The following is a 72,089-nucleotide window of genomic DNA, read 5'->3' as shown; positions in this document are numbered from 1 at the left end:
AGTGGTTATGTACATATCTGAAAGAAAAGTGTTCCACGAAGAAGAAATAACATATACGAAGTCTGAAGTCAGGAGCCTGCTTGTCATACCTGAGGAATAATAATAAAGGGCCCAATTGGCTGAGACAGATGGGGTAAGGGAGAAAGAAAGAGCAAGGAGTAAGGAGATAAAAGAGATGTATTGGGGCAGCTTATGTAGGTTCTTACACACCATGAAAAATTCTTTTGATTTTAGTCTAAGTGAGATGGGAAAACCTTGAAGAGTTTTGAGTGATGTGATCTGACTCAGGATTTTAAATGCCTATTCCCACTGCTCTGTGTAGTCTAGGTGGCAGGAGGACAAGGATGTAATAGGTAAATTGGTTAGGTAGATCCCGATAGTCAAAGTTTTATCTGACAGCAGTAATGGTAAAGATTCCGGATACGTTTTGAAATTAGAGCTATCAGCATTTATTGATGGATTGAATGTGGAATAAGAGCAAGAGAGAGAGAGACAAGGATGATTCCAAGGATTTTAAAGGTAACTTCTAGAGGAATGGATAAGGGATTCCGGGGGGAGCTAATTTTTGAACAAGAAATCAAAGTTTGATTTTTTTGGCATATCAAGTTTGAGCTTTTTTTGTTATCCAAGAAGAGATTTTGCTAAGGAGTTAATGAACAACAAAAACTCCTACCCCTTCCAACAAGGGTAGGTGAGAATGATTATAAATTATAGTTTGCAAGGCAACAATATAGGTTGTCTTAAAAACAGAAATTAGAATGGATTTAAAGAGTAATGCTAATTTGCAATTTATATTCCCAAAAAATATATGAAATAGACCTTTGAAATAAGTACATCTTGAGGACATATTAATTTCAAGTGTTTGTTCTGAAAGTTGGGAAATCCACAAATTAATTGCAAATGTTTACTATGAGTTGTAGGGAGCCCCAGGCCATTGAAGGATGAGTAAGGAAGACATTAAGAGGTTAGATTCTTTTCCAAAAGACATGATTCAGCAAAGACTAATGGAAAGACATCTTAGTAGGCTATGAATAAGGCAAATCAGTAAAACAAAAGTTATGCACACATATTCACGTACATTTTTAGACATATATGCTTGTGAAAAGCTACATGCATCCATCACCCATGTAACATTGCTTTAAAAGATATACTTTGGCGATTTTTTTCTGCAAAACAAAAGATGCTCTGAGCAAATGATGGTGATGTAATTAATATACAATAAGGTTATACTTTAAAACAAAAGTGCAGGGATGAATTCTATTCTATACTAAATTTTATATTGCAAGGAAGAAGTGTGACGATTTCTAATATTACTCTGATGTTTTAAATAAGTATATGTGTGAGGAAACTGAGTGCAGAGAGCTATTTTAAGGATTTGAGCCACTTTTCTGGCTTTGAAGCATTGTTTTTTCTCTAAATCTTTGGAGACGACCTGGAAACTCATCATTCTTGGCTGCTAAAGGTAATTGCAACTTTTTTTTATTAAATCCTTCTGTCTCTAAAACATTAGCATCATATTAGAACGTCTTTATTGATAATTTATGAGAAAGGAGAAATTAAGCTTATATGAAAAAAAAGGGTCATATTCAAGAATTTGCCACAAAATTTGGGCTAGATATTAAGCCTAGTGTCTCAAGAGATCAGACATTAATTGTCTCAAGAGAAGAGTCAAGATGCAATCTTTATAGACTGCCAGTCATTTATCATTTTTATATTTGTCATTGATTCATCAATTTCTTTACTAGGTGTAGGGGATACAGCTGTGATCAAGACAGGGTCCACACCTACCTTCAGTATATCCAGTGGGGTGATAGACAAGGAAATGGGAAATTGCAATTCACTGGGATTAAGTGCTAATTTCGGGCAAACAGAGATTAGGCACTTAATCCACTCTAACTCATCAGGAAAATGTTCCCAGAGGAATGACACCTGAACTGAGCCTTGAATGGTACAGCAGTCAGCCTGGTGAAGAGAAGTGAGGTAGATCAGGCAGGTGTGTGGTCAGGACTAGAAGCTCCCGTCCTCCACTATTATTACAACTTCCTCCTCCTCGTAATTTGTCAGCCTTCATGGAGGGTTTTCCTCACAACTGTATCACATTTGCCCCCACTTAATTCCACTCTAGTTTTTTCTCCATTACGTTACCCTCTTTTATTTATTTCAGAGCACTCATCTGAAACTAACTTCTTTATTTTTAATTTATCTGCATTTTCCCCCAACTAGAATATAAGCTAGTACCTGTCTTTTTATCATCATTGTATGTCTATTGCGTAAAACAAGTCTGACATGTAGCTGGTACTCGTCGAATATTTATCAAGTGAATAAACAAATCAAAGGTGAAAACTTGTTTAGCTCTCTTGGACTAATGCAAACAGTTGCATGAGAATGTGACAGAAGGCAGATGGACCAAGTTAAGTCCTTTAAGTGCATTAATTTTGATACAAATAATTCTTCAATCATTGAACACACATCCCTTTTTCTCTTTTGAAAGGCAGATTGTTGGTTACAATGGGGCCTAAGAAAAATGTGGCTGGATCAGTGACCACCAATCATAAGGGAAAACAGGAGAACGGTACATTCCATTGAAAGTGAGACTCTTAGATTAGGAAAACTAGCAAGCTGGTTTATAATGTACCAGTATGATTTACAACTCACCATAATCCGAACTCCATCTGCAATTTTATAACTGCTCACCTGTAAGAATGTTGCTTCCTCTATTCCAATCCTATTTACGTCTCTCGAAAATCTTTCATTTCGAAATTCAAATAATCTAAGGCCCACCATAGAGCCATGTCCTCCACAACATCTTCCCTTAACTCCCCTGAGACAAAAGAGTGTCTCTTTTCATCTATTTTATAGCCAGTATGACGCGCAGCAGCTTGGATGGCGCTCGATCCATGTAATACTTTATTTCCCAACATTGGCCTGAAATTTTATGTTTTCATATATATACCATTGCAATCCTTTTCAGCGTATAAATATTTGATACACATTTATCAAATTGGATTAGAGGATAACTCTTGTGTAATGTCGATATTCTCCAGAGATTCTCTAGTAAAAAGTAAGCCAAAGTAAATGTCATGGTTCCAACAACATGAATATCCAAGAGCTATGTAATTTCTATGCTGTAAGGAAATGAAATTCTGTAGAAGGGTTGTATATTTTGTTTGTAATAATGAGCCATAAAATCTGTGGATTAAGGCTCATTGAAGACTCTTTGTCCAATACTCCTTTTTATGGATATGGGTGAGGTCGTAAAAGCAGTGAATAGACCAAGACTCCGGAGATCCTGACATCTATTTCAGTGGTCTTCCCATCCTACTTGGTCAAATTATGTGTATAAATTACCTTCAAAGCCAAAAATTTTGTTAGCTATTTAATAGTTTGATCCAGTTGGAGTCGTTTTTTTCAGGTTCTGATTACACTCTTTGATTTAAAGTTATTAAAGTCATTGTCTTTGGATGCCTTAGTTAAGTTTTGCAAGCACAGAACTTTCTTTGTCATTTGTGTATGATCATGACTGGGAGAGTTACAGCATTGGACAACAGGATAGCTCAAAAATCCATCAAATTTAATGATTTTAATTTTTATTCATATTTTTAAGCTATTCTATTATGTCTATTTATAAGGAGATTAAAAAACAAAAGGCACATTGCAAAATAGCTTGAAAGAGCCAAAATAACCTCCTGTTAATTATGTTAAAAATATCAAGCATTTGTCAGCATCTCATTAACATCTTATGGAAGGGAGAACAAGTTCTATTTGCTTTAAAATAAAAGACTTTTAAAAATCAGATATATATACTTTTGGCATCTTTAAAATAACAAACATTAGTCCTAATTAGAATCTTGCCGTATGATCTTTAAATATTGGTAGGTCTTAAGTAAAGTAATGCCCTCGGGCCTATAAACTCTTCTGCTATGTCTGATTTCACAGTAAGGCTTTAAATTAAGGCAACTAAGAATCCCAGATCTGTTGGAAAATGATGATATATAGTCAATTTATTTAATGTCACATATAAATTTCTCTTTGTACTCATTCATTTTTTAAACTTGCTTCAGTCTTTATTCAAAAATAGAATCTGTGGAGCTGGAGCTAATGTATAGGAAAAAATAAACATGCTAAAAACAATTTCTCTATGGAAACATTCAGTAAGTAGTGGTATTTAAAGCAATGAAACAAGAAGAAAACCAACTCTTTTTGTCTGAGGATAACAATGGCCCAGCATAGTTGATACTAGAAAGAGGGCATGACCACTAAGAATGTTTGCTTCTCTAACAAAAAGATCACAATTTACTATTCTGTTCAAATATATAGAACTTGCATGACTTTTTTTCTCTTTTGAAAGAGTGACTTATGAATACCTCCTCACTTTTCAGTGATATGTAAATTCTGAATTTATTTATATCATAAGCTATACTTGACAAAGTAGGATAGAAATTTCACAAAAGAAAAATGTTACATATTTCAAATTTATTATTTTTCTTTAATTCATTTATCCATTCATTTATTTATTCTCCATAGAGTTCTGTAAAAGATTTAAGACTGCCGATTTTTGTAAATTGTTTCATTATGCTTACTCGTATTCCGATTCCTGTGATAGCTTTTCTTCAAACTCAAGAAAGATTTCAAGGTAAAAACTATTTTAGTACTTAATTGCGTGACCATTTGGTCAGTTCATATTCTGCTAACATATTTAGGTGAATATATAGAAAATAAAAACCAGAATTTAATTAATATCTTTTGTTTATTGGTTTACTCAACATTGATGTTAAACATTTGTTATCCCTTTTATATAATCTGTTTTCTCTTTTAGAAGCCCATTAGTTAAACATGTACTGTGTTCTAGGGAAGGTTTATCAATCAAGCAGTATTACAAAATTTAAATACTATAAATAAGTTTGAACTTTCACCCAAGTTTAATGGTCATCCACGCATAGTTATTGTATCTTCAATGTTGCTTCAAAAATGCCACCATTCTAGAGTGACCCATCGTTTTACTGTCCAGGTAAAATAACTTGTGAAGTCTCCCACTTAAAATTATGGGAAGTCCAATATCCTTCCCGATATTTCCATGGATTTTAGGGAGATATTTGCTCTTGTAGGTTACCTATTACACATTGCTCCTCAGTCCTTAGTTATTTCAGACTGGGTTATAATTGGATCTGTGTGTTGCTCCAGCTATCTTAGTTCTCTCTCATCTTTTTAAAAAAATAATTTTATTGTAATGTAATTCACATACCACACAATTCTCCCATTTCTTGGTTCTCTTTTGATAAAAACATGAGAACAAGCTCCTTCTCTTTCCCTCAGGTGACAATTTCTTGGGGTATAATAGACAGTTACAAAAAGTACTGAATAATTTAAAGTCAAATATCAGATGCCAATTTTCTTAAAGATCTGTGGGCATTCCTACTACAGAAGAATACAGTATCGGCCTCCTCTTTTCTGAAGTTCCAGCTTGGCACCCCATTGATGCATGCGCCTTCAGAGAATCTTAGTTCAAAGGATGGCAGAAATATTGGCATTAGCGTTTTTGCTTAACGACTTCGCGTCTGTGAATTAAATTCCAAGGCAGAGCTCGAGCTCAAACAATGTATAGGGAGGAGAGTAAAAGATATATTCTCCCTCTTCTCCAAGTTTTTTGTTTCACCTTCTAGTAATACAAGTAAGGTTTAATTGTGCTGTGTTGCATGTTTGTACGAATTTCTTGTTTAGAAAGCTTTGCCTAAAGCTGAATTTTCCCCTTTCCCTTTGGTAAACAGAATTCTGAGTTGAATGTTTAGTTACTGCTTCTCAAAGAGTGGTCCAAAGAACAATTCTATTGCAAATCAGGACTTCTGTGGATTTTGCACTTTATTTAATTAAGTTCCACAGATAGTTCTCATATACCACAAATTTGGCTTAGTTCATTTATTCTTACTCTTGCTAAAAAATTACAAATTTTCAACTTATGACCTTAACTTCAAATATATGGCTTTATTCACATTCCTTTAATGCCTATAGGTACTCTCTCACTGCCAATATTTTCTGTACGTTCCGTGTTTCTGACTTCTGTCATAAATCAAGTTATCTTTAATTTAAAAGAAAATGCAGTTAAAATAATTTTCCCATTACTTTTGAGATTTAAAGTGAACTCATCTCTGGGATTTAACTTGATGACTATTGAGTTATTTTCTGTATTCTTTTGTCTTTAATTTCATTTTAATATTCTTGAAACGGTTTTTTTAATCTGTAAAAAAATTAATGAATATTCCTACTATTATTTATGTTTTCCTATTCTAATGCAATAAAGTATTTTACATGCCATTATTCTTTAAATCATCGTTTTAATGAAACTTTTACTTATTCATTTTATTGTTGAGGAGTATTTGGGTATTCTCAGTACCTGATCTTCATAGATAGTGTTGTTGTTAACATACTAGTATATGTTAACTTGTAAACGTATGTATGCCTTTCTTATGCATATATTCCTGAGTGAAATTTCAAGGCCATAGGATATGCATATTGCCAGGTGTGGTCAATATTGCCAATTTTCCAAAGTGGCAGTCATAAGAATTTTAGTCCCTCCACTTTCTCACCAACACTTTCATTTTAGCGGGTGTGAAGTAGAATTTATTGTTATTTTAGTTTTCTTTTCCCTGAAGACAGAGAAATTGTGTACATTTTTATTTATCTACTATCCATTTGAATATCTTCTTTTGAGAAATGTCTTTTCAATTTTTCCTCATTTTTCTGTTGATTGCTAGTATTTTTCTTATTTTTTAAACATATGATGCAACAATTAATTCTCATTGCTACATAATATTTCATTGCATAATTATTACTCTTGGTGTTTTGTGCTGCATTTATTCACTCACTTATCTTAATGTTTGAAAAGATATATAGAGATAGATAGATATTAGATATAGGTATCTCCAAAGAGAATGAAAAAATTATGAAAAGTAAATCTTCTTACCATTCGCAATACTAGGGTGACATATATTTTATTATTTTAGCTCTCCAAATCTAATTTTTCTGAGTTGTTTCCCCATATATGTCAGTGTGGACTAATTTATGAAAATGACAGGACTTAGCAATATTTTTATATGACCTATTAACCCATAACTCCTGCATCTGTAACAATTGGTATTTATGGTCATTGCTGTGTATGTTTAACTCATTCCGCTTTTACCCACTATGCTAACACATTTCAATTAACCATGATACATTTTAAGGATTCCATTTTAATTAATCTGTAGACTTTTCATGTGTATCTCTTTGCATTGTTATTGTAGTGCTTGCTCTAGAGATTACTATATGCATCTTGAATTTTTCACAGTCTGCTTAGAGTAATTTTGGACCACTTCATGAAGAATGTGAGCATTTTGTAACTATATAGGCCTATTTACTTTTTCCTGTCCTTTATTATAAATATTTTCTCTTTAAATTTTAATTTCATCAGTTAGCCTATAAAACACAATTTGCTTGAGTTCCTTTGTATTTATCTTGCTTGAAATTTGGTGTTTTATCTGAATACAAATTTACTTCTTTCACCAAACTTGGGAAATTTTTGAACAATAATTTTTGTAGTATTTGTTCTATTTTATTTTTTGTCTACTCCACCTTTGACTCCAATTACACATGTATTAGGTCTTGTGAGGTAGTCTTTCAAGTTTCTGAGACACTGTTTATGTTTTAATTTTTTCAGTGTTATTCAAATTAGATAGTCTCTATTGATATCTCTTTAATTTCACTGACTCTTCTGTCATCTCCATTCAGCTTTTAAGTCCATCTGATGAATCTTTTATTTTTATGCTCAAATTTACTACATTTGCATTCATTGCAGGCTTATTTTTCTTTCCTCAGTTATAAGAACCTTTGAAAGTCCTTGTCCAATAATTCCAACATCTGAGTCACCCCATTGTCTCATTCTGTTGATTATATTTCACATTTAGAATGGGTCATATTTTCCTTCAAATGAGAAGAAATTTTGGATTCTGAACATTACATTGTGAAACTTTGTATTCTACTATATTTTTCCGAAGTTTGCTTATATTTCTGTTTTAGTAGACAATAAACTTGGAGAGACAAAAATTGCAAAACTGGTCTTTAGAACAGCAGCTTAAACCTCGGTTTAGTTCTTCTATCTTTAGTTGACTCCCTTTGATCACGCTCTAGGTATGTCTAGTTCAGGATTCAGCCAGATACTTGACAGTTCATACAGTGATGCTCCCCTGGCTGTTTTATACCTAGGACTGACCCCTCACTTTCCAGTGGCTATGGCCACCCTGTTCTTTGTCCTCAGGTTTCTCAGGTCAAAAAGCTGGCAGAATTTCATTGGAGCTTGCACCTTGCACCACATGGCAACCATAACTGGTTCTCAGGCTAAATCTTACAAAACATGGTAGTTACCAGATGTCAATTCCTTCCTCCAAGTATCAAGTTCCCTTCAGGATATTCTTTCACTCATTTTCAGTGAAATTGTACATTTTTAAAGGCTATTATTAGGAGATAATTTGGTAATACAAAACAAAAGGTATGTTATACAGATTATAGCATTCCAACTTCTAATTAAACTTGAGTTAATATTTGGAAAGATAAAGAATATGCCGTGATTTCATCATTAAAGTATTTTCAATATTGATAAATTAGAAAGAAATCAAATTCAGTAAAGGATTGGTAAAATATTATCATCCACACTTACAATTGTAAACTATGCAGTCATTAAAGTTTTGATAATAGATCTATATTTATTGACATCATAAAAATCCATGATACATTGCTGAGCAAACAAAAAAGATTAATAAATACAGGTGTCATGAAATTCTAATTGTTTAAAACCACATGTATTTGTTAAACATATATTGATGCTCTGAGAAATGTGTAGAAGAATTTTAAATGTTAACAGTGGATATATTTCGTTGGTGGACATCAGGTGTTACTGTTTTTCATTTTCTTTTATCTTTTCTAAACTTTATTTATTACATTACTTTACAAACACAGTATAATTTATGAAAAATAAGTCTTTCTCTTCTTATTCCACCTTTTAAGTAGAATTCCCAATTCTGAGAATACCCTGTTTCTGTATCTCCATCTATTTAAATCTCACCCTTTAAGGCTCAGCTCAAATAACATTTCCTCTAGGATGTCTGCCTTATTTGGACCACTAGAAAAACATGTGTTCATGGCTGGCCCCGTGGCCGAGTGGTTAAGTTCGCGCGCTCCGCTGCAGGCGGCCCAGTGTTTCGTCGGTTCAAATCCTGGGCGCGGACATGGCACTGCTCGTCAGACCACGCTGAGGCAGCGTCCCACATGCCACAACTAGAGGAACCCACAACGAAGAATACACAACTATGTACCGGGGGGCTTTGGGGAGAAAAAGGAAAAAATAAAATCTTTAAAAAAAAAAAAAAAAAAAAACATGTGTTCCTATGCCTTGCAATTTAGTTTTGACCATCTCTTCCTTTAAGCCCTCTGAGAACCTAGACTAAGTGTTACTTATCTTTCCTTTCCCCATAGATTTAAGTATCATTTATACTGTAAACAAATTCCTAATGTTTTAGATTAAAAGTATCGTCATGATTTTACCTTGATAAAATAAGCACAGAGAAATTAAATACTTTTTTCTCAATGTCAAAAATCGAATCGACAGACTCCTCACAATAGTCTTAGATCATGAGAGGCCACAAATAAAGAACAATAAAAATAATCTTCACAAGATTCAAAGCACATGGGCTCTTAATTTATAAGTACATGTTTAAATAAAGGTTGTATAAAAGTCTATGGTTGGGGCTGGCCCCGTGGCCGAGTGGTTAAGTTCGCGCGCTCTGCTGCAGGCGGCCCAGTGTTTCGTTGGTTCGAATCCTGGGCGCGGACATGGCACTGCTCATCAGACCACGCTGAGGCAGCGTCCCACATGCCACAAGTAGAAGGACCCACAACGAAGAATATACAACTATGTACCGGGGGGCTTTGGGGAGAAAAAGGAAAAAATAAAATCTTTACAAAAAAAAGAAAGTCTATGGTTAATTTAATAAAGGCACTGGTGAAATAAATTAAGAGATACACAATTTGATCATTAATACAGTTAAAATGGTTGTTTGGGAAAACCCAAACATAATAGTAGCTCTTAGTAACGTAGGAGACATGGGAGGAATAACGCTTATATTTATTATTATATCAAATATAATAATTTCCCTACCCCTATTATGTCACTTAAACGTTTTAAAACACAGATTGAAGCCATTCTAGAGATGATCTTCTCATTTTTAAAAGAAAATAAGACGTTTAGTTCCTGAGAATAACTCTTTCAAATTAAAGAGGGTTAATTTCTTCCGTCAGTTTGAGGTTACTCTTGGCAGTGATACGGTCTGACTTTAGTGCACTGTAATTCTTTACTAGTCAGAGTTCCTGGTTGCAAAGACAGAAATGAAAGCCGATTCACTGCAGCATAAAATGTATTTATAATTGGGCGGCTCACAGATTTAACGCAAATGGCTGCATGACAGAGCTCAGAAAATGGCCTTGAAGAAAAATGAGCCCAGATAGCCAAGAACACAGACCTGTCACCCCAGAAGGATGTCAGTGCTAGTAAGAATGTGATGCTGGTTTCACTCCCATTGGACACTTTTATCTTTGTGTCTAGACTCCCAGTTCCACTACCACCATCACTACTTGACCGAAGATACTAGATTTCTCCACTGGAATAAACTTTAAACTTTCCTTGCTTTTATGATATCTGCCTTAGAACTGAAATTTTGGGTGGAGCATCCAACTGGCAAAACCTGTGTAATATGTTTATATTCTGCATGCCAGGGGTTGTGGACAACAAGCATCATTTTCTAATTAAGACTCAAAATAATACTACAGAAGAATTTCTCAACAAGAAGACTTCAACATTTGATAGAAAAAATGTGACAGTAATTTCTCATTTTCAAGATGACATTCTGCTTAAATAATTCAAATCACATGTATCTTGATTTTCAGTACACATACTTATTTTCAGGCCCCCTTAAATTTACTTTGGAAAAGTTAAAGGTAAGCTATTTTTTCTTTTAGATTCATATGTAAAACACTTATGAGAAAATGTTACATGAAAGGTGAAGGTTGAAACATTTTACAACAAATGTAAAAATAATGCTTATTAAAAATATTACATACAGCAAGATATTAAGTAACTGTCTTTGAGCCATAGATCTAGGCATTATATCTATCTTCTGCCCATTTAAATTTTCCAGATTCTATACATATGTCATATATCCACATTATTTTAATAAAATATAAAATAAATTTTATTTCGTTAAAAAATATTGAGAGAAAAGAATGAGAAAAAAATCTGGTAAAAAAATACTTTCTCAACTTTTCTAAGAAAAATAGCTGCTTTAGGTATTAGGGAAAAAAGCTTATTTTAAAAAATCAGTTCTTAATTAACAAAACATGAGATAAAATATAAGGAGGCAGGAGGGTTGCATTTTAAAGGAAGCATGAAACTATCCTATTTTATGGAAAATCAAATGGTCTTGTGGTAGCAATTCTTGTTAACTGACAGCTTTAAGCCTGTGTACTTGAGTTCTTGGTTATGAAAAAAATGCTATTTCATCTTATTGAAAATTAAATCACATCTTACCCATATCTTATTGAAAACTAATACTCTAAGGAAATATTTCTCTCCACATCAGTTTCCTGTACCAGAAGAAATTCTATCAGATATACTTAATTTGCAGTCCAAGACAAACTACAAAATTCTAGATGTCACCAAAAAAATCCACTAAATTTGGTCTTTACTTGTATGCTCCACTTTATTATAAGCATTAAAATACATGATAAGAATCACAGTAGACAATTTTGATGTCATGTGTTCAGTCCTCATAGTTAATAAAAAAATAATAATAATAAATAAAAGCAGAAAAAATAAAACAATGATAAGGTAAACAGTCTACTGTAATCACATATTTATTCACCAAAATTTTGACTTACTGCCAGATCTGATTTGAGTATATATGGATCTTCTGGCATAAGCTCCACTTCAGATTGTTTTTTGAATTATAAGCTCAACCATAATGCATTGTGTATAATTTCTAGTTTGGATTTTCCTAAAGAGAAGCAGGAATGCAGAGACTTAAGACAGAGTCTGAGCAAAGAATGCTTTCAGATTTTAACCATTTTTCCATGTCTTTGTATGTACCTCACCCACATGTAATTCAATAACAATATCTTTTTAGAAATATAGCTTCATTGGATCTTTCTAAAGTATTCAGCTTATTCCATATAGAAAAAACAACTTTAGTTGCATGCATGGGTCTTTCAGGGCTCTTTATTCATTATTATTGGTCTACGTATCCATCCTTTGCCTAATTATGTGCTGTCTTAATTTAGTTATTATAGTTTTATAATATTTGGGAGCCCTGATATCAGGGAGAACAAATTCTTCTACTTGGTTCATCTTCTTTGCTGTTTGCATTCCTATATAAATTTTAGAATTCAATTATCATTTTTGTTCCAAACTGCTGGAATATTGATTGGGATTGCCTTGCATCTATTTGAGGAGAATTTGCATATTTAAAATACTAAGTTTTCCAAACATAAATATGGCATATCCCTGCATTTTTTAAGGTCTTTGACTTTTCTTAATAACACTTTCAAGGTTTTGTAGTGAAGTCTTGCTCATACAGGTCTCTTTCTAGGAATTTCATTTTCTGATGCTGGTATATATAGAAATGCAACATTTTATTGTTTGTTTTTTGTTTTCTTATTGACCATTAACAGTACTAAATTACTATATATCTCTATAAATTTATTAAGTACACAGTCATGGTAACTTCAGATTACAAATAACAGTTTTTTCTTCCTTTTCAATCTTGTTTGCATTTTATTTCTTTTCCTTGAGTTGTTTCCCCAAAGCTGATAGTATAAAGTTGAATACAAGTAGCGACATCACACAACTTTGTCTTTTCATCTCAGAAGGAAAACCTTCAACATTTACCATGAGGATGATATTTGATATCGAATTTTTGTTATTATTTATCTAATTAAGTTCCTTTCTTTTTCTATTTGCTGATATTTTTTATCATGAATGAATGTTGAATCAGATGTTTTTTTCTGTAACTCTTTAAATAGTTGGATGATTTTATCTACTTTATTCTCTTTCCACAGTTAACTATATTGATTGACGTTTGAATATTATGCTTATCTTGAATTCTCTTTTCTTTTTCTTTTGGTGAGGAAAATTGGCCCTGAGCTAACATCTGTTGCCAATCTTCTTCTTTTATTCTCCTTTTTCTCCCAAACCCCAGTAGGTAGTTGTATATCCTGGTTGTAAATCATTCTGGTTCTTGTATGTGGGATGCTGCCACAACGTGGTTTGATGAGCAGTGTGTAGGTCTAGGCCCAGGATCTGAACTGGTGAACCCTGGGCCACTGAAGTGGAGTACGCAAACTTAATCACTTGATCATCAGGCTGGCCCCTTATCTTGAATTCTTGAGATAAATCTAATGTGGTGGAGACATCTTTTTTTATGGATTTAAGTTGCTAATGTTTTGTATCCATGTTTATTGCTCAAGCCATGGTGAATAGAAAGATTATTTTACTGGAACTCACAGAAAGAGGATCAGAAGAAGTTGTATAATCCCCTAGTCTATCACATTCTGTGGCAATTTACAACCAACAAACGGAGCTGGAAAACAGGTTCTTCTCAAGTGAACATGTCCTCTTGATTCTAATGGTTTTAAGCTGCGTGATCATGGCTGATAGCCAAGTATTTTGTTCACAGAAGTATCTCATGGAGAACCTTGGCCTCTATCATAGGAGGCCCCTCAATGTTGGGAAAATTGAAAAGCACCAGCCCTTACCCAGGGGTAATATTACATCTGGATCCAAATCTATATGTTATGGCAGAACCTTGGCCTATAGTCCAGTTCTGCCATCTCACCTATCATGCCTGGACGAGGGCCAACTCATCTTATGGACATGCAGTGATTTGTTCTTTGGAAGGGAATCCGAGGGAAGAATCAATAAAAAGACCATTGTCTATCAGATTGCACTTTCCATCCATATTCCATCATTTTTAGAACTGGACGTTCATAAATTTTAGATTAATTGCAATTGTTCTACAGGAAAATCTAACTGAAATTTGTATCATTAAAGTTTTTGTAACCATATCAAGCTTGTGCTCTACTTGAATGACTTTTTCTACATAAAAATAAATATTATGATAAGAAGGAATATCTTCACTCCACTCACTGAAACTTGTAATATTATAGTATATAGACAAACTATTAGCAAATGAATAGAAAATATCCACTAACTCTCATATGAACAAATTACTGATAACTAATATATTATGTGAAAAATGTAGTTTGTTTTATTGTACAAAGAGAATGATAGTGTAATTTGTATAAAAGAGAAAAATAGTGAAAATAGATCCTCAGATTTCACTATTCACTTTGAAATAATGGACAGATGAATTTTAGCATAAGAAATGTATTTTAAAATTAATTTAGGTCCTTTAAAATCTAGTTACATGATCTTTTATGTGTTGGCAGAATTATTAAATTACGATTAGTGTTTTTGTAAAGATAATTTTGGATGTTACTATTGGTCCAACAAGATGTCGTGGGGAAAAAATTTCACAGTGCTCAATATACCCATTATGTGTGTGGAATTCCAAAATGATTTTCTGGAATAGATTATTCTTTTGCATATCATTGCTCACATTCACAAAAGTTTTATCTTATCTGGAGAAAATGATTCCATGGTGTCACCACATATTTATTACCTTTTATACTTCTTTTAATCTCCACCAAAAAGCATTTATTGATTGCCTTGAATAAATTGTTGGATTAGATGACCTCTAACATCCTTCCCGATGCTGATGGCAGGTGATTTGACATTCTTCACTGTGGGTAGCTTCCCAGAGGACACTATATATACTTTTTTGACAGCAATTATCATTAGCTTATTACATGTCTTTCTTCCTGAAGTAACTTATATTACAATTCATTAGACATGCCCTCTCTGAGCCCCCCCACCCTGCCAAGAAGGATATAATGATACATCCCAGCCTTGTAGAACTAAGAAGTACAAACGTAACTTGCTTTTGCCGAAATATGTGGGAGGGAGTGCTGTGTGTGATTTTGGGGAGAAGTTTTAGAGCTAGCACATTGTTTGTTCTTTCCTCTACCTCTACCATAACAATCAGATCGTCTTATTTTGTCAGCCTTCGTCCTGGAGTTCAGATTGTGAAGCAGAGTGCAATGGACGTGTATTGTGAGAGACGCACAAACTATTTTATTTTGTAAGAGACTAGGATTTGATAGTCATTTGTTGTGGCAGCAAAATCTAGTATATTCTGACTGATACACTCCCTCCAACAAATGATGAGATGCTGGAGAAAAGCACTGTGTATTTGTTCAATGATGCCTTATTTTCCCCCTTAACCTAAGCATCTAAAAATAGGCATATGGTAGGGGCTGACCCGGTGGTGCAGAGGTTAAGCACACACGTTCCGCTTCTCGGAGGCCCGGGGTTCACTGGTTCGGATCCCAGGTGCGGACATGGCACCACTTGGCACGCCATGCTGTGGTAGGCATCCCACATATAAAGTAGAGGAAGATGGGCATGGATGTTAGCTCAGGGCCAGTCTTCCTCAACGAAAAGTGGAGGATTGGCAACAGTTAGCTCAGGGCTAATCTTCCTCAATAAAATAAAATAAATAAAAATAGGTATACGGTAAATATTAAGTGAATCATAGCTGATTAAAGTGAATCAATGAATTTTACCTCAGTCAATATATATACAAAGAAAGAGATCTAATCTTTCCTAATCCTGAAGGGCTTACAATTTAGTTGAGGAGATACAACATACAGAAACTGCATTTTCTAAGTCATAAATTGGTGTTACTTTTTAAATTCACACAAAAGAGTGGTCAGTCTGCATAGGGATAGTCAAAGAAAATTTCTTCTGAATGGCATTAACTGAGTCTGAAACTGGAAACAACAGGAACGAACATCATCTGTGAGGAAAGGGGACAACATTTATGTACAAAAAGGATCAAGAGAAAGGGTGCAAAAGACAAACATTAGATAAAGAAGAGAAGAGTATGAATCTTTTCTATAATAAAATAAAAGCAAGAAAAAATACACCAGAGGTAAAGAAAAATTAAAATAAAAAAATTAATTCCATGTCTCTGGTTAGTCATTATTTTGCAGATTTGTATGAGCTACCCACTGATGACATGAATTCTCTGCCAAGTCCTACTTTTCTGTGATTATTCAGCAATTATACAGTCATGAGTTCTATTCTGTCAATTTGAGCATCCGATATATTTTGCAGTATAGACTATCAGGGATAAATATTTGAGATAAATCAATAATGAGGAATGAATTCCAATTTTTCAACAATTTAGTTAATTATCTGTTATTTCATTACATATTGCAATTAACCCACCTATGTATCACCTAAAGAGAACACTTCACAAGAACGATCCCTGTTCACGTTAGCCCTGTTTATACTTACCCTTCTGAGTCTCTTCAACTTGTTCTCACCTTGCATCTTACACATACCTATGTTCTTCTAGCTCTTGGCTTCTGTCTTGAATCCTCTTTTTTTTTTTTTCTTTTTTCAGCTGAGGAAGATTCATCCTGAGCTAACACCTGCTGCTAGTCTTCCTCTTTTTTGCATGTGAACTACTGCCACAGCACGGCTGCTGACAGACGAGTGGTATAGGTCCATACCTGGGAGCCAAACTCAGGCCACCAAAGCAGAGCACACTGAACTTAACCACTAGGTCAACAGGGCTGGCCCTTGAATCCTCTTTTTTTTTTTTCTTAGCTGAGGAAGATTCATCCTGAGCTAGCATCTGTTGCCAATCTTCTTCTCCCCAACCCCCCCGCCCCAGTATATAGTTGTATATTCTAGTTGTAGGTCCTTCTGGTTGTGCTGTGTGGGATGCCACCTTGGCATGGCTTGATGAATGGTGCCATGTCAGTACCCAGGATGCAAACTGGCAAAACCTCAGACCGCTAAAGCAGAGTGCACGAACTTAACCACTCAGCCATGGGGCCAGCTCTAGAATGTTCATTTTTAACCTCTCATATTTTGTGTGTTACAAATAACCTGTCACTAATCCTTAATTTTCTTCTAACATGATTTTTTACTCTTATTCTCATGTCATTTTCTTGATATACATCACTCTGATCCAGTCCTATAATCTGGGCCACTACCTTTGTATGGCTTATACAGAAGGAAGATCAGAAAACTACAAACTTCACACTATGCTTCCCTGCCAATGTAGTTCTTAAATTCTATGTCCAGTAGTACAGAGAAGTGGCCTTGGGCTTGAATTCTGGAGTCTTCCTGCATAAGTTTGATAATAACTTTGCTACTTACGAACTGTACATCCTTGGACAAGCTACTTAACTTCTCTGTCTCTCTTTCCTCTTCACTAAAATGGGTTAAATAATATTAAAAATCTCCTAGGGTTGTTGTAGGATTAATTGAAAAATTCAAATAAAGTGCTTATTAGAGGAGCTTGACACTTTCATATATTCACCATTCAGTAGCATCAAGATTACCAGTCTTAACAAATTCTTACAAAGCAAAGACAAGTCCTCTGTAGTCTTGAAAGAATTCATCACAGAAAAAAAATTGTATGGAATCCACTCAGAGCAACTTATCTATGTCTTTGGTCTATGCTAATATTTTCAAATATCAGCACATTAGATCTTGATAGAAGGTTTCTATGACTTGGCAATTGGAACTTTCTATCCAAAAGATTTTTCCAAAAGCTTGCTCTTTTTAAGGGATCTTGCACTGGAAAATTTCAAAATTCCTCACAGAAGAAGGTCTGAGAAAAAACAGTTCTATAAAGTCTAAAATTTTTGTAATTTTCCTCTGACATGCATCCCCACACACTCATTCCGAAGTTGTGCGTCAGTGATCTCTTAGAAGGTACTAAACCTCTAAATTACTAGAATAATAGCCGGCATTATCACAATTACATCTGTTCACAGTGCTTCACATGATTACAATAATCATTTTATCATGCTTCTAAAATATTAATAATCCAATGAGTATAACCATCATTAATTACTATTAACTTCATAATCTACCACATACCACATACATAATCCTAGATACTGCAACACAGAAGATGACAAAGAGAAGACTGCTCTGGATTTCTTCTTTCTCCAGAAGGTTATTTAGTGATTTAGAAGGAAAACACATGCATTCAAACTGCACTGAAGCTAACTGTTCAAGTTCTCCTAGGGAGGTAATTTTTTTATGCAGCAATATGTCTATTATTAGTTCTTATACATTAGCCCTTAGTAAATAGTATTTATTCTGTCTACATAGCTTGACAATGACTTCTCCCCACATTTTCAGCCACCCACTGAGACAATCATTGCCACCATTCAGACACACAACAAACTAAGATTTTATTACTTTAATTTTCCAAACAAATTACACCATGCTGAATTACAACACATGGAAATAATTTTTAAAAGACAAAGAGAACAGCAGATTTTGCATTTTTATTAAGTGAGCTATCTGTAATTTCAAATAATGGCTTATATTAAGTATTGTCCAAATGTGCACCCGTGTGTGTGTGCTGAGTGTTTTAGCAAGCATCAAAGTTTCCTGAACGCTGTTGAAATTAAATAGAAGATTTAAATTATTTGTATTCTGCTATTTTGTAGCTCAATAAATGTGGACTTAAGTATTAGCTGGTAATTTCAAGATGTGTACACTCTCCAATAGTGTATTCATGTTTGCAATCTAGACTTGTGTATATACATACATATATATATGCACACGCATATGTATGTAACTTCAGACTGTAGGATGTACCTTTTATGTTTACTTCTAGAGCTACAAATAGTCTCACGAAGACTAAACAGAATCAGTCCTAAAGAATGATTTGTTATTTGAATTGCTACAGAACAGTGTTATATCAAGAGTTCAGATGTACTCTGGAGGTTAACTATGGAGATCACACTAATATCAAAGAACTCAAAAGAGGAAATGTCCTTTAGCAAAGTTTCTGCATTTCTTCAAGATTTTCAGAACAGCCACAATGGAGGGGAAGATGAGAAAGTATACTGTACACTTTTAGTTTGGAGAAAATAGGAAAATTTTGTTTAACCATTATCATTACCAGTCACGCTAATTTTCACAGTGTTTTAAGAAAGAGACTCAGCTTTGGAGACAAAACAGTGGTAGTTTTTTAGGATACCAATTCAAATGCCACCCAGCTGAGTAATGATCTGGTTGTCATTACAAAACTTATTATTTCATGGTTGCTCAGTGAATAATGTCACTTGAAATTACTATATCCTTCTGCTCATTCCCATATGGACAAATACCACCATTCAAACATCATCATCATGTTACCAGTTTGTCCTGAGCAGCTAATGAATACTTCAATGCTCTCTTCACATCTAATGAAAGATTGAAAGAAAGAGGGAATGGTCTGGTGGTGGTGTTTATCCCATATGAGAGCAATTGCTTACCGTTAATTTTCTTGCCCCCATAGTGTCCATTCAGTGATTGATTTCAGGAAAACTTGGAGCATCTGGTCCCAATTCTGGCTGTATACAGAACCATGTAGGGAGCTTTTAAAAGTATATATTACTGGGCTTTAACCCAAAGCTACTGAATAAGAATCTCCAGGGGTTCTTCCCATCAAGTTATATTTAAACATGCTCTCTAAATAATTTTTTTGCAGCTGTCCATGGACTGGCCTTTGAGATCCATTGATTAAATTTTTAAATTTTTACACTGGCTTCAAATTCAAAAAGTTACACAGTCCTGATCTAGTCCAAATAACCTTGAACTTCTACATTTATAAAACGTAGAGGTAGAACCTACAGTAGGTTGTGGAAGAGACTATTATGTGTTCACCAAAAATCCATTTCCTCTTATTTCTGGGCACACAGCTAGACTGCATTTCTCAGCACACTTTGTGGTTAGTTGTACTCATGTGACTAAGGCTGAGTGAATGGAATGCAGCAGAAGGAATGTGAATTACTTCCAGGTTTGGACCACAAAGACCTCCAAACTGAACCTATATGGTCGTTTCCCTTTCTGGCAGGGTAAATGAGATGACCTACAGAGTGACCTTGGGGTCCATATGTTGAACATGAAAATTCCACAAGATGCAACAAGCCAGGATCCCTGAATGATCACATGGAAGGCAACCCACCAATAAATTTCATTTGTGGTAAGCATCTATAAATTGAAGTTTACCTATTACAGCAGTTAGTACCCTACATCCGTTCTTCAATTATTTTAATTTTCTTTTAAAACAGCAGTAACATTTGAAAGCTTTGTTTTTTGTCTTCACTTACCCATCTAGTGTGGTATGCCCTGTTTTATCAATTGTGGAAACTGCCAGGAATTATAATGCTTATTGCAGATGCATGCAGCAACAATAAGAACCTTCTGTGTCAGGGCATTGTCCAGTCCTTTAGAGAAGATCACTTGCCACCAGGCACCATCCTTCATGATCTAGTACATCTCTCCTCTAACTTTTAGGAAGAGCAAGACAGATACACATAGTGGACTATATTTAGAAAATTTATTGGAATTAGTAAAGGATACTGTATTTTTTGGGCTCCAAAGCACTACAGGCACTCATCATCACCTATGTGTCATTTATGTATGAAAAACTATTCATGAGAAGTTGTTGCTAAGACCATGCGACTGCATTTCTCTCTTCACTATTGTTGTTTGGGATTTTCTTTCCCTTCTCCTCTACCTACTGCTTCTATACTTAGAAGTATACTTAGAAGTATACTTAGTATACTTCTATACTTACCTCTGCCTTCATACCAGCTCTAATATTCTAATATTACAAAGGGCTGGTCCAGAAGGCTCTTACTTTGGGAAGAACATGAGTAAAAATAAACAAAAAAAAATCTGCTCAAGTTGTCTCTTCTGCACCTCTAAGGTCTCAGGGTAGCATCTTCAATGCCCTCTGCAATTTTTCTGAATTCACTAATATTGCCCCAACATCATTCTACACCCTATTTCCCTTTATATGCAGCTCTTTTGATGCCTTAGAGAAGGAGTCTTTTTTTCCCCCTCTTCTCAGAGGTAATTAAATCCTCAGTCCTTTGTATACTTAAAGACTAATTTTAGCAAATTTCTATGATTTGACTTTTCCTATGGGATCTAAGTTGGAGGTCAGAAATATAGTTCACCTCACTGGCTAAGTGATAAATCTTTAGTGACTCCTTGGAATGCTATGTTTAAAAAGGTTGGAGGCCAATATGTAGTCTCAGCAAGAAAGAGAATCTTCATCAATTAAGGATGTCTTTCTCAGTTGCAAGAAGAGAAGCAATGGCAATCTTGCCAGGAGTTTTTCTCCAGAAGTATGCCCTTTCAAAAAAATGAAATAAAATAAGAGGATGTTGAGAATTATTATTACGAAAAGAAAGTACAAATGACCAATTCTTTTTGTCTTTAGGAGTGATGGCGTATGGGCATGAATTCTCAGAGTTAAGAAAGGATTCATCTTCAGGCATACTTTTGAGATCCAAGTATATGAAAAATTAAGGGAGTAAGGGAGTACAAGATAATATTGTAAATATGGGGATATATTTGAAAAGCTTAAATTTAACAATTAAGATTCTATGAATGTCATCTTTCAATCCTTTTGATATACCTCTATACCTGTATGCATAAACTTACTTGGTGATAAAAGAAGTCAAAATTTGAGATCTTTCATTCATAGAGGCTTGGCCAAATGGCCCCTTGAATTCAACCTTGAAAATGGGCCATGTAATCAGACTGATTTCTTTCCTCCAATGGAAGAGAGAATGGGAAACACTTGCCAAAAGAAAGAGTGAAAGAAGGAAATGCCAGAAGGAAGCGCGAAAGAAGGAAATAAGGAACATCAGGACAGTGCCTGAATCAAGGGAAATAAGAAAAAGGAGGTGACTGGCAAACTATTTCAAGATGGAGGCACAGGGTTTCACAGATCTCTGAGACTCAATTCCTTAGGCCTTTTCTCCTGGAGATTCCTTCTCTGATGTTTTCCTCAAGTCCTCTTTCATCAAAGATTTGTCAACCCCAGCTGCCAATTCTTGGGTTACCTGCAGGATCCTTGACCCTAAATGCCATCAATCAGTACAGCATTAGGTGTCTGGAGATATCTTACTCCTGGAGCTTAGTAGAGACAGAGGATATGCACAGAAGTTCCTGATCCATTGCTGCAGGGCTGTAAATGTGCCCAGAAACTCAAACTGAATATCACATGGCATTTCCTCATGTAAGCATTGATTTTCTGGTAGCATTTTTATATTTTAACAGAATTCTAAACCTTGGACTCATGATATGAATTTAATAGACTTTCCTGTGCTGAATAGATGATAACCATTGGGTAGAGCATTGTGTCTATGGGAAAATATCTGTCAAATTCCCAATAATTGACTTCCAAAGAATATTTGCATTGTGCCAATTTGTAATTGGTAAGTTCCTTTCTCTGCTTTCTTTTTTCAGTTATATAATGAAATTGAATGAAGCAGGTGTCAGATCCTACATCTCCCCATACACTCATTTTACCAGTTCAGAGAATAAAGAAATGAATTTAATGATGTCAAGTTGCTGACTTGGTTACTTGTATTCTGTGAGATCCTAATAATTTCTCACACTACTGCATTCCTCTCTCCCCTTCATGTTGCTTCGGTGGAGACAGCTCCAAGGAGTGAATAATTGCTTCCTGGATCATGAAAGCCACAGGTTTGGCTACAGGTAAGTACCACAAATGGTGGATGTTTGTATTAATCTTTGTTTCATGTTCTCAAATATCTTTTTGATGAAAAGGTGGCAGAAAAGGGAGCTAGTTTTGAGATATACTCTATGAATACAGCTAGCTAATAATGTCATCTTACTTTATTGTGATTTTACTTATGATTTTGGGGAATTGAGAAAATGAAGTGCTATGCATGATATAAAATCACTCGTTACATTTAAAGCATAAAAAACAACACTATTGTCAATGGTATAGACATATGTGGTAAGAATATTAAAATGTGCACAGAAAGTGTCCATGCTGATATCAGGCTGTGGTTACATCCAGGGAGAAAAAAGAATGAGATGATGATGAGACTTTTGCTGTTAGCAGTGCTTAGTTTTTAAAGATGAGATGCAAGCATGAAAATCTATTAACATATGTAAATCTATTATATATGTTATTTTTGCATATTAAAATATTTTAATTAATATTTTCAAAACATATTTAAAAGAAAATGAACTACAGGATTGCAAAGTAAGAAAAAGTTCTATTAACTTTTTCCAAACTTTTAGGCAGTAACTATTATATGTGAACTGAATCACTCAGCTATTTAATTTAGACTGAAAAAAATCCTACTCACTTTTTGGAGCTAATTGTCAGTTGAGTAATCTAACTTTGACACTGTCTTACTATTTTGACTCCATTTCATCTCCCTTAATAGGGTTACATTTGTTACCTAATATAAATTCATACATTTTAAACTTTAATAATAATTCTCTTAGTGTTTTTAAATTTAGAAATACATTTCACTGTGAATTATACATATTAGGGCTTTTCTTCATGTTACATTATATCCAATAAGATAGCATTGAAGGTGATGAAAGCGGCCTGTCACAATTATACCACTGCATCATTGTAGAATGGCTCTTATTTTAATTAGATTACATAAAGGAATGATGGTTATTTGGAAAGAAAACTGGGGAATGCCTGGAATGGATAGAGGGAAACTTTTCACGTTCTTTCCTTGAGATTAAACTTTATGTAGTTCAGAAAAGTCCTTTAAACTAAAACACAAAAAAACAGATTAAAAGTTGGTACCTGAGCTTATGAGGAAAAGAATTCAAATAGAAAATAAAATTAATACAAACATTAGCTTTTTTCATTCATATAAATGATGATCTTTAATAGAGGGCCTCCAAACTCTCAATTAGCCAAAAACACTCTAGGATTAAAAAAAAAAAAATCTTTCAGGATTAAAATGAGTCACACTCTATATTAAGATCTAATAAAATGATGTTTTCTTTCTTTTTTTTTCATTTAGTCTAGGTGTAACAAAGAATGTTCAGATGTGGATTTGGAACTTACTAATGTTCATATAACTTAAATGAAAGTCATTATCAGAATTCCACTGATTCACCATATTACTGTAAGCAACTGATCAACAACACTGATTTAATAAGAACTTTAACTGCATATGAGGCTGTATAAGAAAAAACAGAAAGAAAACCAATTAGGGAAATTATCATCGTCTTCATCATCATGATCATCTTTATCATAACGATGACTAACATTTCTTTAACTCTTCACAGACTGCAAAGTGCTTTCATCACTAGTTCTCCAGGACCTGTCACATTTCACAATCACCTTAAGAGCTGGTACAATAGGTATTATTGATTCCCCCTAGAGTTGGAAACTCTGAAAGATACAGAAAAATAAAATCAAATACCACAAATAAGACATTTATGTTGTTTCTGTGTTGGGTGGCATTTTTAAGGAACGAATGCAGAAGAAGGACCCATTATGGGGAAAGGAAATTAGGAAGATGTGATGGGAGCTGAGCAATGGGACTATGCCTATTTTAAGACAATTCCCCACAGATCTCTATTTAGTTAGAAATAGCCCAGATAACATTAAAATACACGGAGAAATACAATTTCAACTCATTATTATGAAAATATTTGAAGTATTATAAAGAAGAGATAATGTTATAATAAATTCACATGTATCAATCACCAATCTTGTTTCCTTTATATCCCCTCTCTCCACATAACCCATACTAGATTATTTTAAAGTAAATCTAAGATATCATATCATTTCATTCAGGAAAATGCAAATATACTTATAAAAGAAAACTATTTATTTAGATTGAATTGTTTAAATTATTAATTATTTGAATTATTTAAAATATTTAAATTAAGTTATTCAAATTGAATCTGGATTTAAATAAAAGAAATTATCCTTTGATTAAATTACTTAAAATTAGTGTTTTTCTCTGGAGTTTTCAAACTCCTGGATGAATGTGGCCTTCTGTTTGAATGCCACATTCTACCTGAAATGTCATAATCTTGCAAATTTTCCCTGAGGCTAACCACAAATCTTGTACATTTTTATTTATCTGACATGGAGGAGTAAAGAGGAGCTCAGAATAATTTCCATTGGATGACTGATTGCATGGATAAATTGCAAATACATGGCTGATTTTTGGTAGATGATGACAGTAAACATGTGGTCACCCTAAAGTTTTAATGGAAAGGACTTCTGTTGACCAAGACGCCCAGCTTTTAACACTGCCCGCCACAACTAGCTTTGTGATTTTGAGCAAGTTGGGTAACTTTTATGGATATTTTGTTCTTAACAATAAAAACGAAGGGATTATAGTCTAGTTTAACTCTAAAGTGGACAGCTATCACAGTATTCAATGCTTAGTTGTGTTACTCTTTCTCTAAAGTACTTCATTTCTTGCTTCCATTATACATATTCATTATTTTGAGGCCAGGAGTCCTTGTTCTAGAGTCACTCTTACCTCATTTAAACAAGCTCTATTCCCTATGCAAAGTCGATCTACCAAATTGAGAAAAGGAGCAATGGTGAACAGAAAGTTGGCAGTATTATAGCGGTGAATCACTCTTCAAGGACAGAGCTTGAACACTGAGAGCAAAATCATTATATCTGTTAGGTCTGTGGAATTACATAACTGGAGCTTTCTTGAAATGTTGGGTACAAATTGAGCCTTATTAATTTCTTTGGTAATAATTCGTTGTAAACATCTATGGTGTTTTACTCACGTTAAACTATAAATTTTTGAATTTGATAAGTGGGCTTTTTTTCTGTTTTTTAGTAGACATTTCCCAAGTATCCTCACTGCTGAAATCCAATGTGAAATATAAATGTTAAATATATAGAGAGATTGGGGCTGGCCCGGTGGCATAGTGGTGAAGTTTGTGCACTCTGCTTTGGCGGTCCAGGGTTCACTGGTTCAGATCCCAGGTATGGACCTACACCACTCGTCAGCCATGCTGTGGCAGTGACCCACATACAAAATAGAGGAAGATTGGCTGAGATGTTAGCTCAGCAACAATCTTCCTCAAGCAAAAAGAGGAAGATTGGCAACAGATGTTCGCTCAGGGCCAATCTTCCTCACCAAAAAAAAAAAAAAAAAAGTATGGCAGGATTGTTTTTTAGAGTATATTGTTTTTTAAGAATTTATTCAGTAGTATAGCACAGGGAAGAAGAAGCAAGCTATTGCCTGAAAGTCAATTTTAAGGAAGAGGCTCACCCAAACTGAGTTACATTGTTGTGTTTGATAATGAAAGTGATAATGCTTCCTGAAGAACTTTGAGCATCCCTTTATTAATTGTTTATTCAGCACATATTAAAACGTGAAAAGAAATCTGAGAATACTTTCAATGCCGTAAAAAACATTAGCTTTCATTCACATTAGTTTTGCCTGACGTAGTAATCAGTTACTGCCAAAAATCATTATGCTTTCCGTATTTTCCTGTATGGCTAAGAGCACTACCCCAAAAATTCATTTCCCACAAGTCGAGGATAGAGGATTTAAAGATTAGTGAAGCCCAAATTCCTGAAACTATTTTACGAACCTACAACCAAAAATCCCAGAGAGGACATGTTTCCCCTTGGGAACAAAAAAACAGAGAGATGCATAAATGTACTCAAATACACAACACACACACATTTCTAGTTACAGTTTAAGAAGTAACTGAATAATGTTTTTGTCTATAAAGAGAGAATGAAGATATACTTTGAAAAAATATTCTTCTGTCTCTGACTTTAACTTGTTTCTACCATCCAGACGTGACACATCATGCTAAAAAGAATGACTTGGAAACTTTGGAGATTTGAGAGTGTACGAAAACAGTTATTGTGGCTAAATATAATACTTCGAACATCTTTAATGTTATTTAAATCATTGAACTGTAAGGCATGGTTTTAACATTTTAGCATTCAAAGTAGAATCTTAGGCCTCTTGAACTTCTATGGCAAAGACTGTAAGAGACCTAAAGTCTCTTAAACTCGAAGGGAAAGACTTGAAGGGAAAGACTTTTGCATCAGATATATTGCATTATCAGTCAGCAGTCTTAAGGAATTGCATCTTTGGAATGATTTCTTGGATAATTTATAAAATTATTTTAGCTTTACATGTCGAAAACTACTCTATCCAAAATATAGCTTTAAACTAAACTATCCCATATGTAGCAGAAGTGAGGAAACATTTTAAGAAAATTATAAAACCATCTTTTTCGAAAGAAAATGTAATGTGGGCTTATATTTAGGAGACAATGTTTTTAAAAAACCTTCTATGCCTATTATTACCTCTTCAGTTGTTTAAGGGTAGATGTATCTTAGAACTTAAGTTTAAAACTTGTCCCTGAACTTTAACCCAAATTTTCAGGTAATGAGAGTGCATTAAGGCTCTCTGAGTACTACAAGAGTACTTAGTCATTTTATCATTGGAACAAGTTGAGGGAAACATCAAACAGGCTCTTTGAAAATGGTGTAATAAGTTATGGTAAATAAATGAAATCTTTAGTGATATACATGGAAATTCTAAAATCTTTATTTTATGAGAATAATGGGGGAATTGGTGAAGGACAGAGTTGAGTATCCAGTTCAGAAGCTGAACTCACAACTCTTGCCTAGAAGTCCACATTACTGAAGATATACCTTCATTAAAAATCCACTGTGTACAAAGCATTGCAAAAAACAAAAGAAAACAGTCAAACAAAAACCCTATACTGTAAAGTTCTTGCTGCAGTCACAACAATCCATTTATGGTGGTTGTATGAGTAAAGGCTAAATGACACAATGACACAAGTAAAATCTGCTCAATCCCTCCGTGTCTATCAAAAACCTAGAAATGAATGTGTCGTGTTCTGCTGTGACAGTTTTGTTGTCAGCTAATGGTAAATTACTTTGAGTAAGTAAATTAATGCCTCATCTTGGTGGTTCTCCCTCCTGAGGCCTACAAGACCCTATGTCTATCGAGCTTTTCTTCAAGCTTCATCCTATCAACTCCATTCTCCCTCTACTCACAGTATTTTATTACCTCTGAAACTGGGTTAAAATGAACATGAATAGCCAGCTTCAACCAACAACAAAAAGGCAGTAAATAGTCTGAGGGAAGTGTGTTCTGCATAAGTGAACTTTATTTCCTTGGACTTGATTACTTTTATAAAGCATTCATTCTAGTAGAACTAACTAGTACTACTAAGAGTAGAGGCAACTATTTGTTCTATTTATTTCATTGAATCCTTGAATTAATTCAGTTGCCTCTCCTGAAAATGGCTGCAGTTGACCATGGACTGGTGGAAAAGTGACTATATAACTTGCTTCCAGCAAAATGTTTGCTTAAAGAAGACCACCTGCATAGTTTTTTTTTTTTTTTAAAGTATAAGTTAAAATAATGAGGAAGAAAATCTCTAATTGTAGCCACAATTTAGCCATAAGGATAAGGGAGGATAAGTCCTCTTTAGGATAGCCTCTCTCCTCCTCCCATTGACACAGGAACTTAAACCTGTCCATTTTGGTTGTGTTCATGGACACTACTTAGAAGAAAATAAGAAAACACACCCACATACACCTGGATAGCACCTGACTCTTACAGTCTTTTCAGTAGTGAGATCCTTTTGTTGACCTCATAAGTAGTCCTTGTATTTTTTATTTTGGGAATATGTAGTTAATATCTCTTTAATATTTGCTAATTGTCCTTTATAATTACGGGAGCAGGTCTCAGCTCATAATCTTCATCAGGCAACACTATCCAGTAAGAATTGAATATTTTTTTTAAATTTTAGTTATTTTTTAACTACGGGTTTTTATTTACCACATTGTTACAAAACCTTTTCCAAAATAAGTAAGTTGAATACAGAGGAGTCAGATAAAGAGTCAACTACATTGGCTCTTTCTTCCAAAACGCTAACTTTTGAGGATATGAGATATGAAATCTAAATAGCATCCTGACTTTGCTAGAACTACCTTTAAACAATTGCAAATTAATCAGTAAAGAAAGATAACAAAAAAGAAAGTTTCTTAACAATTATTTCATAGCTAGAAATCTTGTACTATATTATTTTTTACAGCTAGAAAAGAGTCTTTTAAAGGCCAGTTCTAGTTGAGAACCTCAAGATTTATAACTTGAATAGCAACGATCCTAAGCTTATATCTATCTGATACTAAATACTTCAACAGTCATCCCTCTCATACTTTCTTCATGTTTCTGCAGTACCTGCCAGTCTATCAACAAACTGAAACATCTATAGGCAGAACCAAGAAAGTTGGGACCACCAGAGTTCGGGAATAATATCATTCACTCATTTTTTTAATCTGTCAGTATTTATGAATCTCTCTTTTGTGCCAGCTCTATGTTATAAAATGAAGACACAAAGCAAAATATGATGTATGATCTCAAGAAAGTAGTAATTGTACAACTAACTACATTGGACTTACAAATATATTTTTGTTTGTCAAGGAAAATGATAAGAACAACTGGGTATTAGAAGTTTTTCTCAGGGCTGGCCTGGTGGCGCAGCAGTTAAGTTCGCATGTTCCCCTTCTCTGTGGCCCGGGGTTCACCCGTTCGGATCCCCGGTGCGCACATGGCACCGCTTGGCAAGCCATGCTGTAGTAGGCATCCCATGTGTAAAGTAGAGGAAGATGGGCATGGATGTTAGCTCAGGACCAGTCTTCCTCAGCAAAAAGAGGAGGATTGGCAGTATTTAGCTCAGGGCTAATCTTCCTCAAAAAAAAAAAGTTTTTCTGATGGACAGACCATATCTAAGTTGATAGCTCTCCACCATTCCGTATTTATTAACCTGACTCTCTAGTATCTTGTATCCTTGCTCTGTCCCCTAAAGGCATTGAACTGATGACTCCAAGTTTAGAATAGAGTGGAGAGTCTCTGTTTTTGGAGTCTGTTTAACTAAACAAATTTAATAAAATGATCTGCAAAGAGCACCGTGTATTCTGGGAACACACAGAAGGGCATTTAATCAATCTTGATGTAAATGAAGACTGAGATACATTTTGAAAAACAAGTAACTGTTATCCCAGTAAAAAAAGAGAATTAAAAGGAAAAATATCCCTAGGCAAAGAGAGCAACACATAAAAAGACATAGCAGCTTGAGTCAGATAATGTGTTGTAGCATTGCACATAGTAAAGCTTTATGAGCATAGAGGGGCAAATGAAGAGATGAAGTCTGGAGGATAGAGTCTGAAGGCAGAGTAAGAAAGGCATTTTATACCAAAATAAGAAGTCTGGGACTTAGCTTAAAAATGGAGGGTTGATACTAACGGCAGCTCATATTTTCCCTGGTAATAGCTAGCTTGAAGGTAATCAAGGGTTTGATGATGACAATATCTATTCCTCTGGTCCCAATCCTGTTTGGTTCTCAGGACTCTGAGTCTCCCTAGTGCTTCACTTACTTGTGGGTCCTGAGTTAATTTCACAATCCTTCTAGGCGTCTTCTCTCTTGGGCTTCTTTCCTCTGGCATCCTTCAAGTGATTCAGCAAAGGGAGCGGAGTCACTCCAGATTACTAAATCAGATACCTTGGCTTCTAAGTGATTCCTTCACACAAAAGCTCTGGAGGCAGGTTGAAAAGTAGATTAATTAAGGTTCAAGGTGCCTGCAGTTCCCACTTGTCATCTCTTCCTTCCCTTTCTCTGTTTTCTTTCCTATTTTCTTTCTCCACCTTCTCTTCATGGAGGGCTAGGGGGATTTTTTCTAATTTTGTAATCAACTAAGTGCTCTTCCAAGGTACAGCATTTCAAAAATTGAATTGGAAAAAAAAAGCATGCTGTCAATATCAAAATAGATGATATATTCCATTATAAAATAATAGATGCAGAGTACCATTTGTGTGTTTAAATTATTCATTACAATGATAGAAAATTAAGATGATTATTTTATGTCTGCGGTGCATGTCATGTTTTTCATAACAGGTGGAAAATAGGACAGTCAGTCCTTTCTGAACTGGGTTTGAATTGTTTCTTTTGTCAATGGGTTTAGTGAGGTTTCATATGCAGTTGTACTGAGTTTAAGCATTCTAACTAAAAGACTAATAAGAATTAGGAAAACCATCACTTCTGAGTGCTCATCACCACTCCAAAAAGTCTTCAAGAAACTAGCAAAATGTATGAGCGCTTCATCATTTTAGAATATTTCATTTGGGTTAACTTGATCTCAATTTTCACTTTCCTGCTTGGAAATCTGTCATTGGTTCCTTATAAACTTCAAGATAAACATAAAATTCTGACCAAGGCATGTAAAGTCATAATGAGTCATCCATCCAATGATTTATCCATCATTCAATAAATATTTATTGAGCATCTACTACATCATGCTCTGTACTAGTTGCATTGTCCATCTGGTTTCTGCTTGGCTTTTAGGTTTTTCTCCTATCATGTTCTCACTCACACTCTTCATGACAGCCATTCTGACCTAATGCAATTCCCAAAACACGCTTAGCTCAGTCACACTTCCCTATCCAGTTTCTATGCCAAGAATGTCCTTTACCTCTCATTTGTCTAGCTCAATAAACAAGAAAATAGCTGATCTTCAAAGTCATAAAGGGGATTTCAAAAATACACATTCCAGGCACCCAACCTCAAAGATTTAGATTCAGTAGATCTCTAGAGTGACCTACGAATCTCTTATTTATAAAAGATTCACAGGAGATTGAGATAATCAAGGTGATTTTGACACACTGCATCAATTAATAGCATATCATCTTATTATTATTTTTTTGAGGAAGATTAGCTCTGAGCTAACATCTGCTGCCAATTCTCCTCTTTTTGCTGAGGAAGACTGGCCCTGAGCTAACATCCATGCCCATCTTCCTCTACTTTATATGTGGGATGCCTATTACCACAGCATATCTTGCCAAGCGGCGCCACGTCCACAACCAGGATCTGAACCAGCGAACCCTGGGCCAAGGAAGTGGAAAGTGTACATTTAACCACTGCGCCACTGGGCTGGCCCATCACCTTATTCTTTAAGACTCAACTTAGGGTGCTGGCCCTGTGACCAAGTGGTTAAATTTGCATGCTCCGCTTCAGTGCTCCACAGTTTTGCTGGTTTGAATCCTGGGCACGGACAAGCACTGCTCATCAAGCCATGCTGAGATGGCATCCCACATGCCACAACTAGAAGGACTCACAGCTAAAAATACATAACTATGTACTAGGGGGCTTTGGGGAGAAAAAGGAAAATATAATCTTTAAAAAAAAAAAAGACTCAACTTAGCTCCCACCTACATTAACAATATTAGTTGACCTATCAGTTTACTTAAGTAATCCTATTATGTATTCATAACAGTATTTGTACTTCTCAAACTATATTCAATGTGTTCATAGTTTATGGGTTTTTTTCTTTTCTTCTGGACTGTGAGCAACTTGAGCATCCTGTTCGTGCTTTGTCCTCAGTAATGAGCATGGTGGCAGGCACGCAGAAGCCTGGATCAATGTTTATTCAAACAGTAAATGAGCTTAAGATCAATTCTTTTTATTTACATTAAGGAAAACTTGAAAATAGTGACGACTTTTCAATGTCTAGACAAATATTACTGACTTCTTGGCATAAAAGTACAATTCCCATCAAATCTCCTCCACCTGAAGGAAAGTGTGTAAGTGAGCAATGACAAAATATTAGAGCCAATTTACAGATTACCAAAAAATGATAAAGTACCACTCTTTTGGTACAAAACTGAGGTTGGGGGGGATTTGTTATTCACTAATAGTTCACAGTCTGATATAATCTTCATTTCAAAAATCAATGCTACTGATTGAAAATAAAAATGCTAATTTCAGGTGCCACCTAAGGACATTTCCGTCAATAATGAACTGAATATATGATGGTGGTCCCATAAGATTAGTACCATGTAGCCTAGGCATGTAGTAGGCTATACTATCTGTGTTCATGTAAGAACTGTAGGGGAGAAAGAAATTTTCCTCTACTCTTCTGGGTTCTTCTGGCTAGTATAAGAATTAAATTGACATGAGACAGAACAAAAGGAGAAAAACAAAATTTAGTAACAATTATACATGGGAAAAACTCAGAAAAACTGAGTAATTCACCAAAATAGCCAAAGCCCTCACCTTAAATACCATCTTCAGCTAAAGACAAAAGAAGATGTTGAGGGTGGGGAGAGTCAGGGACTTCAAAGGGAAGGAAGGCAATTCACAAGTAGGTGAAAAGGAGCAAGAGCAAATGTTTGGAAAACAAGTGTTTTTTTGGCCACACAGAAACAGAAGAACACAGAGGGGAGTCCAACAAACAGGCTTTTCTAGATTTCTCCCTGTCTACATGTAGTTCATGTTATGCTAAGGTGATAGCTTGCGTCCTGAGACAGGGTTTTTTATCTGAATTATTCCTGCAGTTAAGCAGGGAGGAACAAGAAAAAGTTTCCAAGTCTTCTGTTTCTTAAAATTAATCAGCCTAAAATAATTTTCAAGTTAAAGAGACACATTTTGGGGTGACAAATTTTGCTCCCCTTCAGTACACTCTATGATGGCACAATGACACATTTCTCAGAATGTATCCCCCTTGTTAAGTAATGCACGACTATAAATTAACACAATGACAGTTCTCAGAGAAGAGTCAAACATATCTAAAAGTTAAGGTTGTTAATGTCAAATCATACATATTAATTGATTAATAAATATGTGTTTTATATTACTAAATGTACTACAAACAAAAATCAGCTTTTTGAAAAGAGGGTTTATATCACTTATTTACTTTATCACACATTGGGAATTCTCTGACCACGCTGCAAGACTTAAATAGCCATGAAGGACTGAGAAAAAGTTTCCCACTTCTACTGTATTTTTCTACTACTTCTTTGTATTTCATGCTATTGTTTTCCATATACTTAATGGCAACTTACTGAGGGCATGAAAGTTCTTTAGTCTTGTAATTCTCATTATATATCCATTATGATAAAGTAACCTTTGATTTGATGTCTTTGGCTTTGATTTTGATTGCATCCATGCTTGTAAAGCAAAAAATCACACCTTAACTAAATTATACTTGTAACCTCCTTAAATTGTCCATATACGTAATTTTATTTTGTATATAAAGTAAGCACAGTACTTCTCATGCACACTGAAGTCTGATAAACACTAATCTGAGAAAGGAACAAACTAAATGTCTCCTTGCAGATGTTCAAGTAATCAAACCATTCTGCATGTAGAATAGCCCTCAAATTGCAAAAGAGTATGAGGACGGATGGAGAGCTTCAAATGTTTGTGTGTGCCTGCAGGATTAATTCTATGGTGTTTTAGTATTAACCATATATAAGTTTTTGAAAAATCAATAGTTTTTATAATGACGTATTGAACTGCATCTTACGGGAGGATAGCTTCTAAATACATCTCCTGAGTTAAATGTTCTTATCATTGACTTGTGATCCCTACATTCTTTTTCTTTTTTTTGATGAGGAAGCTTGGTTCTGAGCTAACATCTGTTGCCAGTCTTCCTCTTTTTGCTTAAGGAAGATTGTTTCTGAGCTAACATCTCTACCAATCTTCTTCCATTTTGTATGTTGGATGCTGCCACAGCATTGCTTGATGAGCAGTGTGTAGATCTGGGCCCGGGATCCAAACCTCAAACCTTGGGCCACTGAAGCAGAGCACACAAACTTAACTACTATGCCACTGGGCCGGCCCCCAATGATCCCTACATTCTTATGTTAGCTTTCCCTATTGTATTTTTGTCCAAAATTTTTTAGAAAGCTTTATTAAGAATTTACATTAAAAAATACATTTACTTAAAGGGTAAACTTTGATACATTTTGATATATGTATACTTATGAAAGGATCACAACCATCAAAATAAGTTACATATCAATTATTCCCAAAAGTTTCCCTGTGATGCCCTGTAATTTCTCCATCACATCTATCAAACCCTCAACCCCAATCTCTGGCATAATTAAGCAACCGCTGATCTGCCTTCTGTCATTATAGAGTAGTTTATGTTTTCTAGAGTTTTATATAAATAAACTGTTACGGTATGTACTTAATTTTGTCTGCTATTTTTTATTCAACATAATCACTTTAAATGATTGTCCTTTCATAATTTCCACCAGTTTCACTGAGAAGTGGGTCCATGGAACTCCTCACACTATTAATTAGAAGTGCAACTCCTTTTATTTCTTAAAGCATAGTTTCCTTTAGTTCTTTAAACGTATTTATGATAGTTGCTTTGGCGACTGCTAAGTCAAACATCTGGCCCTCTCACAAATTGTTTCTGTTACCTGCTTTTTTTTCCTCTGTATGGATCACATTTTCCAATTTATTTGTATGTTTCCTAATATTTTGTTGAAAACTGGCCATTTGGATAATATATTGTAGTGACTCTGGATGCTGATCTCCCCTATTCAGGACGTCTTGTTGCTGTTGCTTGCTTGTTTATTTGTTTAGTGATTTTGTTGGACTGTTTCAGTGAAGTCTGTTTCCCTGTAATGTGAAACCTCTGATGTCATTCTTCAGAGGTTGCAGGTTTGTACATGTGCACAGGCACCCAAGGATGACAGTGTTTTAGCAGAGCTTTCTTTGACTCTTTTCCTGTTCTTTCTGTTAAGCTGTCTGCTTCACTTGGAATTACACCCAGTGGTTAGGCTCCCCTAATTGTCAGCTGATTTCTCCATTGTTTTTAGAAATGCCCTTGGGTATAATTTGCTTCCTAGTCTGATCCAATTAAAAGGAAGTCCCTTTACAAATGTAGTTTTTGAAGCCAGTCTTTTACGTTTGTTACGAGACCAGAATGGATGTTTTTAACTGTTTCTTTCCCTGATTCTCTCTGATAAACTAAATGGTCTATGTTTACCTTGTTGATTTCTTAGAGCTACCAGCCTCTTCTTAATTGCTTACCTTCATATTTGTATTGTTTCCAAGTGTCCTTAGGCTTGAACTTTCCCACACTCTACTCCCAATAAAGTCAGTTCACCCAAGAAGAGCTCTGGAGCTCTCTGGTCTTATGGCCTTCCTCTCCCCATAGGCAAAATCTCTGAGTCCTTGTTTCAGAAGAGAGGCAGAGGACAGTGGACCACCTCTCTTGGAGTGACACCTCTGCTTTATAAGGAGGGTGCTGGGTGAGGATGGCAGCCTCTGGTTTTCTTGATTTTCCTCTACCAGCATGGAATCTTTGCCCCATGAACAAGCTGGGGCAAAGACTATATTTGTTAATACATGAGGTCCCATTATTCTCGGCTGGTCTTGCCTGGGTAAAGCCTGCACCCTATAAATAAAAGTGGAATGGAGAATGGGAGCCTTCTCCCTCTTGGCTGCATTTGTTTGGAATTTAGCCTCTACAAGACAGAACTTGGGAGGATGAGAAAAGATTTCAGTCTTCTCCTGTGGAGACACTATCTGGTGAAGACCTGAGGTGAGATAAAGCCCCAACATCCTGGTTGCACCTGGCCAGAGTGGAGCTTCTGTTGTGCTGAGCTGGGGCTGGAGAAAGAGGAAAAGATTGTGGGTCAAGTGCTGCAAGTGCTCATTGTTCCTACTGGCATTTGGTAGATTTTATTGAATAAGTATTTCTTCATTTGCTGTATATCCTTAGGACAATTTCCAGTGATTTTATTGTTTTTTGTTTTCTTATAATTTTCATCATTATGGTTATTTCACTGAGGAACGGGTTCACAGAGCTCCTCGCACAGTCATTCTGAAAGACCTTTTTCCAGTTTTTGACTATTATGTATAAAGCTGCTAAGAGCATTATTATACAAATCTTTGGTGTGGGCATATGCTCTTCTCCCTTTGGATATAAATCTAAGGGGGGAATTGCTTCATTAAATGGCAGGTGTATATTTAGCTTTTTAAGAAACTGTCAAACTATTTTCCAAGATATTTGCAATGCTTTACATTCCCACCAAAAGTGTATAATAGTTCTAGCTGCTCCAAGCATCTCGCATACTTGGTATGGTAAGTCATTTTAATTTTAGACCTTCTAGTAGATATTTAGTAGCATCTCATTGTGGCTTTAATTTCAATTTCCCTAATGACTAATGATGATGAGCATCTTTTCATGCATTTACCATCATCTGTATATCTTTGGCGAAGTGTCTTTTCAAATCTTTTGTCCAATTTTTTATAAAGTTGAGTATTTTCTTATTAATGAGTTTTTAGAGTTCAGGGTGTTGTTTTTGTTCTTATGTGTTTTTATGTTAGGTAGATTGCTTTTCAGTGTGACTTCTTGAATATGTAGTTCAAAGTTCTATTTCAGTTTAGTTAAAACATTTTACTTCTCATAGCTGCATTTAGCTCATTTACTTATAAAAAATAAAAATAATACACAAAAGTGAGTAGAAAATTCAGGTGTATACATTTGTACAAAATTACTTGTGATGAAAAACAACTTTCCCCTCTTCTTCCTAACCCTCTGCATTCCCAGGCTTTTCTGTAAGAGGCAATCACTTTATTCATGAATTAGTTGTTCTGAGAGGTGCCTCCATTACTGTAGATAGATTTGGATATGGCTTTACTTTTATTGACTTATCCTTCTTTCTGATCTTATCTATTTACTTTCTGCCATGCTAGTTGAGAACTTAACTAACTTATAAAACATATTCACAAATATTGATAATTAGATACCCTTTAATTTACATGGTTAGAGTTATAATATGATACTTAAACTTCTATTTCTTGATTTCTCAGCTTCTGGTTTACTGAATGAAGTTTTTCATATCTAGACTTCTGTCAATTTTACTTAAAAATTGTGTTAATATTGGCAACACATTTAGCTTTTTGGCAAAATGAATAAATGGGTCATCCTCTCACATTTCACCAACTTCTCAAAACAATGTCTTTTCTAGTTTGCGTCAACTACAAAGAACTACATCCTTGTGGAGTGATTTGTGGTAAGGTTGGATATTTCTGACTGCCTTTCTTTTCTCCTACTGGGAAAATAAAAGAAAAATAAAGCATGCACATTGGTTGCTCAATTTCTAATATCTTCCAGTTTTTTAATAATTCTTTCCACTGTTTGGGATACATTCTTGAAGAAATCCTTCTTGGAGCTTTCTTGAAAGCACTTTTTTTTCCCACCATGTGACCATTACTTCATAAAAGACACATCTGTTTCCCTGAATTTCAGTGTTTCATTGAGTTTTATGCTATTTCTACAATTCAAGTTCTTCCTCTTTCTTGATTCACTTATTTTACTTGAGTTCTTCATCACATGAAAAAAGAGTGAATGAGAACTATAGTAATACACCTTATTTTGTTTATGAGTAACAAATAATCAAACTCAAATCGGCTGAAACATAAAGAAAGATTTATTAGTCCAAGAAAAGTCCAGAAATACAATAGCTGTATTCAAGGTCTTAATAACGTCATTACAGCTCAGTCTCTTTCATTGTCTAAATTTTACTTTCATATTTGGCCTCTTTAAAACAGTGTATCTTCTCATGATGGCTCCTGAAGGATCTGGACTTACATCTGTCCAGGCTCAAGTCCAGAGAAAGCTTTATTCCACGTTAGTAACCATGCCACTACAAGAAAGCTACTGATCATGTCTCTCATGGCTGAAAGGTGTTGTGTACCCATTTCTGATCCAATGAATGTGGCCAGATGAGAGGGATATGTTGAGTGCCTCCCGACAGACTATCCCCCCTCATGGAGTTAGGAAGTGTGTGTAGAATCACCTGACTTATTTGAACGGAGCTTGGAGAAGGAGTAATTCCCAAATGAAAATCTCTGTGCTAACATTAGAACAAAGGGGAAATGAATGCTAAGAGTACGATAAATTGCCTCCTCAGGGGGTGAGAGTCCTTTTCCTGTGTGCATTTTCAGTTTTCCTGTGGTAATAAACAGTCCCAAAGTTTCAGTGACTTACAACAACATGTATTTATTTCCAATTAGTAATATGTGAAGGCTGAGGGTCAGCTTCAGCTCTGTTTACTTAGCATGGCTCAGCTGAGTTCAGCAGCTCAGCACGGCTCCCTAGCTCTCAGTCCCAGCCCCAGGCTGATAGAGTAGCCCTGTCTAGGATGTGCATTCTCCCAGCAGAGAGCAGGGAGGCAAGGCGATGTCAAACCACGTGATGCAGTAACAGTTAAAGCTTCCAACTCAGATCTGGCAAATTATCTATTCACACCCCAAGTGCCAAAGCATGTCACCTACCCAAAATCTGTGATCACTGCCATGGCAACATATGCACAGGTAAATTACAGGTCAATTGACAGGGATATATAATTCTATTACTAGGAGAGAGTGAATATTTTTTAGTAATTATACAATCTATCAGTAATTATATAATCTACCACAAGAGTATAGAATTCTAGATTAAAAATTATTTTCCTCCAAATCTTGAGGGTGTTCCATTTTTGGGTATCTAGTTTTGCTGATGAAAAATATAAAGTTGATCTGATTATTATTCTTTTACAGCTTCTTTTACTCCCATTAGAAGTTTTCAGGCTGCATTCTGTCTTGGTTTGGTGAAATGTACATTACTGCCTTATCAGATGTTTTGTTTGGCTTCAAGTATCTAAGTCTAAACATTTTTATTTATTTATTTTTATTTATTTGTTTTCTTTTGCTGAGGAAGATTTGCCCTGAGCTAACATCTGCTCCAGTCTTCCTGTATTTTGTGGATGACCCTCAAAGTATGTGTACCAACAAGCAGTGTAGGCCCATGCCTGTGAACTGAAGCTGGGCCGCCAAAGTGGAGCAGGCCAAACTTAACCACTAGGCCGTGAGCCCGGCCCTCTAAACACATTTTGTTATATAATATGTGTATCCTTTATTCTAATTGTTTTTGTTATTCTTTCTCTTCTATTTTTGCTAATTTGGAAAGAATATAGTCTATTCATTGTTCTTTTCTAGGAGTGGTTACCTCTATATCTTTAAATGATATTGCTTAAACTTTTTTATTGTTGTTATCAGCTACTGAAATTAAGCAATATCCTTTGATTCCCTGCTGCACAAGAGGAAGGACTGTTATAACCTTTCCTGCCTGGCCAACTTTCCCAATTTTTGGCACACTCTGGGGTCTATTGGCCTCTCTATTATTTTTCAATGTGTTGGCTTTGATTTCTAAAATCAAAGTAGTTACATTCTGTTCTGCAGCCAGTTGTCACAATTATTAGGATTTGATGATGTATTTACTTGCATTCAGAACTCTCTCCTAGCCCTTGTGTTCTTTGACCTGTTAATTCATGTATTTTCAGTTGTGATTCATTATTTATTTAACTCAATTGCATCTTCAAATAAACTTTTTAGAAGATGCTATATATGTATTTAATTATTGTATATTCAAAACTATCTTTCTGTGTTCTTTTATGTGAATGCTGCCCTTGTTTAGAACATATATTTAATATTTTTCCCCCTAACATTCTTGAGATATTGATTTATTGTTCTCAGTTCTTTAATGTTGTGCTGGAGCAGTCTGGGTTCAAAATGACATTTTTTATTTTTTATGTTTGGGACATATACCAATTTATCTTATTCTCAGGTGTTCTATATTTCATTTTTCTTCACATATGATAAACTCTCCATCCACATAGTCAAGACTTGTATTGCAGCCAATAGCTCCATCTCTGCTTTCTATTCTGTTTGTTCTGGTCATTTGTCAGGGATATCTCCCATTTGACTCTCCCCTTATATTTGCTCCTCCTCCTTTCAGTATTATTTTTTATGCATTTTTTTTTTTTTTGGTGAGGAAGATTGGCCCTGAGCTAACATCTGTTGACAATCTTCCCTTTTTTTTTCCTCCCCAAAGTCCCAGCACATAGTTGTATATCCTAGTTGTAAGTCATTCTAGTTCTTTGTTGGATGCCACCACAGCATGGCTTGATGAGTGGTGCTGGATCTGCGCCCAGGATCCGAACCAGTGAACCCTGGGCTGCCGAAGTGGAGTGTGCAAACTTAACCACCCAGCCACAGGGCCGGCTCCTAATGTGTATTAAGTCTGGCAAAATTTTGCCAGGAATTAATCTTTCCTTTTAAAGTGTTAATTTTCCTCATGTTTGAAAAATCAATCTTACTTGCTTCCAATAATTCCATAGGAATTGTGTTTTCTATGGATATCACAGGAATCTACCACAGTAATTCAGGGTACATTGGAAGGGATCTTAGAAGTTACATAAGCATGATCCTCATTTTATAAATAAGACCAGGAGGAGTTTGGAATGAAGAAGTGATTTACATGTGGTCCCACAATCTACTACCTCCTACCGGGGCTCTGACTACAAAGACACAAATTCAGAAGTTAATCAATGAGTAAAGGAGAAGAGCAGTTCTTTATTATTCCCTTCTCTTTGTTACTCGTCTTCAATCATCAATATTTAGTATATTTTTAGTGGACTAAGAAACATGACATCATGATGGTCATTCCACAATACATTGTGCATGAAAGAACCAAGTGAACCTTATATAATAGCTATATTAAATTCTATTGCCTCAAATCCTTTCCACATAACACAATTTACCCTGAGTGAATATTTTTAAGAGTTTTCTAGAATTCATTATTTTCCACAATGGAAAATGTAATCTAAATTATATCAAAAAGCCAGGAAACTTAGATAATTTAGGCTGAAGCCACAATTTTGTCTTCATATTCTAAACAATTGGCTCTCTATTCTATCTCTGACATTTATTAAGAAGATAAGAAAAATGGAGAAAGACATGGTTTGAGAAAAAGCTTTATTTCATACTGAAGAATTTTGGCCATATATGTGCAAATTCAGTCTCCTCGGAAGGAAATTAGCCATATAAGACTCCATTAGGGAGATTCCGTATTTTTTAAAACATTTCGGTTGGAAGTAGGACTGGGATTCCTTTCTCATTCTTTAGTTTATGGACCCAGACAACCTGACACATTAAATAGCTATCCTGAAATTGTTTCTTTGTTCTGTGTTCATCAGGCAACCATTCACTGGCTCACTTTAGTGGTCATCCTGAATAAATCTTTGCAGAGCAACAAGAAAGTAACTGATGTGCAGATATGCAAATCTTTTACAATTCAACATCATGTATATATACATGTGTGTGTATGTGTGTATATATATATATATATATGTATATATATTCCTCCAACCACATTTTAAAATGTCCATAATAGAAATTCAGTAAACAGAATTATGTATCATTAGGTTTTACTTTTTCTTCTGCAGTAAACTCTAAGAATCATTAAAAGTGTAAATAATTATTTTATGAATTAGGTTTATGCCATGTAAAATAATTTAAAGAATTATTAACAATTACTGTTACTAGAGTGCATGTCTTATAAAACTGAAGTTTATAAGAAAGAACCCAAACTTACTTTTCTTCTGCTTCCTTTTATTTTAAAAGCAAGCATTGGCTTAGATATTTGGCTTATTCTCAAATATGTCTCTCTTAAAAAATAACTCTAACACTACTTTATTTTCTTTGCTGGAGAAAATACCGTTTTACTGGAGAAGATGATTTGATTCTTATGATTGCTGGAAAATAAATTTGAGTTATATGTGAAGATATTCTAGACTATTTCAAAAAATATTTGAACATTATTCTAAGCTTCTTATTTAAATTGTTATGGTGATTTACAGAATAAAAATCCAGTCAAATATGTTTCAAGAACCTTATTTATCCATTCTCCCAAACACTGTATATCAAAATTTCCTATGCTCTCATGTATTTACCACCATCTTGGTGATCAACCTTTTCACAACAAAACATTGCTGTTGCCAAGATTTTTGATTAATGACCATGTTTACCTTCACAGAAATGGAAAATATTAAACAATATAAAATTTTAAGCTTGGAGGTCTGACTAATGTTGCAGAACTAGTTGAAATTTGCTTAACTCAAGCAGTGTGTCTGAAAAGGATGAATAACAACTCTAATTCTTGTTCTTTGCTGGTCAATGTCAGTAAATATATTTTTTACCAACATGACTGTTTTTATGCCTCTTTGCATACATTAATTCTACATTCTTTTTGGGTACACAATGCAAAATGAAACATTTCTTCAGATATTATCATAAATTGAGCATATTCAGATATGTAAGTTCTCAATAATATGAGCATTGGGGAGGGAGGAAGAGGATGTTGGGTTTACATAGTACCTAAAAAAAAGAATTGTGTTCTCTTATAGTTGGCTTGCTTAAGTTCAGGTTGTTATGACAGTGAGCAATGTCCAAAGGGATGAAAGTTCACACCTGGTCTAGGCACATTTTGATACATGAAAGAAGGATTTATCAAGCAATAATACCTTATTTTAAGATTGGAGCTGCTGCTGAAAGTCATGGTGACTTTTTCAAGAAGAACCTTCATCAGGCACTGGACAATTGGAAATAGGACTCAGTTCGTGGGAGTGATAGTTTTTTCTGATTAAATGATTTTCCAGTAGAGTTCTATTCCTAGCATATCTTTAAAGGATCAAGCAGAAAATAAATAGTCATGTAGATGTGTCCACCTTGTCGGTGAGGGAAGGAAGGAGAGGGAAGAGGAGGAAGAGAAGATCTGAGGATACTAGGAAGGCTAAATGGGAAACTCCATAGGTAACTAGAACTTACCCAAGACGTTGGTTTCATTGAAGAAAGACTTATCCTCGGCCATATCCTCTGACTGAACAGAGGCTGTAATTTCCTTTTGTCCTGCTCAGAACTGACTCAAGAACTAAGAAAGGCTAAGCAGGTAAGAGCTGTTTTGAGCAATTCCACCTATGATGAACACAGGAAGTCAGGGGGAAAAAAATCAATAAAAATATCCCACCTACTCTGGTGTTAATTCATTAGGGGTGGGAACATGATGAATTATGATTTATAGAATATCTACAATCTATTTCATAGGCAATGTGTATTTGATAGGATTTAATGAATTTTGAGATAACTAATTTTCGAAAGTTTGCTCTTAAATGTTGCTATAAAAAATAGATTCCATAGGGAAGAAAGCTTTGCTACAAAGTATCAGGTTTTTTGTTTTAGTATCTCCAAGTCTCGATAACTTTCTGTAGATTTGCATGCTCACGGCCATCAGTAAGCACAACCTCCATGAAAGCCTGAATTTTCAGCACTGTATACTCAACACCAAGAACTAATTCAGAGAAAGGCCTCAAGAAAGATGTGTTGAATCAACAATGTTCCCATTATATGCTTGGAGTGATTTAGAGTGAAGGGATTTTTTGGCATTGGTCAAATGCAGGTGTCTATGTTAAAATTTATGGTTGTAGTATTCTCTTGCATCTGCGTAGCTATCACCTCTACTAGCCCCCATGCTTTTAGGATAGTACTTACGATTTCTTTCTTCACCCCTATTTTTCAAGGCTTTAGAAATTTGTGTTTTCTCTCAAACTTCTTCTTTCACTCACTTTTATACTCTAAGGCCTAAATAAATTCAACCAAAGTGTATTTGGAAACAGAATTATTTCCTTTTTTCTATATTCATTGTTCTTATTCACAAACAAATAGACAAGTAGAGAAATAGAAACTACCAGCTTCCCACAATGGAGCTATATTAATTTCTCATCTCAAAAAATGGAGTATTCATTATTCATATATTAAATATGCTTTGTGCTTGGAAATGTGCTAGGTTCTAAAAACTTCAAGAATACTTAAGACCAATTTCTGCACTCAAGAAACTCTCAGTCCAGCAAGCAAGACAGAATTTTAAAGATCAAACAATAGAATCAGATAAGGACTAGAATAGAGGGTTAAAAAGTGTTAAGAAAGGACCTAGTGTTTGACACTTCTACTACACCTTCTATAAAGTTCCATTTTGTAATTCAGTCATTTATAATCAAAGCCTCTCTATTAGGCAGTAACAATGAAATACAGAAGAAAAAAATGTGTTTGCTATGCGAACGATACTTGTTTGATTTGCTTTGGCAAGTTCAAGATAACTTATAATATATTTTTAGATAAAAGCAATTAACTGACCACTTTCGTTTTTTCTTTAAGAAATCACTAAAAATGATCATCAGACCCGAAGTGAGAGAGTTGATAAATCCACATGATGCTAAGCTCCTATTATAATTACTGTACAGCATGTGAGAAATCATTAGACATAAAGGTATTGAAGTTCCCAGGTCAGTGACTTTAATAAATGTGTACAACACACTTTGCTAAGAGAAGCACTAATTGCCCACTCTTCTTGCTTCAGTAGAGTTTCAGGCCACTGCCCAGGCATAAAAATATTGAAAGAATACTTCCAGATACCCCTTACATGTCTATACCACAGAAAAATCAGTAGTTCATCTGTCTGGTGGAATTAGTAAAAGGAGTACTGAGAAGGCATAACTCATCTCTCTCAATCTTAATTTTTCTCTTTCATTCTCTGAACCCATCTCTTGAACTAGTCTGCCTTAAGGAGCATAAGACCCCTCTGTTCATATCCTCCACTCAGAAAGCAAGAGAGAAAGATCTAACTGTCTAAAGCTGTAGTTGCATGACGTCTTTGCCTGAGATAAATTTGTGGGGTATGTTATAGAAAAACAACTTTGACCTTAGGTGCAAGCTGTGTTTTCATATTCCAATCCAGCTTTCCCAGTTGCTCCTGTGTTATTCCTATGTCTCTATCGTAAATGGTTCTGAATTCAGAAAGGAGTAAGTTATGATTTATCATCTAAAAACACCAACACACATTTATATGAAAACAAAAACAAAACTTTCTGAACACTGCAGTGGATACAAAGGTTAATTCAATCTCCACTTCTAAAAGTTTATGATCTCAATATGGATAAGATTATTACCCAGAGTTATTATCCAAACAGCTGCAAAACCAGGCCCAAAATTTCTAAGAGCATATAATACAGATTGTGACAAAGACTGCTAGCTGTCTACCCCTATTTCCAGTCTCCTCTGTTAGAATCCTGAGAGTCAAGAATGAAATTCCCTCTCCTATCATCCATTCAGCTGGGAGGTGCCATCTGCTTGAAGACATGCTGGTCAATGGATTGGAAGTTGAAGTATTATGTGGAAGCTTTCAGGTAACCTGTCTAAAAGAGAGCTTAAATGTATCTTTGTCTGTCTTTCCTCTTTTCTCCATTCTGCTGCTTAGGATGCATCTTCTGTAAGTGTGTCTATTTTGGTCCCTGGAGACACGGATCGCACTCTAGTTTTAGTGAAACATGAAGCTAGAAACAGCCTGCGTCCTTCATGACTGAAAGTAACCAACCCCACCCTAGAGATAGCTCATCTCTGAACTTTTTACTAGAAAGTTTGAAACTTCTGTCTTTGTAAAGCACTGTTTCTGGGATTTCTGTTATGCACAACTAAACTAACCTTTAGATAGTCAGTTTCCAAAGTAAAGGACAGACATTTTCTGGTTGATGACATGTGAGACAAGTTCAATGATGAGTAGGAATTTTATGTGATGCTAGGGTGGTGGGAGTAGACTGTTCCAGATTAGGGAGATAGCATGTGCTAGGAAGCAAAGTGGTCTGTTATGAAATTTTTATAAATAAATATCATCTAGCTTTGTAGGAGTGGAGAGTATGTGAATGGGCAAAAGTCTGGAGGGCCTTAAAGCCAGACTGAAAAACAATATATCATTTAGGAAACAGAGAGCGTTACAGGTTTTTGGACCAGGAGAGATCTAATTATTCTGTAGTTTAAGAAGATAAATATGGAGGCAATGAGTGGATGGATGGGGAAAGGGAGACTCAGCAGAAATGTGATACACAGTTAGGGGGTGGTTGCACAACTCTGTGAATTTACTAAAATCCACTGACCTGTACACTTCAAAAGAGTAAATTTTATCATATGTGAGTTAAATGTCAATAAAGCTATTATTTAAAACAAAATAGTGAGGGGATGATAGACTATGCAATGGGCAGAGGTCTTTAGCTTGGGGATTGGCAGTGAGAATGGAAAGGCAGACACATACAAAATATCTAACATTATCAAATGTCTTGAAAGTATTGTGTAATCTAGTGCCTCCAATCCTCATATTCACCCACTTTTTAAGTCATTGCGATTTTGTTCCAACGTGCCACTGAACTCCTTTTGTTGAGTTACCATTGATGAAAGCTTATTCTTCACTGGTCTCTTTCTGTAGCAAAATGTGGAGCTTTCTGTGCCATTTGACTTTGCTGAACACCTAACACTATGAAACTCCATCAATGGCCTGGAAGATAATCTCTCCTGGGTTTGTCACCAATTCTTTTAGGCATTTTTACGAGACTCTGTATTGGTCAGGGTTCCCAGAAAAACAGAATCAACAGGATATGTGTGTGTGTGTATACATTTGTATCTCTCTCTCTATATATATACATACATGGAAAGAAGATAGAGAGAGATTTACTTTAAGGAACTGGCTCACACTATTGTGGGGGCTGGCAAGTTTGACATCTGCAGGGCAGACTGGCAGCTGGAGACTCAAGAAAGAGTTGATGTTGCAGTTTGAGTCTGAAGGCATTTTGGAGGCAGAATTCCCTCTTTCTCGGGGAACAATCTATTTTTTCTTAAGACTTTCAACTGACTGGATGAGGCCCAACCATATTATGAAGGATAATCTACTTTATTCAGAGTCTACTGATTTAAATGTTAATCTTATCTAAAAAAAATCTTCACAGAGATATGTGGATTGGTGTTTGAGAAATATCTGGGTACCATGGCTTAGCCAAGTTGACACTTAAAATTAACCATCACAGACTCCTCTGATCAAATGGAAATCTTTTCTAGTTTTTACTCCTTGGTTCTCTTTTTAGTCAAATAATATTTACTTTTTATTCAGAAATAACTTGTATATTGATCACTTTTATTCAGGAACTACTTGTATATCAGCTATTTTAAAATTTGTTTCTGTGTTATCTGCATGGAAGGGAGAGATGAGTGAAGATAGCAATAATATAGTTATAGAGAGGTGAAGAGGTTCAAGGACAAAATCATAGAGGATAGCTAAATTTGGAGAACAACAGGATAAAAATAGTCATGACTGACAAGAAGAAAGCAGAATAAAGGCTGATGAGTCAGGTGGTGAAACCAATAGAACCAGACAACCATCCTGTCACAGGGGATAGTCTCAATAGTAACAAATAAATCAGAAACCTCACAGATGATGGAAACTGAGGTAAAGGTAATTAGATTTGGTGACTAGAAGATAATAGGGGATCTTATGGGAGGGAGGCATGAGTTCATTTAAATAGAGTTGTGTGGGGAAAAATGGTTTCAAAATTAAAATATAGAAAACTGCAACAGCCTTCACAAAAGAGGAAAATCACCCAAAATCATAATGCTTGGAGGATATACAAGTCATTAAATCCATTCTGCTTATGAGCTGTAAGAACTTGAGCAAACTAATGAACCACTCTTCTTGTTTCCTTGTCAGTAAAATGGGTTATATATATACATAAATATGAAAATAGGGATTTAATATATACGTGTTAAGTATATATAACTTATATATTAAAAGATTGTAGTAAATATTTAATAGAGTAGCGTCCACTATTGCTTGACACACAGTGGAGACTGACCTAGTCTATTGGCCATTTGGAATGATGGGAGTTCCTATGCAGCCGCTTTATTCCTAGAAACACGTGAACATTTTCCTACACTCTCTTCATCTTCTCTGTCACTGAAGTGAAAAACAAATAGTCAAATGTTCTGCTAGTGGTAGAGATATGTGTCAGGTGAAAAATACTTGCGTATTGTGTGGAGTGAAGGCAGGATCTTCTCTCATCCAGGGGATGTGCTTGTCTCAAGCTTCTCTGTATCAACCTGGGCTGGCTTATATTTGTTTCTCCGACCAGGACTTGATGCCGGATGTTAGGATCATATTGATTGGACACCCCACTACAGGATGTCTCAATCTGGAAACTATTGACATTCTAGGTTGGATAACTCTTTCTTGGGGAATGAGGGGCTGTCCTGTGCATTGTAGAAGATTTAGCAGCATTCCTGCTAAACCTAACTAAATAACTAGATATAAGTAGCAACCCCCTTTAATGTGACAACCTAAAATGTCTCCAGACATTGCCAAATGTCCCTGGGAGTAGAGACCATATGTCTCTTTTCCCTCTGCTGAGAATTACTGACCTGCAGCCACTCAAATACAGTGAAGAATTATTCTTTGTGTGGCCTAATTTTAAGCATGCTTATATGCATGTATGGAGTGAGTAGAAAAGATTTTGTCTCTAGTTTATTCAAAATATCACTGTGTCTTTCTCATTGACTGGTCTGGCTAATTACGAAGATCATTAGTCCACAGCTTGTGATGGGGAACGTGGGACCATCTATATTTTAGTAAGACATTTCATTAGAAAGAACAAATGAAGATTCTGGATTGTGTGAATAAACTCTTGTGTCTCAATTAACAATATTCAGTAAAGAATGCTTGAGCAGCATTTCCAAAACCACTTATATCGTCAGATAGTGGTAGTTGCCAGAATTATATGAAACTCTTTTTAGGGAACCCCAGACTATGGTAGGACCATATATATCTTATTGTGTGTACTGATGGTAAATGCCTCACTCTGTGATATTTCTGTAATAGAAAGACTGAAGGTGTTGAAAGTCCTTCAGAGAAGTGGCAAAGGATGCCCAACAGGTTTGCAAATACCCCTGCCCAGTGTCTCTCCTGGATTAAGTCCTTGCCTAAGCAGACTGACTTCTCTATACTCTCCAAAAACTTCAGAGATTTTTATAAAATTATTTTCAACAAAATAACTTCTAATGCAGGAGAATCCCAACTCCCAAATTATAAATGCTTTCTTTTGGGGCCTTGGATTTTAAAGCCTGGATTCTTACAGGCATTGGATATTAATTCTTTCAAGATAGTTTAAAACCCATCAAAAACTAAAGATTATAAAAACAATCAATTTACCTTCTTCAAAACCTGTTGTTTTATGTAAATTGAAAAGCTAGCTAGTGCTGAAATGGTAGTAGAATTACTTTATGTTCTTTAATAACATTGGAGCAGGCAGTCATGCAATTACCCTGGTTAAAACCCCTTCTCTGACAATTCTTCTTCTTCAAGATAAAACTTACACACCTTTCATGGGTTCTTTATGATCTTCCCTGTTTGCTATATTTCCATTATCACCTCCTTGACTCATGACCTACCCTTCATACTCTATGCTCAAGCCACCTACTCTGTGTGGTTTCCTGAACCTATGGTGCACTTCATGCTACAGTGCCATCTAAGTTTATTTCTTCCCTCTCATCTTCATGGAATTAACTCTTTATTTATTTATCCTGCTTGATGGTTAGGTTGTATTTTTTTTTTATTTAGGTAACATTGGTTTATAACATTATATACATTTCAGATGTACATCATTATATTTTGACTTCTTTATAGACTATGTCATGTTCATCACCAAAAGGGAGGTAGGGAGAGGAAACTAATTCTTGATACAGATTCATGACTTTGCTCAAGTGTAGGTTGCTCTGGAAAGTTCTCTCTTGGCTCAGTTAAACTCTGATCCACCGTGCTCCCATATGGTGGCAGGTCTGAGGCAGTGTCTGCCAGACCTCCCACTACAGGGAGCAACCTTGACTAAGAGCTCAGCTTCTGTGCTCTAAAATCCATGGGTGTATTTGTGCTAAGAGACACCTCTCCTAGATGTGGTCATGTCTAGTCCGTGACTGAGTTTGGTGAGACTAAGGTAAACTCACCCTGGGAGACATAGGACTCTTCAGATTCTGGCTTTGCCTCAATGACTCCTCTGCTTTGCTGGACCTTCCTTAGACTACACAGCAGTCCAGAAACCTTTCATACACTCAATCCTCCCACTCTCTGTCACTCGGAGTCAGACTTGCATCATGATCTAACTGCTCTTCAAACTTCTCCACTTCCTCCCTAGGTTCTCTCACAGGCATTTCCCCTAGGAATATCATTGCATGTTTAATTCTGTCTTAGCATCTGCTTCTTGGAGGATCCAGAGTAATGTGCCTGTGTATATCTCTAACTAGGCACCATTAGGCTGTATTGTATTGCACATTTACAAGCCGGTCTTCTACAGTAGACTACCTTTTGTCACTGGGGATTGGGCCTTCTTTTTCTCTATCCTCAGCAAAATATTTAGCATGGATTCAATATGTGTTTGTCAAATGAAATACTAAACCACTCATATTACTGAGCTTTCAATCCTACAGACAAATATGACTAAATCCATTTAAAAAATTGACTTACTGCAAGGCACTCTGGTTGCTATAGGATACAGAAAGCTATTAAGATAGTTCCCCACTTCTCAGTTTATAATTTTAGATCTGGAGATAGAAAAATATAAATACATTATGCTCATCTAAAGGCGTGTGCCTTGTGTGTGTGTATGTGTGAGAAAGAGACAGAGAAAGAGAGAGAAAGAAACAGTACTAGCAGAGGTTAGAGAAAAGAGAAGTCATTGTATGTTGGGAAGACGGTATAGGTTTCATCTGTGATGGTACTTCACTTGACAATGTGAAGATTGTTGGCCCAGGTAAAGAGAAGTGTACATAATAGGCAAGGAGACTGACAAGAATAAAATCTGGAAGATGAGAGTGTTCATGGAGTCTTTGGGCATGAGCAGAGTGTTAATTAACAGAGTGCTAATATGGGGGACAGGGAGATAAGACTATGAATAGCTTTAAATGTCAGGATAAAGAGGTATTTTATAAAATCTTTCCCCTTATTTTCTGTACACTAGCCACCTACACTGGCCTTCTTGCTGTTCCAGGACCATTAAGCATGCTTCTGCCTCAGGGCCTTTTCTCTTGCTTAGCTTTCATTATCATTAACTTTCTCCTTTTTTCTAGTTTTTAATCATATCACTTTCTCAATTTCTTCTTCCCTGGTCCTTCTACCTATGAGTTCAAAGCCATTCCAACATTTTCTCTCACGCTCTGTTAGCCCTATCACTAACATTCCATATATTGACTATTTAATTTTTTTTATTTAATCTCTCCATTTAACTGTAAGCTAAGTGAAAACCAGAATTTTGTCTCTTTTGTTAACTACTATACTTTCACTGTCTGGATTAGTAGCTAGTACATACTAGGCATTCAGGAAATATTTTCTGAATGAATGAAAATTAAGAAATCACTAAAGATTCCTAAATGAGGATGAGAATATTCTATACAGTATTGTGAAGCAATGGCTGAAAAAATTATGCAGCTGAAATTATTAGAACGAGTCACTTGGGGTGGAAGTGATGACGGGAGGCAAGAAGAAAGTACGTAATCACTGCAAACTGACAAGAGCCAAACTGTAATTGTAGTTATGTTCATGAAATCATTGATGCTCAACATCCTACCCTTGAACCATAGTCATCATCATGACCTGGGAACTCGCCGGAAACGCAAATCCTCTGGCTCTACCTCTGAAACACTGAATCAGAAACTGCAGGATAGGGTCTAGCAACCAATCTTTTAACGAGCTCTCCAGGGATTCTGAGGACACTAAATTCTGAGAACTACTGATAGAAAAGAAAGGATTAATTTAGGCAGGCGAATGTAGGAGGTAGATGAAATGAAAGATATTGCTTAAGATTATTTAAAATTTGGGAGCCTTGACATATGAAAGAGTGGTATTTCCATTGAAAGGAATACGGAAATCCAGAAAAATCATTTTAAGAGGGAAATAGATAATATTTTAAAAATGTATTATTACCAGCCTATCTATCATCTACACACAGATATCTATTTGTTAAAAATCTTTAGTGTTGTACAAATATTTCCAATTAAATTCATTGTATCTGATCTGTTTGTTGAAAACCAAGGTGACAAATGATGCAAATTAATGTATTTAGATATTTAGGGGACCTCCTGTCATCAATATCTCAAAATCTAGTGATATTTAAAATATATGCAGCCTACTAATACCCCTTGTCACAGCTCCATGAACTTCATAAAACATTTGATATTATCTTAGATCTGAATTTTTAAAGTAAGAATGAGAAAGACAGCCATGAAGAATATCTAAACTGAGATATCTAGTATAATATCCAAGTGATAATATTTCCTCTGACAACATTTTACCAAGAAGCAAGAAACTCAAGTGTACCCTCAACAAATATTTCATGAAAAAAAAAAAGATACAGGTAGAAAAACGAGTCGCATTTTCCGTTATGGACTGAAGCTAAGGGAAGAAAACAATAAAAATCCCATTGGCATTTTTTCCAAGTTTGAGGACATTGTTGTTAAAATTGTTTCCAGAAAATAATGGAATTCCACAGGCTCAAGAGAGTTTGGCATTACCTATGGGAAAATCAGCCAAAAGAGGAGGCTTTTCTGTACCTGTTGAGTTTAATCATTTATTTCCTCTACGATTCTTGCGAACCTTAATCAATACTTCAAACCTCAAATCTCAGTAAAACCTTGTCTCCTTATCTTGACTCACCATTTCTATGGATGTACATAATAACAGTTATTTTAGGGAACATTTTTTCTCAATGCTCATGCTGCTAAATTACTGTGGAAATAATTTAATTCAAAGAGTAGTTGCACTGTGAAAAGGCAGAGTGCTCTGCTGGCACTTATTCAAAATCCTACTGTAGTAACTGCTTCCCTTAGTTTCCATTGTAATCTCAGGCTCCTCACATATTTTAATGGATACTGGAAGTAAAACAAATATAGGTTTATTTGATGAGTGCCTGCTTGGAATTTTCGAATGAAAAGCACAAAAAGCATCCTAGTTTTCATTTCCTCATCAACTATTTCAAAAAGAAAAAAATGCAGAGAATGAGATGGGCGAAATGACTTTTTTATTACAAGACTGAGCCATTATTGTTTTTGGATATGAGCTTTACTTTCTCATAATGAGTTTTCACACTGAATTAAAAAGGAATACGTCAATTCAATTTCATTGATTTATTTAACATGTGATTTTGTAGTCCCAGAAAATTGCACTTTTATGTTCTGATTCCCACATCTTATTTTTTGAAAGGATCAAGAATTCTGAGAGAAAAGTTTTGCTTCATATACCTAACTAAACCGCTTCCAAAAAAACTTCAGTCACTTTCCTTTTTATCAGTACTTAAAGAACCAAGCATAGAAACATGTTCTACAAATTTTCAGACCTTAATATAGCAGGTTACAGCAAAAAAAAAAAAAAATCAAATCATGTGTCTGCTCAAATGTATAGATAATGTGCTCACTAAGAGCAAGTCACCCTATCCAAGGATGGTCTATTTCTTATACCATTTTGAATTGCAGGCAATGGCCTTAATCATGTCTATATTGTTTCAGTAATGAGAAAGGAGATTTGAGAAAAGAACAGATAAAATGCTTCTTAGAGATACCATCAGCCTTGGTTGCTAAGAGACAATCAGTTTTTCTGAAACTACCAAATTAAGTGAAGTTTTGGCCACTGACAACCTTTACAACTGTTAATTTAAAACAAAAACATAATTCTGACGCGTGAATGAAAAGTTTCCCAATGGATCAAACAGGATTAGATATAAAAATAAATTTTCCATTTTTGGGCATGAATAATTAAAACATTAAAAATGTTTTAACTTGTACCTGATTATTCTTCCCATATCTATTATCTAATAATCCATAACCTTTAGTAGTATTTTCTTTGTGCCAGGGGATGTGATAAGGACTTAACGTAGCAATCTTACTTGATATTCAAAATTACCTAGTGACATAGGTACTATTAAGATGGCCATTTTACAGATTAATTTTTGCCAAAAATACACAGTTGTTATGTAGACAAGACTTAATTCAAATTAAAGTAGTCTATTTCCAGAATTTAAACTCTTAATTACCTCATTATAGTAATCAGCCTTGTAAAGATATACAGAATTTTACAGAAACTTTTTTGAGGGTGGTAAATGATATAATTATGAAATAAATGTTACTAAATTGCAAAAGAGCTGCTAAACAGTAGAGATATTATCTTACTTTTGTATTATGCATTTTAAATTACAACAATGATAAATTAACATATTTTCCTGTAAAAACATGAATATAATGAAAAAGGCTTCTTTGACCATGCTTTCCTGTGCAACTCTGCATTTTACTCATGGTGAACACGTTTAGGGTAAACACTTTATCTGGTCAAGGGTCTTGTTAGTAGTAATTCTGGAGACACTTAAGGACTTCAGGAATTTACCCACACTTGACTGTACTAGTCTGAGTCTTCCTTGGATTTATTATGCATCATATCTTACAGTATACATTGTGTACAAGGGCACATCGTTAAGTGATCTTGGCCCATGTGAGGTGGTATCTGGTAGATATCTAGGTTAGAATAAGTACAGGACTACTTTTACCATATCTGGCTTGGAGGGAGAAATTTATGCTTCTAGAAGATCTGGAGTTACTCTAAGTCACTCAAACATTATTTGCAGCTGTGCATTTCCTCGTGAGACGTTGCAACCAGCAATTATGACTATGCTGATGCCATAAGTTATAAGGTTTGCTAATATATTCTTCTAGCTTGTAACTTGACATTTGCTGTCTAAACATACAGAAAAAGATTAATATTTATCATCATTAAATTTAAGTTTTTATTAAAAGGAACTGACAAAGAACAAGTATCAAGAATGTGTAAATAATTCTTACAAATAAATAAGTTCCTTCACAAAAGTGACATTCATCAACTATAGTACAACAAAATTAGAAACCAATCCCAAAAAGATAGAAAGAATTAATTCATGTAACTGATAACTTTAAAAAGTTCTATATAACTCGTTGGTTACTGAAAAAATGCTAAATTTTTATAACTGAATTACAATGAAAGAAACATTTGTTAAAATCCTGCAGAATATAGTCAAAGAGCTAATCAGAATTGTAGAATTCTAAATATAATTATTAAAAATAAGAAAATTGAGAAAAACTCTATCTTAACACAAGTAACTGGAAAAATACAATAAAAATGTTAGCACATTTGAGAATATTGGTGAAAAAATATAAAGTTGAAATCAAAAATTAATTACATAAACAAAATAAAGTTGATTAATAAATTAAAAAGACCTACTTCTTTGAAAAAATCAGAAAATAATATGATCCTCTCAAGAAAAGCAGAAAACATCAGCATCCACTTATTTAAAACAAACACTTGGAGGCTTAACAGTTCACTTTTAAATAATCCATGAGTCACAGAGGAAGTCTCAATGGAAATTTAAAAAATACATTAAATTGAAAGGAAATGGAAATACATCATATCAAAATTTGTGTGACTCAGATAAAACTGTACTGAGAAGGAAATTTATAGAACTAAATGCATACCTTAGAAAAGAGAGAAAGTCTGAAATCAATAATCCCAATTAAAAACCTAGAAAAAGAAGTTCAAAATAAACCCCACCATATAGAAAGAAGAAAGTAACAAAAATAACAAAAATCAATAAAATTGAAAGAAATAATATAAAAATTACTGAAACAAATAGCTGATTCTTTGAAAAGATCAATAAAATTTATAAACTTCTATCAACATTGATAAAGAAAAACAGAGAGAAGACACAAAGTGCTATCAGTAATAAAACATAGAATATCACTATACACCTGGCAGACATCATAAGAATAATAAGGAATTATTAGGAACAACTTTACACATAGAGATTTAACAACGTAGGTGAAATGGACTAAAGTATCACAACTCACTCAACTGAAAGAGATAATTTGAATAGCCCTATAACAATCAAATGCTTTGAATTTATAATTTAAAAACTCCAAAAAAAAAAATGTAAAGAAATATCCAGGCCTAGATGGCTTCAGTGGAAAATTCCACCAAAATTTTAAAGGAGAATTAACATCGATTCTATATAAAATCTTTTAGAAAATATATTGGGAGGAATCCTTCCTAATTCATTCTATGAAGCAGATATTATTACCCTGATACCAAAACCAGGATCAAAAACAACTAAATGAATTACAGACCAATATTTCTCATGAATATAGACACAAAAATCCTTAAGAAAATAGTAAATAGAATTCAGCAATATATAAAAAGAATTATACATCATGACCGAGTGGGGTTTATTCCAGTAATACAAACAAAGCTGACTCAATATTTGAAAATTAAGCAACATAAACTATTATATTAACAAACCAAAGAAGAAAAATTACATAATCACATCAATTGATTCAGAAAAAGCATTCGACAAAATTTAGCACCCATTCATGATAAAAATTCTCAGAAAAAAATAAAAATAGAAGGGAAATTCCATGCTCAATAAAGAGCATCTACAAAAACCCTACAGCTAACATTGTATTTAGTGGTGAAAGACTGCTTTCCCTTTGAGTTCAGGAACAAGGCAAAGATGTCCACTCTCACTACTCTTGTTCAACATAGCTATGGAAATCCTAGCCAGTGCAATCAGGCAAGAAAAGGAAATTAAAACCATGAAGGTCAGAAAGAAGAAATAAAATTCTTCCTGTTTGCGGGAGACATAATAATTCACATAGAAAATCCCAAGTAATCTACAAAAATTCATTTAGAATTAGTAAGTGAACTCAGCAAGATCACAAGATAAAAGGTAAACATACAAAAATCAATTCTATCTATATACTAGCCATAAACAAATGGAACCTAAATTTAAAATACAATACCATTTACAACCACTAAAGGAAAGAAAGAGAGTGATAGAGAAGAGGGGAGAAAGGAAAGAAGAAAGGATGGAAGGAAGGAAAGAGGAGGGAAGAAAGGGAGAAAGAAAGTCTAGCAAAGCTATATGGTGTTTGAATGCTTAAAACTACATAACTCATGAGAGAAATCAAATAAGACCTAAATAGATAGAAAGTCATATTATATTCATGGAGGACTTAAAATGGCAAAGATGTCAATTCTCCCCGAATTAATACACAGGTTTAACACGATTCCTATCAAAATCCCAGGAAGTTATTTGGTAGACACAGAAAAGATTATTGTAACTTTTATATGGAAAGGCAAAGGAACAAGAATAGTTAAAAACAATTTTGTAAAAGAATAAAGTTCAAGGAATCAGTCAACCTGATTTCAACACTTATTATATAGCTATAGCAATCAATACTATGTAGAAATTAACATGGCAATAGACACATAAATCAATAGAACAGGATATGGAACCAGAAACATGCCCAACTTATTAAAAGCAAAAATGCTAAAGCAATGCAGTAAAGGAAGGAAAGCCTCTCAACAGATGTGGAGCAGCTGGACATCCATAGGCCAAAAATGAGCCACAACTTAGGTCTCACATTTTATTAAAAAATTACCTCGGGGCTGGCCCCGTGGCCGAGTGGTTAAGTTTGCGCGCTCCGCTGCAGGCGGCCCAGTGTTTCGTTGGTTCGAATCCTGGGCGCGGACATGGCACTGTTCATCAAACCACACTGAGGCAGCGTCCCACATGCCACAACTAGAAGGACCCACAATGAAGAATACACAACTATGTACTGGGGGGCTTTGGGGAGAAAAAGGAAAAATAAAATCTTAAAAAAAAAAAATTACCTCAAAATGGATCACACACTTAAATATAAAATGTAAAACTATAAAACATTTAGAAAAAAAACATAGGAGAAAGTCTTTGGGATCTAGAGCTAGGAAAATGTTCTCGGCTCTTAGACTTGCTGCCAAAAGCACAATCCACAATAGGAATAAATGATCATTTGGACTGGATTAAAATTAAAAGTTTTGTTCCGTGAAAGATCCAGTTAGTAGTAATAAAAAATGATAAGCTAAAAAGTGGGAAAAAGTATTTGCAAACCACATATCCAACAACTAGGATCTAGAATATATGAAATCTCTCAAAACTTAACAGCCAAAACTTTTTAAAAATCCTACTAGGAAATGGACAAAAGACATGAAGAGACATTTTACCAAAGAGGGTCTACAGATTTCATACACAGACAAGCACATAAAAATATATTCAACATTATTAGCCATAAGAGAGATGCACATTAAAACTGCAGCAAGATACCACTACACAGTTATTAGGAACTCAAAGCAAAAGAAACAATGACAATACCAAACGTTGGCCAGGATGTGTAGAAACTGGATCACTCATACATCACTAGTGGGAATGTAAATGATAGAGCTACTCTGGAAACCAGTTTGGCAGCTTCTTAAAAAGCTAAATGTGAAACTACCATATGACCCAGCAATTGCACTCCTGGGCATTTATCCCAGAGAATTAAAACTTATGTTCACACAAAAACCTGTACATAAATGTTTATAGCAGCTTTATTCATGATAGCCGCAAACAATACAACCCAGATGTCCTTCAGCATGTGAAAATACCCATACCATACAACAACCTGGATTAACCTCTAGAGAGTTACGCTGAGTGGAAAAAGCCAATCACAAAAGATTACGCATTGTTTGATTATATTTATATAACGTTGTTATAACAAATACAGAAATGGAGAATAGATTAGTCGTTGCTAGGGATTCAGAGGGGAAGGGGTGGAAGGGAAGTGGGAGTGGCTATAAAAGGGCAAAATGAGGGGTCTTTGTGGTGATGGGGATTTCCGTATTTTAACTATATCAGTATCAACATCCTAGTTGTGATATTGTATTATAATTTTTCAAGAAGTTACCATGGAAGGAGACTGGGTTAAGGGTATACAAGACTCCTCTGTATAATTTCTTAGAACTGTGTGTGAATCTACAATTATATCAAAATTAAAAGTATAATGAAAAAAGTAAAGATATAATAATCCTCCTAACATTATTAGTGACATTGAGCACTAACATTAAGCAATATAAATGTCTTAGAACACATATGGTTATGAAACTGAATGAAACATAAATTCTTCATAAAGCAGAGCAATGACATGAAACAAGTGATAATATAATAATCTATGAATCCAAGATTCCAGATTTATTAACAGAGCATTAATTGTGGTAAAGATGGTGGTAGGGGGAGCACAAAATACTCTGAATTCCTTCTCTTGCTTACGTAAGACTCAGTAGGAAACTCTGCTTCGCAATTTTGAGAATAAGATTTCAGAAAGTAAATATAGTAGTGAAAATCTGAAAGTAAATATAGTAGTGAAAATCTGAGCAGTACCACTGGTTGAATGAAAAATAAGATATATGCATATTAAATGCCAAGTAAGATAAAATCAGATAAAACGAACCATATAGAAGAAAGTGTAAATATTTTAACCAAGAATGAAATGCAAAAGCACAAATCAAAATAACAGTTAAATAATGCATTATTTGTTCTGTTCTAAACACTTTACCTGTACTAATTCATTTAAATCTCACAATAGCTGTATGATGTAGGTATTGTTACTATTCCCATTTTACAAACACTACGACAATTACTAGTAATTGTTCCAGATAGGATTTGACTCTAGACAGTTCGTACTCATCCCACTGCCTCTTTTTTACAGAACAAGATGATGGACCTAAGCCTAAACACTTGATACTGATTACAATAAAAATGCCAACATAATAAGCTTTTCCAATTAAACTAAAGCCTCTTAGTTCCAATCACAAAACAACACTAAACTAAATGCTACTTAGAAAGAACAGATAAATTTAAAATGTAAGAAGTCAGGCAACATTATATAAGGCAAATGCAAACAAAATGGAATCAGACAATGATTGCAACAGTTACACTAGGAAAATTTAGTCAAGGCAAAAAATAAAGAAGATTGTGATTAACACTCTGTAATAATACAGGGCAAAAGTCACAACAGACAATGAATTACCAGAGACTTTTCCAGAGTAAATAATATGTCTTTGAACCACATAAACCAAAATTAGTAGAAATACAGGAACTGAACAGAAAAGTGGTAGTGCTAGAAGATAGTCCATAACACAAATAGGTGACAACAAAGATATAAACAAATGCTTTTATAACTTTTAATTCAGAAAAATCCTAATATTCTGTGGCTTTCAAGAGGAGAATGTCATAGGTGAGCTGATCCAAACAGCTAGTCTCCTTAAAAAATTACATTTCTGTAAAATAATTCGTTAGCATTCTGGTTACAGATTTCTGTTTTAATTACTATAAATCAACCCCCGACTCAAATCTGCCATGGAAAGTAGTTAAACATCATTTATAAATCTGCTCAGGGGAATACAAGTAGCTAAGGTTCATGTCTCATCACTATGCTGTTGTGTGACCAGCCAGTTGCTCCTCACTGGCTCCTCCTCAACATCTCTGGAGCATCTTTAATTCAAAGCTTCTAGGAGTTATAAGGAAGACTTATCTTAATAGAAAATTTCAAAAAAAATTTTTGACCTACGTTCTTTATTTACCATAGTTTATTCGAGCAGTCTCCTTACGGATAGGTTTGGGTTTGTTTTCAGACCTTTGAGCCTATAAATAATCATATATTGATGACCTTGAACACACATTGTTTTGCATTTTTCCAAGATGTCTTTAGTATGACACCCCTTCAAATTTATGTAACTTGATGTGTTTTATTAGGAATTTCAAATGCATTTCAAAAGTAATGAAAATAATCTGTTTTTGTTTGTTTTAAAATTTCCTCTTAAGTGATATTGCTTTTTCCTTTATGCCACCTTTTCAGTTATGGCCTGGATAAAAAAGGATTTGAATTCAAATATGTAGATAGATGGCTAGATAGCTAGATACATAGATACATAGATACATAGATGGATGGATAGATTCATTATTCCACTCAAGAGCCTGTGAAAGATAAAAATAACGATATGAACTAATTGTCACCTGTGACAGAGATAGGTAGATACTTATAAAAATTCATTTCCTTTCCTTGCTGGCCATAAAATTAAAGCACATTTCCCAGCCTTTCTTGCAGGTAGAAGAGACTTTTTACCTAAGTGATATGTCATGGGAGAGTAGAAGTGTTATGTGCTACTTCTAGGCCTGGCCCATAAAATTCTTTCAGGTGTGATCACTGCATTTATTCTTCACTTCTGTGGTTGTCAAAGTGCCAACCTCAGATGAGCAGCAGCATCACCTGGGATATTGTCAGAAATACAAATTCTTGGGCTTCACCTCAGATCTGTTGAATCAGAAACTTTTCAAGGTGGACTGAGAAATTTTTGTTTTAACATAAGCTCTGGGTGATTCTGATAAGTACTAGTTTGAGAATCAGGGCTCTACTCATTTGCTGAATGCAGAGGACTCTGTGGCCCTAAAGGAAGGCAGAGCCACAATGTGGAAGAGACCTGGATCTCTGAAAGCCATGTGGAAGGAAGGCCGGGCTCTAACCAGGAACACCTGTATGTGTCTTTAACCTTGACAAGAGGTGATGTGTTACTTCTAGCAAAGATACTTGTGACGATAGGAATATATTAATGACCAAAGGTCCTCAGCCTTTGGTGAACATGGCTCATCTCTCACTTGTCTGTCAACAGTGTTCCTTCTTAACATCACAGCATAGTTATAGATGGGGATGGATGAGCAGCCATCTCCAGGTGTATAAAAAAGTAAAGGAACAAATGGTAAACCTCTGCAGATTGGTAGACGTGACAGACTTAACCACCCAGGATTCTAGTGACTCAAACTATTTCCTTGCTTGATAATTTTCTTTTTCTTTTTTTAAATGTAGTTTCTATAGAAATGGAAAGCTTCTCTTAGCTACTTTACATTGTTCGATCCAAGGAGATAATGTAATATTCCTGTTACTGCTGGAGTGAGGAAATGACGTCAGCTTTCCACAGGACTTTGAGTAGCAGACTGTTGCCATTCTTGCCATTGATTGGCATTACAAAGGTGTCTGACGATATAAACCAAAAACATTTAATAAAAAGAAGAAGTATTCAACTGGAGTACAATACAACTCTATTCTTTTTCTTTTACTAAAATATACTTTAGACCAAAACCCAGGTATATTTCTCTGATTATAAAGATCAATGTATGTTATGAAAAGTAGGAAAGATAAGCCATCAGAGCATTTATACAGGCAGATATCAACCTTTGTTGGGTGCATGTAAATTTTTTATATTCCTTCCTGGATATTGTTAGTTATTTTTTACTCGACTACCTCAAAATATACTATAATAGGTACAGTTTATTTTTTGTAAAATACTTTCCTATGTCATTGAGTTAGAGAGTTCTGTACAGGACTGAGAATTATGGATAATTAAGCATTGGATTAAAATTATATTTGGTTCAGTAATTGCCTTCCTTCTGAGACTTTTGGTAGAACATGTCATTCATACAGTTAATGGCCATTTCATACAACTTGCTAAATTTTGTCTTGTTTTACGTAATGATGTTCTAATCACTTTCAATCAGTGACTCAGGAATATACTGTCTTATTATGTACCAAGTGTAGTGAGACACACTACCTTTCACTTAAAAGTAATTATTGTTAATCTTTATTTTCAAAGCAAAAATGGAAAGGCCATTGCCATAGAGTTGATAACACTTAAAATAAAAATGAGCAATTGAACTATATCGAACAAAGAACTGTTGAATGTTCATTGTAAGGTGTTTTGTTTGGCTTGGTTGCCAGGAAATAATTCTTGAGAAGTAATAAATTACAATTAGCTTGTTAACCCAAGGAGTTCTAATATGCTCTGCTATAATTTTTATAATTACGTTAATTAAAGCCACATTTATGTAGAACTAACTATACTAAATACCCAATATAATTATAAAAAATCTCTTAAAAGATCTCCATCCTTCAGAACAGAGGACAAATATAATAATAATGGAATTTGAACCTACTATGTGTTTCCTGATTGCCAAAGACAGAATTAGAACAAGACTGTTAAGGGAAGAAAGGCTGAAGACTTTTTCTTAAACATCACCTGCTTAGAAATATAAAAAAAAAATCTGTATGTTTCTATAAGGCGAGTTTGAGAAAATAGTACTCCAAGAAAGTTCTTGCAAAGAAATTCTAAGTGTTCTTTTCAGACATCTGTAAGCAAAGTGAACAAAGTGATCTTCTTGGATTGGAATGAGATAAAGTCCAGCAGGAAGACCTTTCTGCTTTTGAGGTTTACTACACTGAATTAGTATCTGTTCTAGGTAACTTCTTCATAAGATTGAATTTAGAAACAAGTGTCCTTCTTAAAAGAGATGCTCTTTTTTGTACTTATTATATTATAGATGTCTTGTGCATCTTAGAAAATATCATAAAATACTCAGATATTTCACCAGTGAAAAACAAGTCAAGATCTTTCAGAGTCTTCACACCTAAAGAGTTTGCTTTCTTTCCTATCTTAGGATCTGGTACTTGGATTAGGTCTCTATTAAGTTCTCTGTAAATCTGAATGGGAATCTTTAAATAATAAAACTGAATTCTTGAAGGCATATTGCAAGATGATTGTCTATGATAGTACATTGCATCAAAAAATAAAACACAAAGCAACTGTCAATCCATCAATTAAAATTTTCTTTTGCTGAATACGTTGCATTTCATGGAGACATGTTAGTGAGAATTATTCATTAAACAATATTAAAAGCTGATTTAATTTGAGGCAGAGAAAGCTGGTGTTCTCTGTTCTTATTAGTAGGATCCAAAACACTTCTGTAATACATTGAATTGGAAAAATTGCTAATTGAAATAAATGCAATAGAAAGCAGTAAAGGAAGTAAGAAATGGAAGGAAAAAAAAATACCTTAAGGCAAAATGGAAAAAAGCCTCAAGGGTAATTAAATAAAAGAAAAACTATGTTAGTAGTCAATCGTTTTGGAAAACTTTTCCTCATTTGTGGATTATTAAGGACCTACACTAATCTGTCATGAATTTTGCTTTGTGCACATCTTTTCATTTCTATAGTGTTGTGTTAGTAGTTTCTTAGTACTTTAGCTTTTTAATTATAATAGTCCCTTACATTTTTAGAGCAGGTTACATTATACCAAATCCTTTCATGTACTTAACTTCATTCAATCCCTACACAGCCAAGATGATTGAGAAAATAAATAGTTTCATTTGAAATATTCATTATTATTGTTTTCAAATTCATATACAGTTTCCATCCTGACTGATGACTGTTTTGTCTCCCTGAACACTCAGATTATACCAATAACAAATACAAAATCACTGATGGGACTAGAAACTCTATCCTAGCTTCTTGTTCTAATCTCACATTTTTGATTTACTATCTCTATATGCAACTTGCTACAAGCCAAAGGATACCAAGTATAGTCAGGCAGCCACCAGAAGCTAGGAAAAGGCAAGCAAAGATCTTCCCCAGAAACTTCAGAGGGAGAAGAGCTCTGCTGACACTTTAATTTTGGACTTCTAGCCCTTAGAACTATGTGAGACTTTCTGTGGTATTAAGCATCTCAGTTTATGGTAATTTGTTACAGCAGGCCAAGAAAGCTAATACAGAAAATGGTTCAATATTTGACAATCAATCACTGTAATTCACCATATTAATAACTAAATAACAAAAACCACATGATCATCTCAGTCTGTACAGAAAAAGCATTTGACAAATTTATGATTGAAAACTCTCAGCAAACTAGGAAACCAAGGGCACTTTCTTAGCCTAATAAGGAGATATTTAAAAATCTAAAGGTAACGTCATAGTTAGTGGTGAGAGACTGACTTTTCTGCCCTCACCTCTACTCACAAAGATCATGAGCAAGGCAAGGAAGCTTTCTCTCATCACCCTTATTCAACATCATACTCGAAGTTTTAGCCAGTGCAATAAGGCAAGAAAAAGAAATAAAAGAAATATAAGTTAAGAAATAAAGTGTTTCTGCTCACAGATGCTGTGTATGTCTTTGTAGAAAATCCCAAAGAATCTACAAAAAACTCCTCAAACTGATAAATAAATGTAGCAAGTTTCCAGGATACAAGTTTGATATATAAAAGTCAGTTATATTCCTATATACCTGAATAGCTACATGCCTATACACCAGCTGAGGGCAGTGGAACAACTATGATAAAATGCATGTTACTCTGTGACTTGTTTTTACATAATGAAGTGTTTCATGCATAAAAAGTTATGGAGACTAATATAATAAACACCGTGTAACCCCTCAATTCATCTTAAGATATATATTACAGATTCAGCTGAATATCATGCTATACTCCTCCCAAATTCCATTTTATTGTGCCCAAAGTTCATCACTATTTTAAATTTAGAGTGTGCCATTCCCACATTTTTTAAAATACCTGTACACACAAATGTTTATCCACAAACAACAAATTGTATTATTTTACCTGTTACAAAAAATATATAAATAACTTACTGATTTTATCCTTTTGCAAATACATTTTTTTACTCACTATTATCTTGGTGAGTTTCATTGATATTTATACAGGTAGTTTTTGTTCATTTATTTTAATCAGTATATAGTATTTGATTGTATAAATATACTACAAGCTATATATCTATTCTGTAAGAGAGCTCTGTTTGTTTCCAATTTTTCATTATTGTAAATGGTGCTGCAGTAGATACTCTTTCGTGTATCTCATTGCATACATGGGTAAGAGTTTCTTTAGAGCAGCAGTTCTCAAAGTGTGAGCCTTGGACCAGCAGCATCAGTATCACCTGAGAACCTTTTAGAAATGGAAATTTGGGGGGCTCAGTCCAGCACTAGTACATTAGAAACTTTGGTGGTAGAGACAACAATCTGTGTTTTAGCAAACCCTCCACTTGATTCTGATGCAGGCTAAAGTTTGCTGACTCCTGCTTGAAGAATACATCTAGGCATGAAAGTACTGCATCAAGTATACAAACAAATTTATATTGTATAGTTCTTTACCTATTGATGCTACCTATTTATACTCTAAGCAGTTATAGATGAGAGCCCCCTTTGCTCCCTAGCATCTCCAACAACTAATATTTTTGTATTAAAAAATTACCAATTTGATGTGTGTAAAATGGCATTCTTTTTCATTTGTATTTCTCTGATTAAAGGTAAAATAAAGCATTTTCATATATGTGTTTGTTATACTTGTGACTCATATACTAGTCTATTGCTGTTTTCTCTTGTATAAATTATTAGTTCACAGTATTTCCCTTATATTTTTTAAAACACGGGTTTTTGTCTTTTTCTAATTGATTTATGAGATTTCTTGTATAATTTGTGTACAAATATATATTTAGTTATTTGTGTTACATATGTCATTTCTGTGTGCTGTCTTTTCTCTTTATATTATGCAATAGCCTATTTTGCTGTTAAACTGAGTTTCTTACACGCATTTCTCCAAGCCAAAATGTATAGATCTGATTCACTTTATGGGTATAGCTATGTTAGAATTTATTGAACCATTCTCTTATTGATAGATGTATCAGTCAAGATCCCAGCTGGAACCAGATGGCACACTCAAGCTGAAGACGATTTAATAAAGAGACTTTTCAAAAAGGAGTTAGAAACAACAATGGGCTAGTAGCAACAAGGGGCTAGTAACACCAGGAAGCTACTAACACCAGGAAGCCTGAATGAGCAAGAGAAGGGAGCAGATATCAGAATTCAGAGAGAGAGGAAGCAGTAGGAAGAGCAATTCTTGACAGCAGCTGTGGCTTTTGGTCAAGGGACATAACCAATCCATGGAAATCTAGCAGGGAATGAGTCTAGGGAATAAATACCTTGGGCTTGGTCTCCTCTTTTCCTTCTCCTCACTATCTAAACCCACCTGGAAAGGTCTCAGAATGCAAGGGAATCCCTGATGCAATGCACACAGATCAGCTTCGCAGGTCACAGAGAAATAAGAAGAATGGAGAAGGGCACTGGTATTTAAGTGATACAATGGCCAAATGGTCATTAATTTTTATTCTTCTTTATACAAACAATGTTGCAATAAGCATTCTTCTTCATTTATACAATGTATTGCTAGTCTTATATTGCATAGTACTCTGCAATATACTCTACCTTACGTTGCAAGGTAGTCTTAAATTTGGGATTGTGGGGTCAAAATATATTCTTTCTCTCTGTTTTTAAAGAGATAATGCCAAATTTCTTCCCCAAAATGTAGAAATTCATACTCCCTTAAGAAATATATGACAATGTTCTAATTCTTTGTGGTATTTTCAATTTTGCTAATCTGAATAAAGACCATAGGCATCTCATGTTTTAAATTTATCGATGATGTTGACCACAGTTTTTTGGCTATTCACATTTCTTCTTTTGTATTCACATTTTTTTCTTCTGTAAAGATACTGCCTAGATATTATTTTCATTTTAACATTGGATTTTTCCTTATAATTTGGTAGGAATGTAGATATATTATTGATACTAACACAGTTTGATTGCCTTGAGTTGCGCACGTTGTCTTCTAGTTTATTGTTTTGCTTTGTTTATGGTGACTAATCTGTTCAAGAGGAATACTGAGAAAGCACATCTACTGTGAATATTTTTCATGACTTTGTTATCAATTGGACTCCAGCTATAGATATTTCTAAGTGGTTTAGCACAGCTGTAGCCTACATTATTGAGTACTATAAAACCTTGTAATGTCAGTGAATGGCATCAATTCAAACTTCATTAGTGGAGTAGTCTTATGCCTAGAAAAATAATGTTGGACTCTTCTTGAAATGAATAATTGACATGAAAAAGAAACTGACAGAAGTTTTCACATATGTTGAAGAAAGCATTATTAGTACACCTTTTTTCATCACAAGAGCACAAATGCCAGATTAATTTATTCTATAAATTAGACAACAATCTAATTCTTCTTTCAAAATGCAATTAACAATTGACAACTTATATGAAGAAAATTTGTATTATTTGTGGTATATCTTCTGGTCCATTGCCCTACCTGTAATTTGCACTGATGTCAACAGGAGCTATTAGTTTATCAATGTGGGAAAAGAGACTTAAATACCTTCACTTACCAAGTTTTTCAGATCTTGAAGGTGTTGTTATTAATTTACTAAATATATTAATCTTTTTCCTGTCTCCAAAGAGCTGAGTCAGTTTATAATAAAGTATAAGAGTAAGGTTAATTTCAAAAGAAATTATGTTAAAAAAATCAGAAGTAACACATAAATGTGAAAACAATTTTGTTAGAGTTAACACCTTTCATGGGGCCAAACTATATGTTTGCTTTTGAGAGTCCTGATACCCAAGGCAAATTAGAAAATACAGTTAATGAAAAGCACTTAGCATATACTCCAGAAAGACAAGGATTTTCCTGTGAGATAGTGCTAAGTAAATCTGAGATGGACTTTTTCTAGCCAGATTGAACATTTAGCACTGGCCCATAAAACTATTTCCATCTTTATTTTATGCTTCAGTAAAACTGTGGAATTATTTAAACATCCAAAAATCCACCTTCTATTTATCTCAGGAGTGTTTATTCGGATGCCTTTGATTTTTTCTGAGTTCCTATTAAGCTATCTCAGTAGGATGGAGAAGGAGACAGGATTAGGTAATGTCAGAAGTACATTAATCCTATGCTTAAACAGTTGTTAAGAAGATAGAAATAGAACAAAGTACAAAGCAATAATGACTTAATGTTGTAAATAAATTTTCAAATAAATTGTATTTGTCTTAATGAGAATATGTTGCACTGTTATGGTCTTTATTTGGGGAATTTTTAGCTTTTCAAGTAATTTCAATATTTGCATTTATAGAAATACATTTGGAAGTGCTAATTGGTATTTATTAATAGACAACCCAATAAACAGAGAGGGGAGCACAGAAAAATTACAGAAGAATGAATTTAATGCTGAGCTAAATTACATGGCAGGAGGTGAAATGAAAATAAAAAGGCAAACACATATGGATGAGGTGGGAAAATTAAGCTTTAGTCAGAGCAAAGGTGTTTATAAGCCAAAAGCAGAACAAAAACAGAATATTTGTACATAGTTACAGCCTATTCACACTGTATTGTTAGGTGACATTGTCTTTGATCATTATTTTCACAATACCTCTTAAAATAAGTGTAGTGAAGAAAGAGAAGAATAATAAAGGGTAATGTTATTCTTAGTTATTACACGTCAAGCACTTTTCTTGGTGATTTACATGCAATTACCACATTTAATCTTCAGACATCCTTACGAACTGGGTGCTATTATTATCCTAATTTTATGCATGACAAAATGTAGGAACAGAGATGTTAAACCACTTGCTCAAGATTACATAGATTGTAAGTGGTGAAGCATGAATTTGAACCAAGAATACCTCACTCCAGAGCCTGGGCAGTCATTCCTGATGCTGTACAGGTTTCTCAAGCAACCCTTTCTGGCCATAGATTGTACTTCACATTTCAATCATATTCTCTTATTTAATGCTCACCATTCTGCCAATTGCACGTAGCTTTCATTATTTCACAGAAGATGAAATGGAATATGAGACATTTTTTCATGACATAACGCATGCTAGATAGGCTTCAAATCCCACTTGTATCATAGAATAGCCATGGAAGATATATCCTTCATTCAATGCCCACATGGAGATAAAAAATGAAGCCAGCTGTAAGAGGGACCCACCCACTATTTCCAATTTGGACTAAATGACTAAATAGAGATAATTTGCCCATGCAAAATACATTCTTCTTTTGAGCTCCCGTAACAATTCTATATACACTACAAATATAGCACTTAAGCTGAATTGCAGTGGTTTATTTATGAGTCTAGAATCTGTGAAAAAAAAAAAAAACAGTGGGAGGGACCATGCTTTTTCCAACTGCAAATTCCAGACGAAGGTAAAATGCCTTGTATATATCAGATACTCTGTAGTAGTGTTGGTTATATGATTGACTCAATAAATTAATGAATAGCAAACTCTGTGATCAGTAGATCTTTGAGAAACAAAATTAGAGAAAGAAACTGATATTCTCCATGATGTCTCAGTTGGGTACATAAGGTTTTTATATCATATTATCAAAAGCTAAGAATGGATAAGCTGATGAGACATTTAATGGATAAACTTAACCCAAGCTTTCGTGTCTACAGTATTCCAGTAAGGTCAGGTTACAACCTAGGTATATCTTAGGCAATAGAAATGGAAGGAAGGGCTGTCTTGCTTCAACATGAAGGAACTATACATGAAGGAAGGTGGGTAGATAGCAAAGAAAGTGTACAATTCTCAAGATTAAAGCAAAGAGATAGTCTGGTAATCAGATGGAAAAGAGGCATCTGGAAAAAAAATTGTCCGAGTTAATGCATACCAAGGGAGATAATATTATATAATACCATAACTCTGTGGAAATGGATTTGAAATGAGCTCATGTACAGGATATGAGGGGAGAATTACATAGGGAGTCATGGCTAATGTGGGTTACCGCATAACTTTTGAGTGATGTTTTTATTTATTTCATTAATTCAACAAATATCTAATTGAGGGACTGCTTAGTCCTAGACACCGTTCAAAATATTGGAGATACAACAGTGGACAAAAAAGCAAAAAAAAATAATGCTTCATGGTCTTAATTCTAGTGGTGAGAGATGCACAATAAAAACGTGTATGTAAAATATTGATACATTAGATCATGATAGATGATATAGAGAGAAATAAGAGAGGAAGGGGATGGGAGTATTGGATAGGCAAAGTGATTTAATATAAATAGGATGTTTAGGGAAAACCTCAGGGAAGAGCCCTATGAGTAAACCTGAATTTAAAAAAGAAAGCTAGCTATACAGATATCTGAGAAGATCTACCAGGTTGAAAGATTAGCAAGTGCAGAAGTCAAAACAGAAGTTTGTTAACTTTGAGGCAAGAAGGGAGACTGGAATGGCTGGGGTGGGATGAACCTGGGAAAGATAAGTGGGAGATGAGGCCAAGGAGAAAATGAAAGCCAAATCTGGTAGGCTCCTCTGGAAAAAATTGGGTAAGGAGCATGCCTGTAACCCCTTCTCCCCCTTTACAGGGATATACCTGATCTATCTAGGATTACATATGGTAAACTTGGAATTGATGGGTTAAGAGGACGTGGTTCTAAGAAAAATGTCATGAACTTAAGAATAAAATAGAAATATTTATTACCAAAACAGAAGACTTTGAGTAAATAATATAGCTGCATATGTTACTTAGAGATTTCCTATGTTAATGTGCACCAGAGCAAAGCCTGCTTCAGTGAGAAAGGACATGGGGAGTTGTCCCCTAGACATCTCCCTGCTTTGCCTGTGCTTCGTGATTACTTTTAGCCTTGAAATTATTAGTAAAGCTTGATACTGAGTAAGAGCTCTGATTCACACAAATCTGATTTGACAGTCTGATCGTTTGCATTATCTAAGGGCCTTATTGCAGACTACTACAAGGATTTTAGCAGAAAAATGAGATGTGGTCATTGTAAAGTTTTGGACAATGCAGTAACATAACATGACTTGAATTGTAAAATGAAGACTAGACTGTAGAGGAGCGAATACAGAGGCAGGGAAAGAATATTGCACCTGTGCAGCCAAGAGCTGATAGTGGTTCGAGTCAGAGTTGTAGCAGTGTAGGTGGTAAGAAGTGATTGGCTT

Source organism: Equus quagga, chromosome 19 (genome assembly GCF_021613505.1).
Source record: "Equus quagga isolate Etosha38 chromosome 19, UCLA_HA_Equagga_1.0, whole genome shotgun sequence".
Lineage (NCBI taxonomy): Eukaryota > Metazoa > Chordata > Mammalia > Perissodactyla > Equidae > Equus > Equus quagga.
This window is presented reverse-complemented; position numbering follows the sequence as displayed.